This window comes from Anopheles gambiae, chromosome 3 (genome assembly GCF_943734735.2).
Source record: "Anopheles gambiae chromosome 3, idAnoGambNW_F1_1, whole genome shotgun sequence".
Lineage (NCBI taxonomy): Eukaryota > Metazoa > Arthropoda > Insecta > Diptera > Culicidae > Anopheles > Anopheles gambiae.
In genome coordinates this window covers 1,091,247-1,162,005 of record NC_064602.1, presented here as the reverse complement: position 1 = coordinate 1,162,005, position 70,759 = coordinate 1,091,247, and the positions used below count along the sequence as shown (strand labels likewise).

General features: G+C 47.4%; 5 protein-coding genes across 6 annotated transcripts; 2 read left to right on the top strand and 3 right to left on the bottom strand.

The window, feature by feature from the left end:
• Positions 1-18,428: 18,428 nt before the first annotated feature.
• LOC1278160 (basic-leucine zipper transcription factor A) lies at positions 18,429-28,107 on the top strand. 2 transcript variants are annotated; one of them, XM_061656548.1, is made up of 3 exons: positions 18,429-19,612; positions 24,355-24,483; positions 24,621-28,107. In XM_061656548.1, the coding sequence occupies exons 2-3, from the start codon at positions 24,387-24,389 to the stop codon at positions 26,972-26,974; spliced, it is 2,451 nt and encodes an 816-aa protein (XP_061512532.1). In that variant the 5' UTR covers positions 18,429-19,612; positions 24,355-24,386; the 3' UTR covers positions 26,975-28,107. The 2 variants fall into 2 exon arrangements, with proteins under 2 accessions (XP_061512532.1, XP_061512533.1); XM_061656549.1 differs by having other exon boundaries at positions 18,433-20,784.
• Positions 28,108-42,451: 14,344 nt separating this feature from the next.
• LOC1278162 (uncharacterized) lies at positions 42,452-44,284 on the bottom strand. The gene has a single exon (XM_061656407.1). It carries the CDS (start codon positions 44,282-44,284, stop codon positions 42,452-42,454), a length of 1,833 nt encoding a protein of 610 aa, XP_061512391.1.
• Positions 44,285-44,745: 461 nt separating this feature from the next.
• LOC3291590 (cilia- and flagella-associated protein 251) lies at positions 44,746-50,921 on the top strand. Its single transcript, XM_061656405.1, has 14 exons — positions 44,746-44,867; positions 46,047-46,290; positions 46,360-46,515; positions 46,580-46,868; positions 46,930-47,478; positions 47,538-47,745; positions 47,804-47,943; positions 48,010-48,161; positions 48,226-48,360; positions 48,434-48,673; positions 48,739-48,947; positions 49,025-49,184; positions 49,249-49,323; positions 49,391-50,921. The coding sequence occupies exons 2-14, from the start codon at positions 46,213-46,215 to the stop codon at positions 49,760-49,762; spliced, it is 2,763 nt and encodes a 920-aa protein (XP_061512389.1). The 5' UTR covers positions 44,746-44,867; positions 46,047-46,212; the 3' UTR covers positions 49,763-50,921.
• LOC1278164 (wee1-like protein kinase) lies at positions 49,808-55,106 on the bottom strand. Its single transcript, XM_061656406.1, has 3 exons — positions 53,043-55,106; positions 52,815-52,960; positions 49,808-52,675 (listed from the first exon to the last, which is right to left on the bottom strand). The coding sequence occupies exons 1-3, from the start codon at positions 54,695-54,697 to the stop codon at positions 52,515-52,517; spliced, it is 1,962 nt and encodes a 653-aa protein (XP_061512390.1). The 5' UTR covers positions 54,698-55,106; the 3' UTR covers positions 49,808-52,514.
• Positions 55,107-65,230: 10,124 nt separating this feature from the next.
• LOC1278165 (odorant receptor 43a) lies at positions 65,231-67,544 on the bottom strand. Its single transcript, XM_061662148.1, is given in 5 exon segments — positions 65,231-66,058; positions 66,131-66,283; positions 66,353-66,614; positions 66,680-67,197; positions 67,257-67,544. Coding segments are annotated over 5 exon segments (1,272 nt in total). The 3' UTR covers positions 65,231-66,007.
• Positions 67,545-70,759: the final 3,215 nt, after the last annotated feature.

Sequence of the window (70,759 nt, the reverse complement as noted above, 5' to 3'; positions counted from 1 at the left end):
AAGACTCCGCTGACAAAGTTGCTGGAGGATTGTTGCAAGCGTTGTTATTAATGAGGTTGGTGTGCTTCATAAGAACAAGTCTAAGTCTATTGTAAAAGGTGTGTTATTGCTCCAGAAACGGAGGAACTGCATGCACCGAAGATTCGTCACCCAATTTCCCGTATGAATAATACGGCCAGCATAAGCCATGTAATTCCCGATTGCTATTATGATACGGTTTCACATCACACCTCCCGACCGGTAACAGTGAGTCACTTTCTACCACGGAACGAGGCGGGAAGCGCGGCCAGCTCTCGATGCTGTAAGCACGTTCCCGTGGCGCAAAAGTAAAATCGTCCCAACCCGTCACGTTTCCACACACACATACACGGTGGAGAAAGAGGTTAGTGCCCTTTCACTTACCCAACTCATTTGCACTTTTTCGACGGTTTTTCGAGTCAGGAGTCATTGGACCGGACAGGACCGGAACCGGACCGCAATCGGTCACTCGGATGGCACTTTCTCCACGCGGTGGCCGGCTGCTGACGTCGTACGCAGTGGTTCCCGCGCGTGTTTTTTGGGCAAGTGGGGAATTTCTCCCCATTTGGGTGGGGGAGGCAGTGGGACGACCTACAGACGTCGATGACCGCAAGTGGCCGCGATCACGAGGTCGGAAAACAACAGAGAGTGTGTGCGTGTGTGTGTCCCTTTTGTGTGACGAAGTTATGTCGCTGCCGGAACGCCACGCAAGACGCCACGGGCGAAAGCGATCGAAACTGTTGTGTGAACTCGCCCCAACAACATACACACCATCCCCCGGGTGGCCGGGAGGGGGACACAGGGAACTAGGTTGCAGAGGATTGCCGGGGTGTAAGATGTTTGCACGATCAGTTGGAGTGAAAAGTCAATGTGCTTTCGCTGGGCTAAATGTTTTGTGCACCGTTTTCGTTTCCTTCTGCTTCTTCGCAGCCCTGTTGTTGTTGTTGTTGGGCGTGCGGCACCGAAAGGAAAGTTTTTTTTATCAACAGCAGAGAGTAGGAGGGAGCAACAGATGTTGATAATTCCACAAAGCAAAAAAACAGCAACCGAAAAATAACAATAATAATCAGTACCGGATATTTTGGCGAGGCAAGGTAAAGCGGGCCACGTTCGTGCCGTGTCCGCCATTGCTAATGGCCATTACTTCATCGTGTCTCTTACCGGCAGAGCTTGTAACCACAGTCCACGGGGCTTTGTTGTTTACATGGCCTCTGGATGAAGGTAATCTGTTGCTGGTGGGCTGTAAAGTGGGTTGTATGCGTTGGTTTATTTGATGTTTGGAAAGCGTCGTTACTTCATATGATCATCATGGTTGGTATGGTAAAAGTAAGTTAGATAATTGTATTTAAGGTATAAAACAAAGCAAGAAGAAGAACATGAAGAAGAAAGGAAGAGTAATATAAAAAAGAAAAAATAATAAGAAAACGAACAAAAGAAAAGCGAATAAATTGAAGAAGTAGGAAAGAAGAGCAGACACATACAACAAGAACTGGCACAAAGATATGGAAATATCTCTTGAAATAATGTATTAACTCTAGCATATTTTATGTATCAAATCATGCTTTCCTCATGTCATGTTTTACTTCTATTTATATGGTTATCTTTTTCCTATCTCTCTCTCTTCACTTGTTTGTTTTCTTCATCTCTTTTCCTATTTTCATACCTTTGCACTCTTACTCAAACCCTTATTTCGCTCATTTCTGTTCATTTGTGCATTGTTCTACCGCACTTATCGGGTTTATCCTCCCCTCTCTCTTCACTTGTTTGTTTTCCTCATCTGTTTTTCTATTTTCATTCCTTTGCACTCTCGTCAACGCCCTATTTTGCTCATTTCTGTTCATTTGTGCATTGTTCTACCGCACTTATCGGGTTTATCTGTTTGTTCCCTGAGCACCCTAAGCAGCCTAAAACTGGTCAATCTGGTCTCCAGCTTCCTACCCTCTAGGGTGTGTTTGCTCGTGTGCAGAAATGGAGTAGAATAAAAGAAAACCTGCCGCACCTACCGCATAACACCCACCGAACCACATGCTCGCTCTAAACACTGACACACACACACACGGAACAACCCATTTCGTTGGGGCGATAAAAAAAGGAGCTGGTTGCATTTATTTTGCAACGACAATTACAACCAACCGGGGTGGCGAGAAGGGTTGCAGAGGCCACGGCGGTACGCCAAGACCTTGAACGTTTGGCGGCTAAAAGTTTATTTCCTTACAGTGCTGACTGTAGTACTGGTTCGCCCGCACCGTTCAGGCGGTACCAGGTTGTCTCCTATGCCGCGGCCGGCATTCTGAAAGCAAGAGCGCGCGCGCTCAATTTAGCGAACCCGCCCTAAAGCCAAACGGTGTCAGGGGGCGTTAAAGCCAGGCGAAACGGATTCGCTGCAACGGGGGTCTGGTTTTTATTTTGTGATATATTTTATGATCCACTCAAACACACACACACACACACACACTTCCTCTCGAGCGGTTTTGTCGGTTTGTGGGCCAATGCCCCCTGGGTGTATGTGGGGTTTGCAGTATGAGAAATGAAATGTTAGGTGAATGGAAGGTAATGAACATATATTCTAAAATATATTCTAAACAAGCGAACTTGTTCTTTTGAACGTGCAAACAAGTGCCAATAGAACATGGTTCATAAGTTTTTCTCACACTGCCAATCAGCCAAAGATAGTCCGTTTCGGGACAGCAAAAAGAGCTTTTCCATGTCAACCACTATCAACCGTATCGACCTTTGCAATTGTTGTAGCCCGGTAGCACCATCTTGTGGGAGTGCAGCTTGACCGAGGGGAAGCAAGCAGAGAAGGTTGATTTGTGGCTTATGGCCGCTCCACAGTCGCAACGGCGCATGAAATCGTGCACACACACCCGGGGTCCAAAAACCGTGATAAACGACCGACCGATGGTGCGCGACACGGGCACTTGCACTTTGGCGCGCGTTTATCTCCATCACGGTGCACCCGACTGCCGTGCGCCGTGCTGCAAAACAGGCGAACACCCACGGCTGCCGGCTAACGCCCAGAACGAGGTCAGAGAAGAAAGTAACGGCCAGCACAATTAGCATGTCGCGTACCCGGTTCACCCCCCTAATGCCACCGTTCTCAACGCGAAAATCCTCATTCCAGGCTGGACCGGTTTCCTTCACACCTCCCCCCGTTGCTCCGTGGGTTGGCGTGACCTGAGGACTAATACTCCTAACTCCACCCTTCCTCGCCCTGCTAAGCTTGCAATTAAACACAAAATTGACATGCTCACGTCCCTGCGAGGGGAGGAGGCTTTTGTACGGTGCGCGGACGAAATCGCACAACAAATACAGTACAATAAAAGCTGCCAACCAACTCCCAAGGCGTGCACACAAACGCTAAGCTCTGGATCCCGCATTAACATGTGGCGTGTGGGATAGAGAGAATAAAATGGCGTTGATTTATGTCCCGTCTCGAAGGACCTACCGTTGAAGATGGGGGGCTGGGTGGAGCTCGGAGGTAAAATCGGGAAGCAAATCGACCTTTGTACGCGCTGGAGTTTGTTCTTTTTGTGTTCAAAGCCATTAAAATACATCTATTAATTGGCACCGAATGGTCGGCCGACCGTGGTGTAGTGGGCGGCCTCGTTTCCCCAGTCCAGTCCCACCCGGATGGAATGTCACCAGTCCCGTGCATTTGATGCCTAATCCCAAATAAACTAACTGGAACGCGATTGCGTTCGAACGAAAGAGAAGGTGGAAATATGATTCCCGCTGACCATCAAGCAGGCGTGGAAAAATGAAGCATCACCGTTACCTGAGCAACAACATAGACAGAAGAGGAAAGCCCTGCCCCGTTGGATGTATGTTTTTTTCACTTCATTTTCTTCTTCGTCGCTTTTCGCTTTGTTATTTTTTGGGGCCGGTGAAAGTAGCATAAAAATGGAAAGTGCACATACAGCGCGCATGCACGCGCGCACGCACGCACGCACGCACGACCCAGCGCGGTGGAAAGTAGAACGCGCACACCCCATGCGCCCAGCGTTAGCACCTTTTCCGATTCCGAAAGTGGAGATTTACTTCACCGGCATGAATTACACACATCCCACCCCCACCCCCCTGTGTGAGGGGTGCTGTACACAGTATTGAATAATAATGATGCTAGTTGCATTTCCCTTCCTCGATCCATTCCGGAAGGCACCTCCGAGAAGGAGTGAGAAATGGAAAACCGCGCTACCAGCGGGAAGAAAAGTGAAGCGAAGCCCAGTGAAAGGAAAACAAGCGCTGACCGCATTTTTGAAACGCATCGACTTTCCAATCATTTCCCGCCCGTCCAGCTTGCTTCTCTTTCTCCCCCCTCCCCTCTTTTGCTTCTCTTTTGCTACCATTTTCGTGGAAGTATTTTAGGTCGCGCTTGTGTGCACTCTTCAGCGCCCAACCAACGGCTGAAGCAATCAGCGAAGAATCCTCCCCAAGGGGTCGGTCTTAACGAGTCGATCATTACGAAACCTGTCAACGGATTAATTGCTTCCTGTTTCGCGCGACCCGCCAAGTGGCAAGGATGCACAATTATGCCCACCCATCGTCACAACAGCCCGCAGGGGGGGTGCCCGCGGGATTGCCCTTTTATGGGAGAACGGAGTGTAAGGTAAATTATGCCACACAGCAAGGTTGAGGAAATGCTGCTGGAGACAGAGTCAGACAGCAGTAAAGAGAGCAGTAAAGCTGGCATGGAGGTAATTTTGGTAAAAATATTAAGATAATAATGTGTTTTCCCTTTTTTTATGAGGTACTCAACATGTAATTAGGTATTCTTGTATTTTTTCTTATGTTTGAACTAGTTTAAGTTTTCGCTTAAAAATAAAATCATTATTTTTATAACCCACATTTGCTTACATTTTATTATTTTCTTTTATTATATTATTTTAAGTGTCTTTTGAGCTGTCGTTTATGTTTTTTATCTCATTTTCACACTTCTGTTTGAATTAATATTTGCTTGTATTACTCTTTTTATAGCTTTGTTAAGCCATTTTACATTTTTTCCAATTATTCTATTTTTTAATTACTTTTTCCCTTATTTTCCTTCCTTATTTTCATTATGCTTCTTTTTTCTACGTTTACAAGTTCTTTGCTTGTTGATTTCCCCAGTTTGATCGCCATATCCACACAACATTTCATACTGTTCCACCATACACTGTAAAGAGATACCACCGACGCAGCTGCATTACTTAAAAGTGGAACAAAACCGGGTTAAGTACACCCACCCAACCAACCCGGACCCTCCCATCTATATGCCCTAATATCAGCATCCAACCCCCGGGGCCACGATCGCACACGCTGTTATGTTTTGCTTCGCAATCGCGTTCCATTTTATCCGTCGTCGGGTCGGGGTGGGTTCGTAATTTCACTGCGCCCTGCATTACTATATCTCCACCTGGGTGTTTGATTTGTTTTTCCTCTCGGTGGTGGGCAGGTGTACCGGTGTAAGATACAGCAACGCGTCTGGAGCGTGAGTAACTGAAGGTGGAACGGTGGAGCGTTCCTGGGACAAATATGGAGCGCATAAAGATAGCCGTACGGCAGTGTATCGGAACGACGGGAGGTTTTTACCTGTTTAAACCACTGTTTGTGTTTTGAGCTTAAAAATAACTATTGGACATAATTAAATGCAAAATAAGTGCTTTAAATTGTCTCACTCAATGCAAAGAAGTTCTGCTACAGATCCTTCACTTTGTGTACATCGGAAAGTTAATCTGATCAAAAATATGCAAAACAAGATTCCATCGATTGCTTTCTCATAATTTATGCTTCACTTTCACAAGACCCCAACCGCACAAACGAGAATGAGCGTCTCACAGCCCCGCGGAACGGGGACTGCTTGTAAATCGAAATTTTATAACACACACACACGCACGCACGTTCCCTCTCTCTCTCTCTCTTTCTCCATCGCTCCCATGGCGCTCGAAATCGAATCTCATCGCGGCCGAAATCGTGCCAGCGGTGGTGCCGCACACGCGCTTAGTAGGTCAGCGACGCCTCTGCAATCGCGATCACGTTACACTTTCCACCGGCAGCTAGGCCGAGGGCTCTTCCGGACCCGGGCGGTTCTATACCGGTTTCCCCCGATCGAAAACCAATCGTGGCTCTCTTTCTCTTTCTGTCCTTTCATTTTGCTCTATTCTCACGACACCACCGCAGACGCGCGATCGTGTGATCGCGCACTCAGCAATGCCGCGGAAGATCGCGTTTGGGATGAGTGTGTGTTGGCAGTTGTGTTCGTTGGGTTCGAAGCTTTCGATGGGAGCAAACGCAACGGGAATTTCTAATGCCGGGATCGAGTGGCCAAAACGCGACCGAGAACGCAGTAAACACTCAACACACAAAAGTGGGATAGTGAAAGTAGACGCGGGTACGGGCAGCAAAAATAGGTTATGACATAATTAGGCTTGCTGTGCCCCATCGAGCCCCCACAACAAGAACATTGTTTCTGAGCGATGAAAAGCTTAATCTTTATTTAGCATCGCACACTGGACGATTGGTCGAAAACTTTGCCTTTCTTTGGCCGCAATTTCGAAATCTCTCTCTCTGTCTCTCCCCAGCGGAATGTGATGTAGCAAAGTTTGCAAAGTATTATGCGGCGGACACGTGGCCCTAGCACATGTCTCGTGTACGGCCACGCTTATGCCAATTCGGTACGGTACGGTTTTGGTTTCCTCGCGACACGGGCGACAATTTTTCTGTTCTGCCGTTTTGCCATTCCAGCTTGGCCAGCTTGGCGAAGGAAAGGTGCTATTTTCAGCACTCCGAGAGCAAAGAGCTTTCTCAGCGCGCGAACACAGTACGCCGCGATTACGTGGTACGGAGGATGGCCACAGGCTGGCAACGTGACTGGAGAAAGTTTGGAGTGTTTCAGCCCGAGTCCTCTGTGTGGCTAAATTTATCCCGCAAAAGGGCGCAGCGAGCTGTGTGTGTGTGCTCGAGAATTGATGGTACTGGAATGGAGAGCATTGCATCACTTCCATGAACTTTTAGCTGGTGCTAAAAGGAGTTTAGGATTAGAAGGAATAATTCACCTGGATAAACAAAAATATAAATCATTCCGGATGTGCTTTTTGGGTAAAACAAATACATTGAATGTTACTGTGTTTTGTTGATGCTCTTTAATCATAAATTACGTAAAATTAAATTCCAATGACTGAATAATAACCTGATGTGGGAAATAACATTGAGTAATGGTAATGATACATCCTGGTAAAACAAAAAGGGACCAACAATACAATACATATTGTCATCAATGGGCTATCTTTTGGCCCCAACTCAAGCAATAACAACGTAATTGCACAAAAAAGTCCACTCCAACACACAATGACTTTTAACAAAAAAGGCAACCCAATGAAAAAAAGAAGTTATTTGAGTGCATTTTTTTGGGTCTCAAGCATTACTTTTTCTCTATCACGCTTCACGGTTCTACGCCGCCCATTCCAATCGACCGCCTCGATGACGCACGACACCGCGGCGATGGTGAAAGTAGGTAAATCTCATCGCTAAAGCGTTTTCGATGCGACCGGATAACTCCAACTGTGTGTGTGCATTTTTTTGGTCCTTCCCCGGCCACGGTTCTCAAAAAACGACCCGAAGGGAACAGAATCCCTCTCTCTCCCCCATTCAAAAGGCAAACAAAATCTGCCCGCTGGCCATAACCGAGATAGATAGGGAGAGAGCGAGGAAAAAATGGAGCTAAACACGGATATTCCTCTCTAATGCATTTGCGGACGCAGTTTTGACACCGTTCCGACACCGGCGGCGGCGGTGAGCAGGTGAAAGTTGATAGAAAGATCACTTCTTTCCCCTTCCGATCCGATGCTTAATGGGCGGAGAATGAGAACAGAAGAAAAGCCGACGACAATTAAATGCCTCTCTAATCACCACAAAAAAGTGGCTGGTTATACTTCCATCCATCTCTTCTCCCCGTTAAAGGTCACCTGGGTAAATGAAGGCGACTGCTTCAAAGTGGAAAATAAGGTCATACCTTTAGTACCCCCTCGGGGTGGTTGGAAGCCAATGTGACAGTTTTAAGCGTTATCATAGCTCTAAGTGAAAGAAAAGGGGTAATTAAAAACTCTCATTTATCTGTTAAATTTCGACCGTTTTTTTGGGGCTTTAATTAGCACTAGTTAAGCCACCCAGAATAGACGTTCTAAATACTCTCTCGAATGGATGACACAAGGCGTGACACATCTGGAGTGCATTGCGGTGAGCATTTACCTCACACCTTGCATCGAACGATGTCGTTGTGTTAAATCATCGATGAGTGTCGTTCGCTTGTCGTCCCCGTTCTTCGTCGTGTTATTACGATTCTATGACGTCATCCGGACTGGATACGTTGTAATGTAATGAACGATAAATGCAGATATAAATAAGGTAGCATCACATGCATTTGCGTACGACACCAGCGTGCCTCTTTGTGTGTCAGCGCAGTGTGCAATGCAAATGCTGCTTCTAATGCGCTCATCGGACGCGCTCGGCCATCTCGGGATGTGGTGTTCCGGCCTGCCGGAAGTGTGTGCGATGCATGTTGAAGAAGTATATCACCATCGGGAACGGGATATGATCCCCCGGAGCTCTTACAATGCGAGCTATAAGAATAGTTAAATAAGAACATTTATAATAAATGATAAGAAAGCGCATAAAACTGGAGTCACAAACAGAGCAATAAAATGTTATTCAACAGAACAGAAAAATAATAACGGCAACGGCTATAAAATGAATTGCCCCGAACCACCCTGAAGGGAGCGTAGAAATAGCATCACTGTACAGCATCGTCACTGATAAAGTTCGACCGTGGAGCGCTCGCGCCAGCGTTAGTAAGTAGCCAGCGACAGTGACAGCCAGCGAAGGACACGCGCAATCAAGCGAACCAAAAACACATTTCGCTTTAAGGTCTTAGATTTCCTGGATGCAAAAAGCATGGCGCTACCCCATTATCGCGCCTTCCTTGAGCGTCAAGGGCTTGTTTGATAATCTGAGTCTCTCTCCTCTCTCTATTTCTCTATCCTGCTCTAATTACCTAACAAGTTGTTGGGAAGGATGTAACATCAATGACACTGTACTGTGGCCTTATTGCTCGCACCTTTTAAATGCAACAAAGTTAATCCGTACATGATGATGCCGGTCAAAATCCGGTGCCAAACACAATCTATCATCCGATCCCGGCCACTGTGCGGGGCCAATCGGCAATGAAATCATAGTGCACGATTGCATCAAACGGACAAGGAAGACGGAGCAAATCACAACGGCAGATAAGCTCCATCTAGGGGTTCTCCTCGTGTTGCACGCCTCAGCGATGGTCGTGCCCTAGAGTGAGGATCTTGAACTCGGCCACTTCCACACAATCACACACACACACGGTCCAGACGTCTCGCTTCCTTTCGCTGCAGGCTCACGCGTCGGCAATTATTAATGATGTTATTCAATCGACGATCGAAAACGAAGACAAACGCTGCCGTGGAAGGCGAGGAGCATGGGATGGGAAGGGTTTAAACTAACTAAAGCAAACCTCCGCCACCGAACACGGGCCCGGGAGAACAAAGAAGCGAGAACACTCCCGGCTTCCCAGAAAGTGTGTCCACCACGCTGCCCCCGGCAAAGGGAGAGTAGTCGAACGCGGCCATTAATATTCGCATGAAGATTCACACGCACGCACGCACGCGGTGGTGACGCGGTTTTTAGCGCTGCCGCAAAACTTGCCGGCCAACGGCTTTTGGCATTGGCGCAGGCAGACGCGCGCTTCGGCGAATCGGTCAATGCGCCGGCAATTAGTATCTCTGGCCGCAGGGGTTGGTTCGTGGTACACTTTCAATTAGCTTAGACCCCCCTCGCCCGGTTTGAGGAAGTGTCTGGTGTATCCAGCGAAGTGGCGGCTCTGCCCGTTCTTGGAACACTGGTGGCGTGATGCTGCAAAACGATCGGTCGCGAGTCGGTGCATCATGGTCGTTTCAATCCATTAAAGGATCATCTGAGTCACGCTAAGAATAGAAGACACCGTAGGATGCATCTTGTTCACGAATATTCGGCGTAACTGAGTTAGAACTGAACGCCAAAGCTACGGAGAAGCAAGAATTACATCATTTTACGGGCAAGCGAGTTATCAAGCACGCGCAGAACATAAATCAAATCCTCGGACGCTCGCGCTTGCCGCTAAAATCCGGTCAAGACAACAGACGCATCTAATCGCAATCGGTTAGGTAATCGTCCTTATCAGCGCTAACCTTCCCCCCGTACCCATTCCTCTAACGGTGTCATTCCTTCTTTCTTCTTGGCCTCATGGCGATGGCCTATTTGGTTTCGATGACGCACTCACTTGAACGTCGAACCGAACTCGTTTGATTTACCATTCTCTACCTTACTGGTAGCTTTTTGCAAACCTCTGATTACATTCTTCACATACTTTTGCAAACTCTCTCACTCCCTCTCGGGGGAAGACCAAGCAACAAGTGTACTTCCGCGGCGTAATCGCGCTTTAGAACACTTTACGCGCGATTATCACTACGGGAAGGTAAGAAATCCCCGATCGATGGAAGATTGTTTTCTTGTTGTTGGTGCAATGTGTTTCACTAGAGCATCTCTCTGTGTACAACTGTGCGCGTGATTATCAGGCTCGGAAACATTGTACATCGCGTTACGTCATGAGTTGTGGTTTTGGATTGAAAGAAGCGGTTGCTTCCGGCAAAGGCAACCTCGCCTATTCTTAGGCACTTCTAAGTGATCGTCACAGAGAAACCGCCACTTGTGAAGAGATGTTTCAGTTCCAGCGCACTCACACGACGTTAATTGGTTCTCCCCTAAGAAAGGGCACACGAAGGGGGGGGGGGTTGCATGTGTGTGTGTGTGAGTGCGTGTCCATCATCTTTACAAACCACTATCGCCTTACGTAAGTGGCCGGTGTGAGTGTGTAATAGAAGTGGAATAACCATGATCACTTAATTCTATGAAAAACGTTGATTGACGCAAAACCACTTGAAACTGATTTATCACCCATCTTGCGATGCGATGGAGAGCACTCCGCATTGTGGGCCTCATTTTCGTCCGCATGCTAACCGGTTGGCTATTTATAATGTTGGAAGTGATAATTTTTACACCTTGCCATATTTTGGGTGCACACTAAACGCCGTTACGGAGGGTTTCTAGAATTCCAGAAGATCTCAATTTCCGCATTAAGACTTGGCAGTAAGATCTACAAATAGAAAAACAGAAGAATCAATAGAAAAACAAAGAGAAACCATCCGACCGGCCTTCACAGACAGGCCACCAGAACCAGATCCAGGTCAAGAATGGTGCGTTACTCATTGACCAACTGTCACACTTTCTAGACCTCACTGCCCCGCCCTGCGGGGTGCCTGAGAACCTCGACAAGCGCGACAAAACCACAAAATCAAACACAAATTGCCCACTTTGTGGGGACGGTCTGCGCAAAACAAACCCATGAGGCACAACATTAAATAAACGAAAATCCACCATGATCGAGCGTTTGCATTATCGGCGCGTTTGAATGAGGTCACACAGAACACAGTGTGTGCGTCTTCGGGTGCGATTCTTATGTGCTAATGTGCTATTCCATGGCCCGGGTGTCGCCAAACTCTGTTTGGCATTCGGGGCAGAATTACATCAGCATATGGTCCGAGTGAATTACGTAACATTACTGCGACGCGTCCCCCGCCTCCTTCCTATCCCTCGAATGGATGGCAAAGCTTGAAGGGTCTGTCTGTGGGTCCAGTCGAAAAATCCTTAACCAGCTGGGGGGTTTGCCCACTTTCTGAGCACTTCCCCAGGCGGCCTGCAAAACTGTGCCAAAGAACGGGTCGGCCCGAAAATTCTTGCTCAATTAACATATTTCATTATTTCGTTTGCTTACCTTCCTTCCCGCGTTTGGGTGCTTCTTGGTTGGTTCTTTCTCTTGCTCTGCACCTCTCGTTCCTGCTTCGTTCTGTATGTTTTGCATTTATTTTTGTTCGTTTTGGAACACGCTGGTGGTTTATTTGTGTGTTTACTCCCTATCCATGGCGTACTGCGATGGTTGTAAGATTGTTGCAATTTTGCCCGGCATCAGGCCTACTTAGCAATTCTTGCTCCGTTCGGTTAAGCAATGGTAAATAAATGGACGGCCGATTTTGTTTTAATAATAAAGTTATGTTTATCGTTCTTTTTTTTAATTTTCTTGCTGGGCTGTCTGGCGGGTTTCTTGGTTTCCTTTTGTTTGTATGTTGGTTGGATGGTGGTCTACATTATAATAGCACAAAAAGAGGGTTTATAAATTGAACCAGATGGATGGTAAATGGTGTGGAAATTGTTATTATGGCGTAAGTTAAACTGATTAAAAAGTACTCAATGTTGAAGAAGCTCTGTTCTGCTATTTAGGTAAAACAGTAGACTAAAAAACGATCTAAAAAAGCAGTACAATCAATTGAAACACCCTTCTGCACTCCCCTGCAATCGCCACCCAAAAATTACGCGCACCCAAAGTTTTTGCGCAACCGTTGCGTACCATAAAACAAAAAAAAACGGGATTAATCCAATCGGGCATGTTTTGCTAACCTAAATCGAGCATCGGATCCGTTACTCCGCGGCCAGCCCGGGCCAATCGATATTCCTATCCGCACACACTTCATCCCCCCCCCCGTCTCAAAACGGTTGCGCGATTGCGATTTCGTTCGCGCTTACTACCAAACGGTCAGCCCACGTGTCTGTGTGTGTGACGGTGATTGTGTGCGGGGGAAAAAAATAAAACCAAATTTGCAACCAAAACCGCAACCCGGGTGGCTGAAGTAGTAATGTGAGCTACTTCGGTTTCGATAGGCATTCGCGGTTCTGTTTTCTGCGTTCTAAAGTGGCACGTTGTTTTATGTTTTTCCCCCTTTCGCGCTACCCCCTGAACCGTGCCACACAGCTACAATGTTGGCGCTCAATTATTGCTTCCCGTTTTGCAGCTGATCGACAATTCCCTTCCGTCCCCGCACGCAAATGGACGCTTCCACACACACAGATCGGTCGGGGCACGTTTTCGTACCGAACGCCACCGATTTTCCGATGACGCGAACGTAATAAAATAGGCCACGAGTATTCACCCCTCCCTCCCCCCCCCCTTCCTTCCTTCCATCCAAGAGGGGCGGGTGGAGGGTTTTGTGGTCATGTGGCGTTTATGAAGATTACCTAACCTAGTAGTAGTAAAGGTGGTGGTGTTGGTGGTAGTACTCGATGGGCGACGGCCGGATGCTCGAGCTCACGTTATTGAGTCATATCTCGTGGGAAATGTGAGCACGTGGACGTAGAGGGAGTGGAAAGGGCAAGAGGGGGGGGGGGGGGGTGTCGTTGAGGAAGCGACAGTAAGGAAGCTTGTCGGTAGTTTAGGTTGCAGCGTATTTGTTTCGTACCCGTGCACTCGTGGCCGATCAGAATCAAACATACGACGATTACGTCCGGCGGCACAGTGATGTACAAAATGTTGCAATTGGTCTTATTTTTTATTGTTATTTCTGTTTTGGAAGCTAAGTAGAGCTTCTACACATCCGAATGGTTTTGATAAATTTAGGAGCATATTTTGAGTAAATTTTTGTAGCAAATGAATCAATTATGTTTTATCCATTTTATTTTGCAAAATATCAACAAAATATCCTTGGTCAATCGTACGTTCCATAAAAGTACAGAAAAAGCATCATCTTGTACACAACTATCATCACCAATCACACGTTTTGTGCCACACTGTGCCTCCTCTCCACCCAGACAACGACAGTGTTGCATTCCGCGTTGAGCAATTGTACATTTCTTTATGCGATCAGGCCAACGATCAGTTTGCTGTGTTGTGAGGACCACCCCATCAGCATACCATCCGGGTACACGTGTCACCTTCCTACCCGGACTGCCTTTCCTCGGTGGCCAACGTGCCTGCAAAGGAAAACGACCCTTCAATGTGATCCGATTGCAGGTGCAGGCCGTACGAAGAAGGGAATGCGCATCAAGTGTCATCCGTTTCACATGTCCGTTTGCCGTTAGTGTTGCGCCAGCACAGAGACACACGAGCGGTGGAAAGTCCGTTGTGAGGTGTGCAGCAGACGACAGACCCACGGGGCCGTTTGCGGAGAGCGATCATGCGCCATTTCCCTCGAAAAAGGGGGATTGAGGGGTGCAAGGTTCCATTTCCAGCTCGTGTGTTCTTAATCAGTGGGCAAGCGTGGGAAGGTAAAGGAGTGTGGTTGAGTTGAGGTTTGTTATTGAGTTTATGTTTGCCAATGCTCCCTCTCCCCCTCTCCCAGTGGTTCCAATGATGTTGATGCTGACTTTTTTATTCCATCTTCTTTTCCATCAAGGTTAACAGCGAGGCTGGTTCGTTCTGGTTTCTAATGCGACTTAGAATGGGTTTGATGTTGATTCAAATCTTGTTCATTGCATAAGCTTCGTGGCCGCTTGTTTTGCGCGTATGCTGCGTATTATGTGTGTGCGCAATCTGAGCATGCGTTTCAGTCGTCCGGAAAGTGTGCCAATTGAGTGATTTCGTTTCCCATGATAATTTGTGTTTTGCGCACTCCTGCCGCTCTCCTGCGCTCAACAAGAAGGCCCCACGTGGGCACAGGAATTTGTTTTGCACAGTTTCGTTCAATGCTTTTTATTTTCTCGCTGGTTTTTTGCGCATTCCGCAAACATGTTTAATCTCTCTCGGGTCACCAGGATTAATTTACTGCCTTATTACGTTGTCAGCGTGGTAGTGGTGGTGGTGGTAAAGTAATCGAATTGGACCAGCAAACAAAACAAAAACCCCTCGCGCTAGTAATCATTGCAGAACAAGGCATTGACCTATTTTATCAATTCGAATAGAGCTTCTTACCGAGCACGGGGTCTTTGTGTGTGTTTGTGTGCCTGATTTATTTCAATAGCAAAAAAAAGGAGAAGCAAAAACCCTTGACTCATCACGCTTGAGAACGAAAGCAAATGTCTAATGCACGTTTGGCACGGGGAAAATCAATTGACTCGTGGTGAATCATCGCTGGTTGAGGGACAAATATTTTTTCCGCCCGAAATTCGACCAAACACGGGGAGTCATTGGTTTGTGTGAAGAATGATATGCTTGCAAAAGCATGAGCATAGCTATTATTAATCTCCAGCAAATGCTAATTTGCACAAGCGAACTGTTGGAAGCGTGCAATGAGTCGTTGGAGGGATGTAGTCTGATGTTACATTAAATTTCAATAACACACATTGTGCAATCAAGCATACCTCCCTCAACCTTAAAAAAGATAACAATTACCAATCGATAAGTGATTCACTGTTTGATACTTGCACGAATTTTCATGTTTTTAAGCGAAGAACGATAAAGCGAGGGAACCACCATGTGACCTGAAAATTCCTGCTGACGTAATGTGGCTGAGAGCAATTTCCAATGTGACATCAGATGCACATTCTTCGGTTTGGCAAAGGCAAGTTCTTAGCTGCCTTTATTGCTAGAGCGTGCGGCCGGCGTTTGCATTAGAAGACAACGCTGCAACACGTGCATTCGATTGCAGCGCACTGCATGCGGTAGTCGACGATGGGGCTGAAAATAGAAATAAGCTGGAGGCACACAGAAAGCGCGTGTGTATGTGTGTGTGTGTGTGTGTGTGTGTGTGGGGGGGGGGGGGGGGTCCATGGCGTCAGCCATTCTGTGTGTTGGTGATGCAAAAAATAGAATGCATGTGTAGGCCCAGGAGGGCTCCAATGGTAGGAGACAGAAGATTCGGTGCTGCAGAAAACTAAGTAAAACATTTGTCGTATCGTAAATTAGACCAACCGGTAATGATAGGACGAGGCTAAAAGCGGATCTTCTTGGGATGCTTTGTCTAATTTGTGCGAAAGCGATGTTGTAACAACGTTACGTGATATAACAAGAAATTATCGCTAAGACTACTAACTAACTTAGTTAAGTGTTGAAATTAAATGAAATTTCATTGAAAAGTGTGTGATAATTTCTGGAAAGCTTATCAAACATACTGCATCCCCGTGAAAATTAATTTAAAAATAATTATTGTCCTTAAAAGTAAAAAATCAGCTAAAAATGATAAAATAAATCCGTCCAAACTTACTAATCCATTGTAAAATATTTTCAATAATTTTCTTATCAAGCAACCTTCGCTGTCCGGATATCCCCTTGCCACTTCCCCGCAGTCCGTAACCTTCACCTTTTCACCCCGCGTCACTGATAAGTGTTTTAGTGTAAGGCTTTCCCGTTTTGCCACCGCCCCCTAACCTCCTTCTCCATTCATCCTCCATTTAATTAGCGCGCTAACGCCTCAACTGACAGATGACGAGGACGAACGGAAGTGCGTACAAAAATAGCATCCGAACGCACGCAGAGCCGCCGCCCAGCAAGTTGCGAAAAAAACCCTCGAAGCCCCCATACTGCGCGAGCACAATTATCGCGCTAATGAGAGTGTGTGTGTGTGTGTGGCACGGAGTGGTGGCGGCGTAAAACCCGGCGTCACGTTGCAGTGCATCGTGCCGGGCCAGTTCGCCCCACAGTTTCGGAGGCGTTATCTGCCACCCGCAGGCAGGTTAGCTCCGGCGGCAGGTGATTTGAATCCTCGAGCTGCCTCCGGGCGTTGTTAGGCAAGATGATGCAACGAGGAAAACGTAGAAGCTATGCGAATTCGGTCGTAAATGCCATCATACATATCCTTTTGGGGCCGAAACATGTGAACCGGGTGACAAAGCATCCCTGCCACGTGCATCCAAGTACACGCAGGAGGCGTTGCTGGTGCTGCTTTGATGAGTCATCCCTATGGAAACGTAACAGTAAAATGTCAAAAACAGGAAACAACTCAACGAGAAGCGTTTGCAAATTTGCTATTTCAGTACGAAATCATAATAAAAAAAATGCTCGTAATATTTGCAAAACGAATACAGTCATTCTTCTTCGCATTCCTCCCTCTACCACGCCTCTGTGTAAGTGAGTCTGCTTCTTGTTTTCCTTTCCTCTCCTCTTCATTGCTTTTTCGCATTCTATTACTTTAGTTACTTCAGAGAAAGAACACCGTTCTGTTAAGTGCAATGTATCGTCTGCGAAATGTGCTAACGAGAGTGCTTACTCACCGCTTCACCCTTCCACTTTCCGTCCTCACCCTTCCACACATTCGCACACACACCCTCGCACCCCTTCCGCCCGTTCAAGATTAACTCGATGCAGTTCTTTGTTGTCCGTGTCAGGGCAGGGATCGAAGCAGAAAAGAAAACTCCAAACTCGACGTGTTCTTGGCGTCTTACCCGTCGGACTACCACAACGGCGGCGACGGCGACGACAACGACGACGACGACGACGACGGCTACGATAAAGAAAGCGAAACCTTCGTTCCGGTATGGCACACCAGAGCGGAAGGGGAAGGGGTTGGTACAGTATGCGCGCGGACTCGAAAACAAAGAGAATCCATCGTCCGTCTGGCCGAGCGACCGTCCCTTCGTGTAGTTGTCGTCCTCCCTTTCCCCCCCCAATCCCATGCAACCCCTTTCTCCATTGCAAGCGCATACACACACACGCACACCCCTTCGTCTCTATTACGTGTCCCTTTTGGCGCAAACGGATAACAACAACACAACAGCAAGGTAACGCCATTTACTGCAGACGCCATTCTTCGCCCCAATGCCGTGTTCTTGCGTACACGTTCTTCTTCACCCTGATGCACTCACACACATAGAAACATCTGCACTAACACACGCGCATGCACACTCAGTACGGATTGGGGTGGCATCTTCCATCACTGACCTGGCATAATTTCTCGCGCCGGCAGAGCAATGGGAAAATAGAAGAAAAGAGTGAGAGAAATAGATTGTTAGAGAGAGAGAGCGAGGAAGGGAGCGAGAGCATGAGAGCGCTCCACTTTGGGCCCTACTGGTGGTACGAAGAAAGCAACACATGCAACAGGGTAATATTGAATTGTGGTTCTGCAATTGCTTTGAATAATTGAGAATTTAGCTTAAACGTCACAATACAATCTTTTACTAACACGTAAATGCTAAATAGGTTTGGAAATGAAAGGAAAAAAGGGCAAAAAACAAAACACACAAGCATGGTGCAAGTGTGTGAGTGAGTGTCTGCCCGAACCAGACGGATTGAGTGCCCGAAGTCGGGTTGCAGGGTTAGCGGTTGAGGAAGAAACCCATGGATTGTAACGTTGTAACCCGGTGTCATTTTGTTATTTTTACAGAACAATTTTTTGAGACAAAAATTTAGTCAATTATTCAGTTATTTTGATGATTTGTAAGAACCATTTTGACGGCAAATTGTGTTGGAAGTGTGTTTAAATCCACACAGCCCTTCCACCACTCACTGTGCAATCGAGCAACGGTCCCTGCAAATGCGCATTCGTGCGATCGGCCACTCACACTCACTCGAGTGTCTGCGGGCTGGCAGGCCCCGTTCGCAGCTTCGAGTTGCCGTCCGTTCAGTCCAACGCAACATTCTTCGAAAAACTCGCAACCGCAGCAAACGCGAAAAGTGGCGCTCGTGGCCATCGGTGTTTGTCCGCTGTTTTTCAACACAAAATCGTAACACACACACACAAGTCCCCGGTAGCAAGCACCGTACAGCGCAACTAAAGTGTGTCGATGCAGCTTTGGTTTATTACACGGTGAAGCATTAATTTCGGTGTGAATTGTACGTGAAGTGTAATTTGGAAGCTTTTTTGCCAACCAGATAAAAGGCAATTAACAGGAAAAAAATAGAGTTGAAAAAAAACCCAAGTGAAGTGAAAGAAGAAAGGTGAAGCGCAGTGCAAGATCCAGATCCAGTAGACAGAAACTAAACACCTCAGAGAGAAGCAGTGTTGAGCGGTGGCGTGGAAGCGGTCTAGACCTTGGGCCGTACGGAAACGCACACGCAGTGTGATCGCATGACGGTGTTGTGTTGTGTGCACATAGAGGCAACATATAACCGACCGTGACCGTGGTGAAGGAAACGCATCCGTGAGCGAGTGCAAAAAGTGCACCGCAGCGAACAAGTGCAACCAACTGCATACGTGTGGTTAGAGAAGAAGCAGAAGTAGTAGTACAAGAGTGAGAGATAAGAAGAAGTGAAGTGTAGTGTTGCTGTGAGATTAAACAGAAAAGAAAGCGGCATAGAAAGGGCAGAAAAGTAGAGCACCCTTTGGTACGATATATCGGCATTGCATTTATAACACTTACGACGACGACGACAACGCGGGTGTTTGTGCGCTGTGTTGGTGTAGATTGGGCAGGTGTAGTGGATTGCCGTTCAACAGAAGAAAAGCAGTAATCAATAAAAATAAAAAGCTTCGGTGGGAGAGCAAAGTGCATTAACGTGAAAATCTATTAGTTGTGGAGCAGTGTTTTAAGAATTTAAGCTTTCAACAACACACGAAAAAGGTGAAAAGCTAGCTTCCTACACAACACAGTGAGCAGCAAGTGAGAAGTGAAGAAGTAAACTAAATAGCAAACAAAACAAAAGTGCATTCGGTGTCTGCAACAACAGTCGGTGCGATAATAGAACAGCGGAGATCAATCGAGAAGGAGTGCAGCGACAGTGCAGCGACTCCAACAAAGTTGTCTTATCTCGGCACTCGGAACGGAAGTGCTGCTGTTCATCGGTTCCCCGAAAAGAGTGAGTAGTTATCCTACCTGATTATCTAAAAAAACTGCGGAGGAGTAATGTTCTTTGTTGTGCAAAGACGAATGACACATGATTTATGAGCGAGGATCTATTTTTACGTTCAAACAGGCGAGGGTTTTCTGAAAAAAATCCATAAAAATACGAGTAGAACTAATTGCACTAAAAACGCGTTAAAACCCCTGCAAACACTCATCCTCCAAGCAACAGTTGCGTATTACCTCATCGACACAAAAGCTCAGCTCAGCTTCAGTACACAAACACCATCCAAGTTGCAGGCGACAACTAACCTCACGAAGGTCGTTGCCGCCTGTTTTGCGTGTTTTGTTTGGCTCCTTTTTGAGGACAAATTACGTCGCTTCTGCTCTGAATGTGTGCGTGTGTGTGCGTGTGTTTGTGTCAAGTTTTATTGATCCTCCCTTCGCTGCCTCATTCGACAATCGGTGATAACGCGTGATGTGGTGCAATCACTATTGACACAGTGGCCTTTTGACCTTTGGGGCTTTGCTACGTATGCAAAAGGTTACCATGGGAATGCGTAAGTGCTGCCAGTGTCACACTCTGTTTCGTTCTGCGTTTGTGCGAATCTTCTGGAAATTCAAATCAAACGGTCAAACAGGTTCGAACGGCAAAGTCGAGAAGTATCGAGAAGAGGATTCCCTCCAAAACATTTGTTTATAGCTATTCCTCGACAGGTGTGTGTGCTTGTGTGCCTGCAGAGGAATTAGGGTAGCTTATCAACGTTCTGGGCTACTTCCCTTGTTCTTCTCCTATCTCCCCCTAAACCCTTGACCGACGAGCTGAGCCGATGAGTTGACAGTTTTTTCCTCCCTCGACTTTCATTACAATTTGTTTACGGTTTCACCACGCGTTTAACCCCCGCAAACCGGCAAACGCAGGGGTCGATCTTGATAAGCGTGAACTATGACCTCATTGGTGTAGGTACACATGGTTGGTTTTGTTGGAGCACGCACGCCACCGTCCTTGTTCCATCTCGACCAACTCTACACCAGGCAAGATGACCTTCTTTCGTGTCACATTTTGTTTGTGTGTGGGACACTTTGCCGTGTTATTAGATCATCCACAATTTGTGAGTACGTGTGTGTGTGTTTGTGTGTGTGTGACGGAAATAAAGCACAATACTTTCTCATGGTGCTCGATTAGCGGTGAGTAGCAGTGTGAAAGAGAGAGAGAACGAGGGGATGTTTTGTTACTCACTCACAGACAACATTAAGGATCTGACGTCATTTGGGGCTGTTGGGGTGGGAAGCGAGTTAGTAAGAGAGAGAGAGAGAGAGAGAGAGCGAGAGAACCCTCGGTCAATGTACTTAGAGCGTGTCGAATCGTGTTGTGATGGGGCGCCCAGTAGAACGTTCCACGCGAGGACCGATTATACCACCGCGACCCGACCCCACCTCCCAATGATTAAGGGGAGCGAGGGGTGGATGTGGATTTGTTTTGTTGTGCCTTGTGCCTTCCCCACGCTCGCCATTCCCGCTCAGAGCAGCAGCCAAGATTGCAAAACAAGGTGAAATATTCTATTTATCACCGGCAATCCGGGCGGGGGAGTGGGAGAATCCGATGATCCGATTGGGGGATTCCTCCCATGTGCCCATGAATCCTCCACCCCTCTCCAATTGTGGTGAAGCAATTTTCGACCGATTTCATCATCCCTTTTGCCCATTCCCTTTCTTGGCTTATTGTGTGGTTCGCTCAGGATTCATTATTTCTGCTGACGAACATAATTTGCAAACGTGCGCGCGGTATTGGTGTGCGTACGCAATAGAACTAGTATTCATGTTTTTTGGTTGAGGGGCGCCTTGCTAGAACACGTCCGAACATGCTATACACCCTTGGCCGACGACGCAGTTCTTGCTGACGATTGACAACCGGCAAAGAAAACTATCAAACTGGAACGGATTCCATTGTGTGGCTGTTTTGGGAGTGTTAATTTGGCTGGTGGTTTGGAAGTCTTGGAAAAAAGAGGTTGCTCTACTGCTTTGAACTTCCCACCGACGAAACGGCGCACCAAACGGGTGAGAGGGTTAGGTGTTTGTTTTTGCCGGCATGGCCTGGGTTACGTTACGTCGCTCGCGAGCTCCAAAATGACACGCGCGCGCGCTCGCGATCAAGGTCGGTCAGCGACGCCATTAGTACCGCGAGAATCTCGATCGAGCTCGATGTATAATATCCTTCCTCTTCCCTTCCGAAGCGTCAATTGCTGCCGCGAAGGGGGAGTGTGGGTGCAAAGTTTGAGGGGGGTAAATAAAAGCACCTTTACTCTCCCGAAGGTGGTTTACCTCGTGCGGTGCGGTGTACACAAAGCCCCAGCCAAAACAAGCGCCACTTTGTAATGGGGGAAAGGGCATGCAGAACGACGGAATCGTTCTTACGCTCTCAGAACCATCCCCACAACCATCCCCAAACCCGATCCGGGGAGGGGATGATCGTGAAGAGATCGCTCAATTTTTAAACGTGTGTGTTTAATCACGCCGAGTGGCGATGAACTTGTTGCCCGCGCGTGTGTTTGTGCTCTCTCGCTCTCTCGTTCTTTGGAAGCTCGAATGCAGAATCGTAATATCAACCCCAAGGAAACCATCGGCTATAGCCGGGAAAGGGTGGCTGGGTTGGGAAAACGGTAAATAATTCCTTCAGTCGCGCAGCATCTCGCGCTCGCGCTGCGTTTTGCGCCGCGGTTTTATTCTCACGTACGCTCGGATAAGGAAGGAGGAGCATGTGGGGCAGCCCCCCAGTTGGCCGTGGCAGGGGCAAAATGACGTAATTTTGACGGTTCGATGGGGGGGACCTGTTGGGACCCCGGTTTGAGGTGAGCGCGGCCGGTGGTGAGATACCTGTTTCAATTCTCCGCTGCGTATTTGGAGTGGATCGTTAAACGGTGCTGGGGGGCTGGGGATTTCATCATCCTCAGTAAGATGTTCGGGTCAGGTCGAAGACCTATTGCCAAGAAGAATCTTTTGAATAGAACGCCAAAAAGAATCTGATGAAATATGATGAAAAGAATTGTCTAGATGTAGCTGAACAGATGTAAAACGAAGAAACTATTTGTAATATACCTTCCAATACACCTGAGCATTGAATTCGTATTATCGTTCCGTTATGACTCATTGGACAAAAAACCCGGAAGCTTCAGAATTGGTTGCAACTAGGCATGACTCACATGACACACACATGGAGGAAATGGAAGATCCATCCAGATAAGTGTTCGGTAATTTCCATATCAAATCAATGACGTATCGACATCCAAGTGCGCCATGCAACTCTGATTGCGTCGCAATATCATCACCGAGAGAGATCAACAAGCTCTCACTACGCAAACGAATCCGACGCAAATGAAGACTCTAATCTGGTCCAGAATTCTACGCAGCGCTCAGACGCAATCGCGGAAAGCATCGATGGAAATGATTCGACGCGTAAAAATAACCTCCCGATAGTGAAGATGTCCAGATAGTGGTACTACCCGAACCTTTTGTGTTTTGTTCCTCATCCGATATAGATGCTCTGCGACCCGATAAAAACTCGATAAAGTCTAGAGACCCTCTTGCGTTCCCCGTTCCAAAGACGACGCTTATCTGCAACGCACTGTTGTCACCCTCACTTTTGCTGATAACTGGCGACGTGTGGAATGGAAAGGGAAAGGGACAGTGGGCCCCGGGGTTTGGTTGATAAGTTGGTCGGGTGTTGTACACCCGTGGCTTCAATTCATGAATCGTGCCCCTCTCCCGGGAAGGACGTTGACGCGTCACCGAACCGAACTGGCGTGTCACAATTGCGTGTTGCATCATTTCCTGTTGTGCTTAGAAAGAGAGATAGAGAGAGAGAGAGAGAGAGAGAGCGCAGGCTTCTGATAACCAGAGGCGCGCAGATTGTTTACGCGTGGGAGACATCAGTTGCGTAACAGGAATGGTCTGACGGGGCTGCGATTAGATTCCACCGAGTAAGTTGTTGTTTTCTTGCAAGGGGGGGTAGCCTTTTGCACCCAAGAAGCAGATAAACCATTCGGGCTAGAATTGCTGCTGAACTCCTTCTGGCCTCTTTATCTACACGTCCTTGTGTTGTTGTTGTTGTGCTTCTGGGTTGCAAAACAGTCATCATGACGGTTCCGCAAGATCGAAGTTCCGCTCCAATGAAATGACGTCTCCGACAATTGACTGAGAGCGGCTTGGTTCCGGCTGGCTCCAAAATCCCCTCCCCCAATCGTACACGATTGCAATCAATAACAGTCTATATGGGGGGGGGGGGGGGGGGGAGTTAGATGCAAACTCGGAACGCACGTGGAACGTCGGGCTCGTCGGCCCTTGCTGATGGTGCGCTAATGACGGAGGTTCGTCGTTGCGTGATCACTGCAGTGAGCGCGCGCGTTGCCTCACATTCCGCGCAAGCACGTTGTCACATGTTTCGTTCACGTGCGCGCTCGGTTGAAGTGCAGGTTGTTGTTGATTGTTTGCTTGTTTTGCTCGAAACTGCGTTTCCGTGCGGTTATTGGTGGAATGTTGATTTTTGCACTCTGCCTTGTGTGCCATTGGCTGCTCCCGCTTCTCTCCTGTTAATCGTTGGCTGCTTGTGGTGTAAATATTTGCTTGATTTGATTATTCTTATCCCACGGTGACCGTCGTGAAACGTGATTAATTGCCAACTGAGGCTTTTCACACCAGCTATCTCTATGTGCTCCAATCATGCTAATTGTACGCGCTTTCTCTGGTTATGTTTACTTGCAGATGCACCAAAACTAGGCTCGAGCGAAATTATTATGATGGTGGCGGACTTTGTAACACGCCAGCAGAACGGTTCGCCGCTCAACGGTGAAATACCCGGCCAGAATCACAACTCCAATTCCAACATGCCTGGTGAGTTTCTTTCTTGAGACTTTTACTGTAAAATCTGTATGTTTTTGCCTTGAATGAAGCAAGTACAAGAAAACCGATTCCGTGGCTGTGGGACTGATGTTTTGCCTTCCCTTCATGTTCATTTTCCTCCCTCACAGCCCACAGTGCCTTACTGATGAGCAACAACAGCAGCAACAGCAACAGCTCCGGCCGTGCCAGCCCGCACACATCCTCCGAGTCGGAGTTCCCCCAGAACAGCTACGAGCTGGCGGCACACCTGAAGCGCAAGGAGCTGTTCTCGCAGCGCAAGCAGCGCGAGTTCATCCCGGACAACAAGAAGGACGACAGCTACTGGGACCGGCGGCGGCGCAACAACGAGGCAGCGAAGCGATCCCGCGAGAAGCGTCGCTTCAACGACATGGTCCTGGAGCAGCGCGTCGTCGAGCTGACGAAGGAAAACCACGTGCTGAAGGCACAGCTCGATGCGATCAAGAGCAAGTACAACATCTGCGGCGAGAACTTGGTCAGCGTCGACCAGATCATGGCCACGCTGCCCACCAACGAGCAGGTGCTGAGCTCGACCAAGCGCGCCAAGCTGGCGAACGGTCAGGCACGGTCCAGCTCGCCGACCGGCTCCATGATCGGGTTCCCGCTTTCGCGCAGCCCTTCGCGCCAACCGCAGGCTACCTCTCCCTCGCAATCGCACGGCCGCGCCTCGTCCCCACACAGCCCACCGGCCGCCAATGGCACGCCCCATCTGCAGCAGACGCTGCTGGCCGTCGTCCAGGGCTCGCCAACGACTACTACGACGACGCCATCGGCGGCCGCGGCGTCCCAGCTGCCTTCGTCCCAGCAAGCTCCGGTCATCCATCCCAACCCGAACGTGGAATCTCCACCGCCAGCGGCCGCCGGCTCGTCGCCCACCGTGTCCTCGGGCGGTGCGATCCAGCACACGAACGGTGGGCCCGCGTACCTGTCCCCAGTTCATGCCATCTACCACCGCAACAGCACGATCATCGAGTACGAGCGAGCCTCGGAGGGCGGCAAACTGTCGTCGGCTGAAGGCAGCAGTCGCAGCCCCTCCCAGATCCGGCTAGAGCTGATCGAACGCAACCTGGACGATCATCATCACCTGCAGCAACAGCTTGCCCAGCAACAGCAACAGCAACAGCAGCAGCAGCAACAACAGCAGCACCATCATCAGCAGCAGTTGGCATCCTCCTCCCAGCACCCTCTTCACCACTACAGCCATCATCCGCGGGAGGCGATGCGGGAGTCGGTGATTGATCATCACCATCCGCATCATCCTCACCATCCCCAGCATCATCAGCATCAGCCCCAGCATCAACCTCATCCGCATCAGCAACACCTCCAGCAGCAGCAGCAGCAGCAGCAGCAACAACAGCAGCAACAGCAACATCCTCACCATCTCCACCAGCGAGTGTTGGTGTCCAACGGTGACCTGGACCGGGATGACCGCTCGCCGTCCCCGCTGACGCCCTCGGCCGCCCCGCGGTTCGGATCCCCAACCACCACCACCAACTCCTCCTCCTCCTCCTCGGCTCCGATCTCATCCACCACGCCGCCAACGATCATCTCGAGCACGAGTCCGGCCGGATCGCCCCCGGCCCACGTCCCGGTGGCCCATGCTCACTCGCACCACTACTCACAGCACCATCATCACCACCCGCACCATCTGGCGGCGCACCACGTCCACCCGCCGCACTTTGTCGTGGGTGCCAGCTCGCCGTACGCCAGCTCAGCCCTTCCCGCCAGTGGCTACCCACTGACGGCGGCGGCCGCTGCCGTCGCTGCTTACGCGAACGGAGCCAGCGCGCTGTACGGATCGCCCCCGCGCACTACCGAGATCGCCAGTGCTCTGCTGACGGCGAACGTGCTCAATCTGAGCCGCCGCGCTCCGTCCCCGTACGATGCCAGCCCGGCGCAGACGGCCTCCTCGACGGCCAGCGCCGGTAGCACCTCGGGCGGCGAGGAGGAACCCGACCGGGAGCGAGAAATCCACGAGCACGCCAACAGTCTGCCGGTGAAGCTGCGGCACAAGTCCCATCTGGGCGATAAGGATGCGGCCACCGCACTGCTAGCCCTGCAGAACATCAAACAGGAACCGATCGGTCACCGGTCGAGCTCACCGGCCTGGGACGACGGGGACGGCTCGTCGGACGAGCGCGACTCCGGCATCTCCACGAACGAGTGGCCGACCAAGGCGGAGCAGAAGATGATGGTACCGCTGCCGGGCTCGCCTCCATCGGCGGCCAGCTCCAGCAGCAGCGCTACGAGCGGCGGTGCCATCGTCAGCACTGCGGCGATGGTAGCGGCGGTCGCGAAGATCACCTCCATCCCGGCGTCGGTCGTGATCAGCAAGAAGGCGGAAGAGAACATCCATCTGCAGTCGAAGCTGGCCCGGCTCGAGTCCGAGGTGGCCACCATCAAGAACATGATGATCTCGAACACGACCGGCAGCGGGTTCGGCGTGACCGCCGCCGCCCAGTAGCGCAAATCGCGCCGGCACCGAAGACGACGGCTGCAACGATGCTGACGTGTGACCCTAGTTCCTGTACAGAGAGATAACTGGCGACGACGACATTGAGAAGTTGTCGCTGAGCAACAAACCCTCCGAAGGGGGGTTGGTTCGTTTGTGGCATTCCTAGCGCCCCAGGGCCCAGTGGAGAGAGCTGCGGAGAGATCATCATCATCATCATCGTGGTTCGATCGAAGACGAAGCGGATGAAGCGGAGAAACGGATAAAAGAACGGCACGAGAAAGACGAGAGAAGAAGCACGCCATTTATGTTAGTGGGTTAGTTGATCGGTTGGAATTTCTCGGACGTGCGCGAGCGCTCGCGCGATCGGTTCGGCTCTTCCCAGCGTGGCATGCCGCCGTGTACGCGTTGCGTGTTGGAGAAAGTTACCACCACACCACAGCCGTCCACAGTACGTTCGGTACGCTCGCAAAGAGAAAGGCGCAGCTAAGGCAACAAGCTCGTTTGGTGGCTTGCTGCTGCTCTGCGTAGGACGCTGGAGGAGAAAGCTCAACACAGGGGTTGGTTCGGTGTGTGTGTGTGTGCGTGCGTTCGGCCCCCTCCGATTCAGTGCGGTGCTCGGTCCTTTCTTGTGCTCCACTGGACGATGCGGCTTAGCCGCAAGTCAAGTGGAAAATGGTGCTTTGGTTTGGAGCCGTTTTTTACTCCCGCCTTCTTCCACTTCGCTGCTCCAGTCGCCGAAGAAAGTAGCGATCTCTACGCACGCTCCCACAAGGGGCAGAAACAAGTAGCGAGAATGCCGAGACCCTTCGAGACTCTTTACGCATGATTCGGCTGGCAGCTGGAAGTGTGTGGATGTATTTACTTTGGAATTATTTAGCCGGCTATGCTGGCCTGTAAATTAAAATCATATCGCTGATCGAAGCTTCTGTCGTAGAACAGAAAAGCGAAAAAGGGGTTTCCCCCATTTTGTAAAAAGAAAAGAACTAGAGCGAAAACAAAATCATAGTGTATGACACTAAAAACAAGCAGAACTGTAAATGTGAAAACCGAACTACATCAAACATATTTATATCCACGGTAGGTATAAGCGAAGCTGTATATCAAGATAGCAGGAGAGAGAAAGAGAGAGAGAGAGAGAGAAAGAGAGAGAGAGAGAGAAAAAGAAAACAAACTATATATATCAAATGAGCATATAAAGTGTATTTTAAATATTAGTGTTAGCAAAGGGAGAGAGAGAGAGAGTAAGAAACCTACAAAAAAAAACAAACACAAAAAAATGGTAACACATAAACACTCAGTCCACGTAAGATATGTAAGTGCAGAAAGTGCTGACACGGTTCTACAAAGGGAAGCAACAAAAAAAAACCAGCATCGAAGTGTGTCGAAGGCAGCAGCAGATTCGATGTTTTGTTTTATGTTTTATCTTCAGAGAAGATGATCCTAAGCGAACGGGGGAAAACATAGAGGAAGGTATAAAACCTATACGATTAAGTGTAGCATGTATAAAGGAATGAGATTTATTGATACAATTTTAAGAACACCTTATCATTAAAACCACCTGCAACTATTAGTTCTGTTTACAACATAAACATACATAAACACAAAGAAAAGGAAAACACAACACGATACAACAGAAAAGAAACAAAAAAGCTAACAAAAAGAAACCGGAGGAGCAAACTTGTTCGGAAAAAATGTGATATCGTAGGTTTGGAACTATTTTTACACACTAAAAAACGAAACACACATACGTATAAACAGACACAAACACAAGAAGGAGAGAGACAGAGAGAGAGAGAGAGAGAGAGAGAGAGAGAGAGAGAGTAAGATGATGAAAAAACAAGAAAGTACACTCGCTACAGGTATTACGCAGAGGTGTGCGGATCAGTTGCGGGTTTGAGGCCTACTCTGATCTCACCCTTCGAGCAACACCCTTGTTTTGAGGCGCGCAGAGTCGTTTGTATTTTTACTTTGCTTTTATTATTACGTTTAACGTTTACTATTATCACTCCAAATGACACTCTCTGTTTGTTTGCCGACAAGACTACTACTACTACTGTTACTACTGTTACTCGGTGATATGTGTCGTATGTGTCGTGTTAGAGTTTTTTTCTTTCTCCTTGTTTGGTTTTTACATTTACTACTTGCTAGTTTTGTTTTTACTATTAGTCTGTTAGATAAGGGAGACGATTATTATTATTATTATGATTATCAATATTACTATTACTACTACTACTACTACTGTTATCATCAGTACGATTATACAGCTACAGCTATTGATTTGATTATTATATGTTTTCTATTGAAAAACAAGTTTCACCACGTGAAAACGAAGTATGTCATTGAGAGCTAACTGCTACAGTTAGCTGCTAGTACACGTGCGCGACTATTACTATTGCAGTAAGATTTTGTGTTTTTTTTCTTCGTTAGCATATATGCAGTCTTTTTTATACAAGTATATGTAAGAGCCTTATTATAAAACGAAAATTAGGAACAGTTTCTTTTCCCACTTTTTTTTTGTCTAAAAGTATCTCCCCAGCTCCTTCCCTCTCCCCACTTCCAATGCAGGTGAAGATAACGGTTGGAAAAGAATTGTTCTCTTTTTTATTTATTATATTTTTATACACAAAACACAATCATTAAAAGAAGGATAATAAAAATGAAAATCATAAAATGAAAAACAAACAAAACAAAAGGAAGTAATTGTGTGCAACGAAAACAAAAGAAAAAGAAACAAAAGGGAATGAATATGAGAAGAACAAATGAGAACTTGGTAACTGGAAATGGTAACCGAAAACAATCAAATGGAAGAACTGGAAAAGAAAAGTGAAAATGCTCTCCCCGTTTGTGCTATTATGGGGTGTTGTTGCTCTTGTTATATCTTAGTATCACGATTGCACCGGGATATAAAACAAAGGTGGTCAAACAATTGAAGTTTTAAAGGTATTCTTTTTAACGGCCAGCGGCAGGAATGCATAGTTTGATGCATTTCTGCGCTGTTCTCTCGATCCAGCTAGGATCTCCGTTTGGTTTGCTTTCATTGGAAAGTTGTACGTGTTTTAGCCACGTTTGCATTTCCCGTCTCGTATCATTTATGTGCCTTGTAGGTATTTTGTGACACTCTTACATAAGACTTACATTGAATTGAGTTTAGTTTGTATCTTCTGCTACCTGTTTTACACATAACGACGAAGAAAAAAAAAACACACACACACATGTGCGGTGTACAAATAATTCCTGTTCGCTTTTAAGGCTTTACTCAAAGTGTGTTTCGATGACACTATTATACACGTACACACATCTTACATCTACAAAACTACTTCAACCAGGCTCCTTGAAAATGAACGAACAAAACAGTATCACGCGAAATGTAAAATCTTTTGAACAAATGTTTGTGTGTGTTAGCAAGTAAGTTGGAAATGAAGGGAAAACGTGATTTTAGTAGAGATCGAGAGAGGAATGGAAGGCTCGTCGTGTTTGTTTATTCATTTTTGACGACACATTTACACGCCTCTATCGGTTTACGATGAAGGGAATAGAGAGCGAAAGGTAGTGAGAGAGAGAGATAGATCTAATATAATATTGAACTGGTCTTACAATACGAACTGTTTACTGTATAATTTGTATCAAATTTACGTATGAAATACACTCACTTTCCTAAAAATGCAAAAAAAATCGCTGTTATTTTCTAATATGTGCTCTAAAAATAGTTAAATAATAAATTTGAGAAAAAGGAAATAAAATGGTAAGTATGTCCAAAGCACACGGTCTTTTGGAAGGTCTTTGGATGAGGCTCCCCGTATCGTATCCTCCCCCCTGTAGCACTCCACACAATTGAAACCGTGCCGCGATCACGTTGCAATCCGCAGTCACTTTGCCGCAGTCACATTGCACGAAAGGTGAGGCGCGTGTATGTGATGATGCCTGTTACAATCGTGTAAACGTGCGTTCCTTGGGTGTATGGTGAGAGAGAGAGAGAGTGTGGAGGAGGATAGAGGGCCACTTACGCGATCCGTTTGACGTCGATAAGAGGCGCGCAAGTACGGAATCTCTCTTTGGCCGGTGGCGCGACCGAACTTTCTGTTTTCATCGCCTGACAAAAAGCAGTGTGTGCGACGGAAAAGGGCTTCAGCAACGTGTTTGAACGCAGAATAAATGGTGCTGGAAAGGTGTCAAGTGAACGATCGGCTTGTTAATGCACTAAAACAGTCATTACAGTCGCGTCTGTTCCTGTTTATGTTGTGCAGGTGAACCATTTTCAATCAATCGTCAAAATCAGGTTCATTGCAGGAAGTGGAAGCGATGCCTACGCAAAACTACCCGCACCATTACGAAGCAGAATCCCTCAGAACGCCCAACAGCAGCCACCACCCAGAAGGGACTCAACCATCCGTACCGTGCGATGGCGTAAGCGAAAGGGTTTCTTGCCTCAGCCCCACCGACACAAAAAAAAACCGGGAAGGGCAAATAGTGCCAATCGGCAAAGACCTTGTTCGGTGCCGTTGACCCATTTTCTCCCTTCCCTTCTGCTTTGTTTTGCAGTGCTGTTTCACTACGACTACACACACACATGACTCCACTTATGCTGACCACCCTGGTCGAACGGTCGACAGTGGGGATGATTTCCCTCTTTTCAAATGGGTTTGGGGCGTTGTCGTATGGGCGGAAGTGCCAGGAAAAGCGGTGGGCATTTGAGCGATTTGTTGAAAGGGTTGGTGGGCGAAGCACAAGTTGTAACAATTTGTTTGCGATATGGTTTTGCCCTAAAGGTGTAGGTGTAGGTTGGTATGTTATTTGAAAAATTTGAGTTTATCGAATGCTCGTGGGCTTGAAATTTCCGCCTGTAATTCGATAGTTGTTCTGGTTACTCGCCGCCTAGACACATTGTTACACACCGCTTGGAGACACTGATCGAGTTGATCGATGGCACACTGTACGGTCGTAGTGGACCATGCATTCGTGTGAAGTGGACACGTTCCTCAGAATGCATACATACCGCGTTACAATCACCACAATCTACAGCATCTACACAGAAAGCTCACCATCTCAATCGAAGCACACCATGGTTGGGAAGAAAGAAAGCCTTCGCTTCGTCCATACCCGCGCGTTGTCAGTGAAACTAGAAAGCGGAGGGAAATTTAGGTTAAGTGAACGACGACGACGATGACGACGAGCTAGGCTAAGCTCTCGGCGCGAAACCAAACCAAGCGCTTTGCTCTGGTGGTGCACCGCAAAAGATTTAGCAAAATACTGGGTGATGGGAATGGGGGGGAGGGGAGAAGTGCTGGTGTGGCGCTATCGTGCGGTAAGCTTTCTTTTTGCTTAGCTGTGCAGTGGATGCTACACCCCAAGATCGTTGTTGTCAAACCGCACGCAGCCCGCGTGGGGAGGAGAAATGCAGTCGCGGTTTTGCACGTGCGCAGCTGCCGGTGCGATTGCGTTTAGCGCTTCACTAATCGCGCGTTCGCTCACCAAAGCGTGGTGGAAACGCTGTGTCCCGGTGGTGGTGGTGTTAATAGTACCGCCCGAAGGCGGCGGTGAAGTAATAATGAGAGAAAACTGTGATAATAATTACAAAACAATCGATCGTGTGTTGCACACGCTGGAAATGAACATAGGGCGTAATAATGGGCTAGTGGCGGATAATAGTTATAGCTGGTACATACGGTCACGGTCGCTTTAGTTTCCGTTTCTTCTGCATACTCAAACAGGCATTCTTTAAATGATTTTGCGCTCCACAAGACGTCCAATTAGGACTTATGTTGAAAAAATAAATCAAGAAAAAAAGAGAATAAAATGTTCTAGTTACTTTCTCATAGAGTAAATAAGTAAGTTAAGAATAATACATTCAAAAATAAAAAAATGACTTTAAATACAAGATGAAAACATACTAAAACTATTTAAAACTTAATGATCGCTAAAACATATCGATAGATAATTTCATAAAAAGAAGACAAAAAAAACACAAGAAAGCCAACCATCACGACAACAACACGTAATCGCTGCAATTGGGAAAAAAAGCCATGGTGCACCGTGCGAAAGTGCACGTTACAAGCTACGCAATGCATCATAATACTTTCACCATTTTGTGAAATGGACGATTTTCCACCGCGTGTCTCGCTGGCAATGCAAAGGGAAAACTGATGCTTCCGATGCGTTTGCTGTTTGTTTCATTCGCTCTTTCCATCTCTCTCTCTCGCTGTGTGTTGCTTCCAATGTTTCCTTTGCTTGTTTAGGTCCGCTCCTAATCCACCTCCCTCCGCCACTCCACACACCACCTGTTCACCTATTTTATCATCTCTTTTGAGGTGAGTTTTTCCTTCCAGTGTGAATGATGATGATGAAGTGGTGCGTCGGCTTTTTTTCTCCTTTACGAGCACTTTTCTTCTCCCTTTTTCTCTTCCTTTTCTTTCGCCCCTTTTTGGCACGGTCGGCCTTTCACGTACTGATCTTGTGCTGTTGTCGTTTTATTCTTCTTCTTCTTCCTCTTCTTCTGCTACGTTTGTTGTGGCTTTCTTTGCCACAACACCCAACAGGCGCAAAGCAAGGGGAATAATAAAAGCAACAGTAATGGTGAGGGGCATGTTTGACCTACATACTTTCTTCTTTCACTCGTTCTTTCTCCACAATATGGCTACGATTGACGGGGAGGGAAGTGTGGGGAGTTTTTTGTCATTTTTTTTCTTTCTTTTTTTTTGCTACTTTCCTTCTTTCATTTCTTTCTTTGCTGCTTTGCTCTGTTTATAGCATTTTTGTGAATCTTTTTTGCTTGTGCTTCCATTTTTCTGCAAGCAGAGTTTTGTTATTGTAAGCGTTTGCTGTACTCTTCTTTCCTCCCGTTCTCTATTGGCGCGTTCTTTCTCTCGAGCCTTATATTTGCGCCAATGCAATAACGCATATTCGCAAGCGTTCTTCGCGGTTCGTTAGGCAGCTCGGTTCGTTTCGTTCCAGAGCAGCACATGGAAAGATCTGCACACAAAAAAAGGTGCGCGAGTGAAAAGGATGGCCATCCGCACGCCCGTATGACGTACGTTTAGGCGGCAGTGTGGACTTAATTGTGCCCTTCCTTCATGTGCTTCTCCCTTCCCCTCTCTCTGTGCGTTGGAGATCGCGATCATCAACAATAAGCAGAGTGTGCGTGTGTGTGTACGTGCAGCGAATTGTAAAATAGGCAAAACCAAACAAAGAAGTGGGCACAAGTGGGTTTTGGGGAAAGCTGAAGGGAGGATTATTGGGCACATCTCCTGTGTCTGTGTCTGTTCCCGGATTCGTCTTGCTCCAAATGGTTCAGCTTCAGGGAAAGTGTGCCATGATGTAATATTTAATCCTGTGGTAATTTGAAATGCTCCAATCTGTGGTTATTTTTTATGGTTTGCCGTAGAAAGAAAGGAGGAGCACGTGTGCATGGTGAGTAGAAATGGATGTTGAAGGTGTTCAAACAGCAATGAAAGTAACGATTAAGCAATGTGTAATGAGGTTCAATACGGAGCACAGTCTTCGATGTTTTTTAAATATTAATTTAAGCAGCTTTTATGATGTGTTAACAAACATTTCATTAGTGACAACTCGTTTTTAGTTCATGAAAAACCGATAAATCAGCACACGACTCCGTAAACGATCATCAAAGTAGCATACTCTCCCCCTCATCTCGCCATTTTAATGCCAACCAGACGGCCTACCCGATATGCCAGCTGCCTGGTTGGCAAGATCATACCCTCTCACTGGGACCCCCTTCTTCCTCCCCCTCCCTCCCTCGACAGAAGAGAAAACCAGTCAACCGCACCACCGGGAGTGAAGCGCGCGATAGATGGCAAATGCGCGCGCCGATGGTCGTCTGCCGAGCTCCCGAGAGCATTATGCTGTTTGCCGATCATTATGTTGTCCCGTAGGCTGCCCGTCTCCTTCCCATCCTCCCGTTAAAAGTAAGTACACTGACGTAAAATAAAAACAAAAAACCAACCATACAAACACACACACACAGACCGTGCCAAGTTGGCTGTTTGTGTGTCGTCCGTGTGAGGCATTGAAGCCAGAATTGAGGGCATTAGGGACAGCACTCGAATGAGTGGTGGGTGAGAGGGAGAGAAAAGAAAAGTTGACCTCAAAACCCGCCCGACCGCACTCGACCGTGGAAATCGGGGTGTTGGAGAGTCGGGGGGGGGGGGGGGGGTTTGGTGGGAGAAAGGTTAGAGTCACTGTGAACGGGGCATCGTTGCGTTGGTTTGTCGTCGGATTTCTAGGTTAAGCGCGAACCACACGAACCACGCTCCAGGAGGATGCCCGGGGACGGAGACAAAAGGCGGGGAGTTTTGAAGGGGTGGGAGCAGAGCAGGAGATTGTCTCGTTTTTCCTTCACCCAAACCTTGGACCTTGGATGAGATGGGATGGGCTGGGTCGATAGGGAAACTGCAACGGTTGGAGTTTGCTTGCGCTGGCTGGGGGCAGTCGCGACACGCGATTTGCCCTTTCGTTGAACGCTCACGACAGACGACAGCAATGTGCACATCACACAGTGGAAGGAATTTTGGTGCGGTTAATTAATCTTGCGCTTCGCTACTGGTGCTGATGAATGACACCGATTGTACCGTTAGGTGCATCACGCTGCATCCCGCATGCAGCGCATCTCAAGAAGAAACCGGCAACAACGGCAACGACGGTGAAAGCAGAGTTGGGAAAGAAAACGAACGATGGGGCAACTATTATCTCATGGGGCGTATTTTTGGAGTAGCGAAACGGAACCGAAAAAGGCGTGTCGTAAGATCGTTGTGAAATTACATTTAAATCTGCTCCGCTTTTGAACGTTGTGTTTGTAGCAAACAGTCAGTAAACTCATGGGCCAAACTAGTTTCCCCGTGCAACAGCATAATTTAAATCAATAAAACCTCCCCTTTTCCTTCCCTTTTTGTTCTACTCCACACACACACACCTTCATTGTCGCATTATCGGTTCGAAATTGTTGCTCTATTTTGCGCACAGCCACTACCATTCGTGACGACCACCACCATATGATTAGCGATGCCAAATTATCAACCGGATCATTTTGATCGAGAGAGATCAGGGAAGGAACTGGTTCGCATAAAGGCACGGAAATGGGGGGAAAATGACACACCTCGCTTTGACGATGGATAAATGTTAATCACCAGACAGGGACAGTGGAGTTAAATTTTACGATTTTTATGATCGCTGCACCACCGTCGCCGGCATCTAAATGTCATCTCTCGGCGAGCGGGGTAAAATAAAAGCAATGAAATTAAATTGTTACCAGTGCAATAGAGAACCTTTGCGGCAAAAGAACAGAGCACACGTTAATTGGTTAGTTAGTAAAGTTTAGCTTCAATATGTTGTCATTCCTCTGCATCAGATTCCTCTGCAAGCTTTCGCACCGAGCGCCGGTTCCGATCGTGAAGCTCACAGTGAGTGACCGCGGCTTTGCCGGCTTTGAACTTGAACTCGCGGCACTCTCTTCCGTGAGCGATCTCCGTGCGCATAAACTACTCACGTTCGCGGTGCGCGGTTCCAACCCCATCGAAGCCGCCACGTGCGCGCATACGCTTTTGCGGGCTCAATCCATCCCTTCCCTTTTCCCCCATCATCTTCCAACACACACACACACACACACGCATACGCACGGTGTGGTTCGATCGTGACGCCCGGTTGATCATGAAAACCGGCCGGGCCGGCGGTGGTGTTCCGTGTTTTGAACTCGCTCGCGCCTCACGACGAATAGCCTCGAACTCGACCGCGGTGGCCACTGACATTTGCTTCAATGGCAAGCCCGGTTACGGTGGTGGTGGTGGCTGTCAAACGTTACGACTGGTTGAGCCTGGGGGCGATGGGGAGAGATTCGATCGGGAGATTGTGGGTGATATTATTGCTTTTTAGTCGATATCGGTGCAATCGGTCGATTATGATGCCTTCTTGGTGCGCTCGTAGTGTTGCAGGTTTAACAAGCTGTGTTTAATTACAGCAAAGGAGTTACACTTTGAAATGTCCAGATGGAACGGAAGAATGGACAAGAGACACCAGGAGGGTTAATAAATTTTGTAATAATTATTGTTGTAATTATGGCATCGAGCCTTTTTTGTTCGGCGTCATCCGTTTTATAACAAAGCCAATAAAATGTAATATATGATTAAGAAGCTTTAATTTAGGTTTGGAGTGTTTTTTTTTTATATTTAATATAGTAAACAGAACATGTTTTAATCACATTGCATAGTTCACTGCATTATTTTCCTCTGCCATTTTTTCCACTGCAATTCCATTTGCATAATAAAAAGCCCAAAACGCACCGATGCACCCGCTTGCACGCTCGGTTAATTTGGGTGCAGTTCGATTCGCAACATTGTTACGATCAGTAAAGAGGGGAGTGAAGAAAAACACTGGGACTGGGAATGTAGTATCAAAACAAACAAAAAAGCAGCTAAACCAGGAGAGAGAAAGAGAGAAACGCTCCGCTCGATGGCCTAAATATTTAATGAAATTTCATATCACAACACGACACGGGATTGAGCAAGCAATAGCAGAGCGTGGAGACAAATACCAGCAAGTACAGGAGCAACAAAAACGCACGACCCCGGGGGCACCTCACCTCCACTGGGGACATTGGGGGAAAGTAGAACACGGTGCGTCACTGTGTGCGAGCGCGATATCTATATATTTTATTCATGCAAACAAGCCCAAAGCCGAAACCGAGCAGACGGGGGCCGACGGGAATGATCTACTTTCCCGGGCCTGCAGTGTGATTCCCTCTGGCCTCTCTCTAGCCACCCTTTTGCCGATCGATGCACATGGCGTGGGAGCGACCCGCTGCCCACCCCAGTTTTATTGTGGTGCACCTTCCACCTTCCATTCAACCGCGTGTGTGTTTAGGTAGCAAGAGGTACGTTGGAAAGGGCAGTTGGGAAGGGCGAAGAGGTGTAGAAATCCCCGCCACACTGCCCCACACACCTGGTTGTGGGCACACGGGTGGCACAGAGATAGACGGGAGAAAAGCTTTTACTCAACCACCGTGACATCGTTTACCAGCCTGTGCCTCGATTACGGCTGTCGATTGTTGACTTTCTCTTGCCTCTTTGTGTGTGTGTGTGTGTGTGTGTGTGTGGTTGCGAATAGGAGGGGATGGAAAAATGGCAATATCGAATGAAAACTCGCGATGCGATCGGATGGAAAATGGAACATGCACAAAGAGACAGAGAGAGAGAGAGAGAAACGAAAGGGTATTATGTTGGTAAACGGTGAGGAACTTGGATGAGTAGCGTTGGGGGAGTGTCGGTGTAATATCCAAGCGTGGTGCGATAATAACAGTCGCAGCCAGCCGGTCGGGCCGTTGTTATACAAAGCGATTAAATGTAAAATGGAAAATTATGCAGCACAAAACAAAATACAACAAAAAAAATGCAAACCCACTTACTCTACTTATCTGTTGGGTGGCCGGCGAACAGTTGGGAGCAGTTAGGATGCAGTTGCAGTGTTGTAAGGAGCTGTTACTCGATCGTGATTTGTCGTGTTGAGGGCATGGTAGCAAGATTTGGAATACAATTAAAATAGTTTTACTAATTAACGGCATCAATCAACTAAATGTTACACAAGCTTCCTGTTTCTGTAAGTTACTTACTCACAAACTGTAGCTCATTTCAATGTTGTGGCCAGTTGAATAATAATAATGGTGTTGCATAAAGTTCTTTGCTTCTTTGTTCAAGATTCAAATCTAGACGTCCTTGAGCAAGTTCCCGTTTTGGGGGACCAAATATCGACGTCAAACTGTTATGGTAATGCTCGCACGTATTCTTCCTCTGCTTCTAAACTGCGTGACGGGATTGTTGTCTCGCAAGTCTTGGAGCATGAAGATTGACGTCAGCATTCGTGATTAGGAGCATGATTTCAATAAAATAATATAAATTGAGCAACAAAAATGAATTGGGATTGAAAATATCGTTCTAAATATGCTAGATGAGTTACCTCACCCACAAAAACAAAGCTCAAAAAGCGTTGGCACTCACTTTGTCAACCCTTTAAATTCAAATCGCTCAAAGCTTCGCTCCGTTGGAGTCAATTCCTTTTGTTGTTGTTGTTGATTTAGCACAAATAAATCTACAAGCCCCGTTGAGAAGAACCAAATCCAGCCCACAATATACCGTACCGTACCGCATCGCACCACTCACTCACGTGGCAAAGTATGTACTTGATCTTTAGCCACACAATCGGGCACCAATCGGGGCCCCGCCTAATCGGGCCACCGGGGTCTTGGGGAGTGAGACACACACACACACCGAGGGTACACGACCGGGAAGTACGATGTAAACAAACCAGCTGGCACCGTTCTCTCCTAACACCACACACGCCTTGTATTTAATCAGCGCCTACTGTTGCATAATATGTTGTGTGTGTGTGTGTGTGTGTGTGTGTGTGTGTGTGTGTGTTTGTTGTTGCTGCTGTTGTTCTTGTTTACCCCATCCGTTGCTTTGTTGTGCGCGATCGAAGTGCGCGGAGAGGCTGTCTGTGATGGACGGCAAATGGGACGGAAAACTACCGGAAGGCAACAGTGCGGCTGCGGCTGAGCTTATCGCGGCAAGTCGATGGATGGACTGGACGGGGACGGGGATGGGAGACGTTATCGACAGCGAACGGAGGAACGGCTGCGAAGGTAATTGTTATTTAATGTTGAAAAATCGAACCCCGCGTGTGTGTGACGCAGCGCGCGAACGCGCTAATGACCGATAAACGATTGCGCATACAATTGCATACACATTCGCGACAAGTTTTCGGCATCAGCCGAGTGTGTGTGTGTTTGTTGCGCAATGTTGTGCCTGTTTGGTGGTTATTTTATTCTCGAACTTGGGACTGCTGTTTTTGGGACTCCATTTTGTCCATTTCTATGCTATAAGGTCACTTCTCTTCTGACCATGATGCACCTTCGGTGTGTTGCATCATTGATTTGTGTTATTTGTCCGCGCTTCCATGCTACCTTGGCCAGACCTCGAGCAAGTTTGCAACAGATGGACTGCATTCGGTCGGAAAAAAAGCGGGGCGATGATGATGGCCAACGTCGGCATGCACTTGACACTTTGTTTTGCATGGGTTGCGTTTTCCAAGATAAACAACACACGCAGCAAGTCCTCCAGCGTTTGGGCTTGACCTTTGATGGGTGTGGGGACGGATTTAGCGACAGTTTTTTCAGTGAAGAAGTGTTGTCTTTTTCCCGAAGTTGGAGTTGTTTGACGAAGGAGCAAGGTAATGTAAACAGCAAATACAGTTACAATTACGTGGCAGTTTCTTTGGCTTGCGTCGATTTTAAGTGTTGTGCAATAACGTATTTTAGTCTAATCAATAGCTTCTTCCAAAGCCCTCTACATAATGATAACCATTACGTTCCTATCTTTTCCCCCTCTCTCTCTCTCTCTCTCTCTTCGTCTCATGCTCCTTTGCTGATCTATGTCGCGAATTCGCCAGCCAGTCAAGTGTGAAGGTCATGGCCAGTTGGCGTCCCTCCACGAACGAAGACAGCGATGACAAATAATTGACCCCCGGCCGGAGCCACTCCATTTAGCTTTCTGTCACCTCGTTCGGTGCATACCTCCAGCACCACCACCCCCCGATCACCACTATAATCATCATCATCATCGTCGTCGTCGTCGTTGTTGGAGGTATTATCATCGCCATAACCGTAATCGTGGCCATGCTGCTCGGTCAACGCTTTTCTCGGTCGTCCCGGACCGGTTTCAAGCGGCGACCATAGTGCCACAGTGCAGTGAAATTGAACCTTTTGCTTGGCAACCGGTGTGTTAGTGTGTCACGCTGCAAACGCAAACACGGGGGAAACGCGATGGCATAACGTTAACGTTAAGCAAAATTGCAAATGGGTTAGTGGACACACTACTAGCACGCTCGAGAAATGGGAATATGTGGGCCAAAGGCATTGGTGGTATTGATTTCTTTGAACACGCCCAATTAAAGGTGTCGCTTCTTAGTTTTAGCACTGTAATGTTGGAACCGTCTTATCGATCAGGTGCGTTATTTGAATGTCAAGATTCGCATACCAAATGTTGCATCATCTATTTGTGGCACATTATCAAGTGACACGACCACTTGAGGTGGCCGCTCTGAAATTCCGTCTCGTCATAGCCAGGCTGTCGAACGAACGCCCATTCACAAATTCCACAGTTATCAGATCTGTCCGGTGAAGGTCGTCCTGTACCCACTATCAGGAGGGCGCATTCTTATAAAAATAAGCCTGCCTCCTCCCTCATATGATCGATTAGAGTGGGTGGGTTTGTCTGGGGAGTGTCTAGGGAGTAGAAATTATGCAACAGAGAGCTTTCTATTAGCTTTTGCTTTAATAAAAAAGGGATGATTCTGGAACCTTCAAACCGGAGATAATGATCTCATGGGCCCAAGAAAAGTAACGCATAAAAAACCATCCAACCCAACCAACACCGGGGCACACCGGTTGCATGAAACCTTCCAAGGACATGAGAGATTGCAAGTTTCCTCTCGGATCACGTTGAACACACTTCAGCCACACCGCTCCCGAGCACACTCGCCTCGGAGGGCGAAAGTCGGCAAATAAAAAGGCAAACAGAAATGTCGCCACTTTTCCGTTTCCTTCATCTAGCAGGTGGGTGGAGTTGGTTGTGCGCTACATAATCGCTCGACATACCGCCGGAAAACGTGACTTTTTATTCACCCTTGGGTTGCAGCACCCAACAAAGGGGACAAACCGCCTTCCTCCCCTTTCGTAACGACCTTTGTACGCGTACGACAAATTCGTTAAACATGGCTTGGTGTGGAAAACCGTTTGGATGTCTTCTCAACCGCTCTCTCCCCCGTCAAAACGATATGGAATTGTTAATTAGCACTTACACACACACACACACGGAGCGGCAACATGTGGCAAGGATGACCTAATGGAGTCGATTTGTTCGACCAGTTGTTCATCATTCCCTCCTCTTTCAGCGCTCAGCCGCGCTCACTGACTGGTGACGGCCTCGGTCAAGGATACACGGAACGTTGCTGCGCCGGCCGGTTTCGAAGGACGCATCCCATCAACGGTCGTTGGCTTCCATCGGCGCACCCCAGTTGGTCAGGTTGTTCGGCCGAACCGAACGCGGAAATACGATCGGGCGCTTTCTGCTTCGATTGGCTTATGTGCTGGGAGCGTCCGGTGCTCGCTTGTACGGTTTCGGTCCAGTTTTATGAGAGCGTGTGAATGGTGGAGGGGAGGGCCCCAATCGGTTGCGTAAGATTAGCAGCCCGGATTGATGGGTTTCTGAGCGGGTTTAGGATTAGAGAAGCGTAAAAGTGGATGAAAGAATTAAATAAATTAATAATGACTATCGATCGGAGCGAAGTTGAAGTACAGGAAGGATTCATTTTTTTGCTGAAAATTAATATTAATTGATTTGTTCCTCTAGTTGCAGCTGCCGGTCCTTAATGAACACACTCATTTATTGATATTGATGGTGAACCACTCCTGAAGATGCCATCAGTCACCTAATAAAAGAACGTATCGTAGTACTGCTCGTCGGGAAACTCTTGCAGCGAGACGCTCCGGTCCTGAATTCGCTTCTCGGCCTGCTTCACCACCAACCCCAGGAGGTAGCTGTGTGGTCTCATCAGCTTCTGAAAGCTGGCCCGCTCCAACCGATACACCTCGCACACCTCTAGCGCCACCACACTGACCGTTCGCTGTGCATCAGTCCGGAACAGCGCAATCGCACCGAAGTTGGCCCCATCGATCAGATGGCCCAGCTCCACACCGTCCCGCGTGTAGACGGCGGCCGTACCCATCGCCAGAAAGAACATCGTATCAGCCGCACTGCCCACCGCCAGTATCGTATCATTCTCCAGGTACAGCTCGAACCGCAGCTGATCGGCAATGTCCTGCAGCACGTACGCCGGCAGATCGTGGAACACGTCCGACCGCGTTAGGAACGGCTCGAACGCAATCTCCATCAGCACCGTGCGCCGCAAGTTGTCCGACGCTTGCATTCGGATGGGCCGCACGTCAAAGTAGTGCATCCGGTAGTGGCAGGCAAAGTGGCGACTCATCTTCCGGCGGAGCGACTCACTCAGCCGCATCCGCCCGCAGAAGGCATCGATCTCGTTCAGTATCTCGTCGTACTGGGTTTCGCTTGCGTCCGCCGTGATGATGGTGCGGATCAGGAGCAGCAGGATGTAGGTGGACCAGATCCAGCCACCGAGCAGGAGCAGCGACTGGGTCCACTCGTGCAGGAAGTGCCGGGAGACGGACAGGGAGTGTCCACCCTGCACACTGATCTTGAACGTGATCATCAGCGCGCGCAGATAGCGATAGGTGACGGACACGTTGTGCTCCACATCGTCCAACAGTGCCGCCATGAACTCGGCACAGATGGACATCTTCGGCAGGTGCTGCTGGAGGTATGCTCTAAGGTCGCTGAGCGGTGGCAGCCGGTTTCGGTGCGTGATCGGGTAGTGGTAGGCATCACGCTGCTGATCGTGACTCCACAGCACATCGACCAGGAAGTTAGCCTCGAACGCATTATCCCCCAGCAGGGACAGGGTTAGCAGTGGCACAATGTACAGCAGACAGGAGGTCCAGTGCAGCACGTACAGCGTGTCCATGATGGGCTCCAGCAGCCGGATCTGCTTTTCCGAAAGTCCAAACAGGCTCCGTGCGACGATTGCAAAGTACCAGTTGATCGACCGGAAGCGCCAAACGCACAGCAGGTACAGGTAGATCACCAGGCAAAGGTAGATCGTGACCGCATCCTGGTAGAAGGCACGCACCAGCTCATCCAGCAGCAGTACGTACGGTACGAACAGCAACATCCGGTTGACCACGTTCCACCAGCGCATTCGATAGCGTACGATTCGGGACGGTTCCAGCACCACCTCGCCCTGGCTAACGTACCCGGTGATCAGCTTCAGGGCAAACTCCATCCCCAGCATCGCACACAGCACGCAGTCAAAGAGCTGAATTCCGCTGAGGACGCCGTAGGAAAGGTGCGGCGCGAACGCAAACGCAAAGGCAAGTGTGACGAGATGCAGCGTCAGTACGAAGTACATGACCATCTCCCAGCACTTGCGGAAGCTGCTGAACGGGTGCACAATGAAGGGCGGCAGTTCGCGCACGAGCCGCTCATTTTCGGCCGCAATTTTCGTCCGACTGCGATAGTAGATGCGCGTTTCGGGATGATCCGGCGAGATGAGCAGCAGGGTGCGCAGGTGGCGAAGTAGCCGGCCGGCTAAGGTGGTGCCGGGAAGGATGGGAGGTAGATGGGTCACGGAATCACCCAGCCGTAGCACTCCCGGCAGAGAGCAGCGATGTCCTTTGAAAGACATCGCACGGCTGGACGACTTTTTTTTTTGGACTTGTCACTTCAAGAAGGCGTTCGCTCCATCACACTTCATGGATATCTTCGATCATTGCACGTCGTTGAACGACGTTGGCTTGACACTTGGGGAGCATTTTGGGGCGAATATCGAACTGTCAAACGAATTGCAAACCCGTGCACTGTTGCGCCTCACCTATTTCCAGCAATCATCAGCCCCATTAACGAGTATGATTATCCGCCGCAGGAAATCCCACAAGTGAACCTCCCTACTGACGCGTTTGGTGAAAAAGTTTTTCGCTTGGTGAAAATTGAAAATAAAACAAAACTCCACCCAACTGGCACCTGTGCGCTACACCTACCAGCTCCTATGCGAAAGAGGACGTCCGCTTGCTTGCTGGTGTCACGTTCCTTGCCGAGTGGCACATGTTCCGGCGTTGCGAAGAGGAAGTCCTCCCCCTTCCCCTGCTCCAGTCGAGGGACATTACGAAAAGCAGACCTGCCATTGTGCCGTTTGGTGGCGGTGGGGTTTGAACTTCCTGGCCTGGTCTGCAAGCCTACGTCAGCGCGCGCTCGTCACGTTACTGTGCCAGGTGAGTGGAAAACTTTTCGAGCCGCGACCGTCTAATGTACGGTACGGTTCTCTTTTTTCCCGCTTTTTCCCATAGCCAGGGACGAGGCTTTTCACGAGGCGACAAATTCGTTGTGCAACGGTTTGTTTTTTGCAGGCTAGCGTAACCTTTTCCATCGGGTGTGCACGGGCGCTATTTCAACCCAGACGCCAATACCAATTGCAAATGACAAGTACGGCCGACTTGGATGAGCGGATGGTCCGGGGAGTGTTTTGCTAGACCACTTGGGAGGAAGGGTATCAGCTTCAGCGGTTAGTAACAATTATTGAGTGCTTCAAATCGATGCAAAGTAGAGACACATTACCGGACTTGCTTCACGAATCAAATTGATTTCGATTAGTGTTTGTCCAGCAACCGAAAATTATATAACGTTTGGGGCGTCTTTCCACATGTACGGTCCTCCCATCGTTCACCCGATCCGCGACATATGCTAATAGGCAGGGGTGTTGATGTGCCTTTGGGCCAGGTCATTGCCAGTCGAGATGGAGAAAGAGATCATGCATTCAGCACAGCCAATGTTAAAACGCAGACCTACCGGAGGAGAGGGAACAGCAAAAAAGGATCGTCAAGCCTGAAGAAAAGTGTTGAGCCGCTGAGGCCTTTGCCCAACAGTGTCATTCCAGCCAATCCAGCCACCCCATAGATGACGACGGTACAAGGTGACGGACATGTAGGGGCTGGCTGTATGCCGGTGGTGGTGGTTACGTTCGTTACGAAACACCGTCGCGAGGGTTTTACACTTCTTCAGGGTCGCACGAAACAGCTGGACAAACGCTCGATGTCGCGGCTCGGGGAAGTGTCACTGACCGGAAATTGATTACCCGAATCGGTTGCGAATATCGTCTTCGAAGCAGAAAGAGAGAAAAAGAGAGAGAGAGAGAGAGAGAGAGAGAGAGAGAGAGAGAGAGAGAGAGAGGGAGAGGGAGAGGGAGAGAGGTCAGCGTTCAAACGCGCTGATGGACCGTGACCGAACAGGCGGAACAGAAAGGAGAATGAATATTTGAAATGTTTCAGCGCGTTGATCGTGTGGGATAGGATGCCGTTTTTGAATTTGATCGTTATGTCATGTTCTTAACCGGATTTTCGATTCAAATGTTGAAAGTCCTTAAATTGCAGAATTATTTTACGATTTTTTGCTAGGACCACGTCTACAGCCAGCAACACACGCACACCATGTTACCTTGCCAACGGCTAATACAGTCGCGTACATTCATCATAGCAACCAGGCCTAGGGTAGCAGCGTCCCTGTTTACACAGTCCCTTCTTTCGAGTAACAAAATTTAAGCCGCAGGAACTCTAAATACAAATGAGTGAACTCGTGGAATATAATCCCGTGGAAGATGTACAGCATGAGGAGCATATTCATCATCGATGTCATCCGTTGGTAAGAGCACTTGAGTTCATTATTTAGTGCCTAAAACAGATACAATCCCATGTTCTCGTGTATTTGCAGCACCTAACCTGGGTGTCTGGATTCAATCCACGGGTGTCGCTGCTGAACGTCAGTACGTCCCGTGACCGAAAGGAGCTTGTGCTGGCATCGGGGAATGCGCTCCTCTTCTACTGCTATGACGGGGAACGAGAGAAGATAACGCCAGTGATTGGGCATGTGAGTTCGTATTCAGGAGGAACATTTCAGAATATCTGTTCTACAATTCCATGTACAATTGTAGAAAAATGTTGTCAATATGATTGGATGTGACGAAAGCGGGCGCTTTGTGGTTAGTTCCGACTGTTCCTACTGCATCAATGTGTGGGATAGACAAGCTGGTGGAGGAGAAAGTCATCATCATCCGATTGCGATCAGGACCATTTTTGAGCCTTTCAAAGCAAATGGCGACATTGGGGCAGTTTCACTGAGCTGCGATGGAAAATACCTGCTGGCAGGGGGTGGAATACCCAATGAGCAGGGCAGTCAGCTGAAGCTATGGTCCTGGACGGTTGGAAATGATTTCCCTGATGGTAGGAATTGCTTTGTACTCCAGAGCAACCCGTAAGAATGACCTGTTGTAATGTTTTATAGATTCTATCGCGCTTCCCACTCGTTTGGGACGCATCAAGGCCATCCATTTCTGTCCAGACCGTGGACGTCGCAACCAGTTTGTCGTAACACTGGACAGCGGAGTCGTGTTCGGTGCGTGGGATTGCAAGGAACAGAAGCTGTCCATCCAAGTCCCGAAACGGCACGGCTTTCAGGACTACAACGATACCGTGTTTGTGGAGCGTACGGATCGGGCAGTATCGGTGACCGGGGCAGGTATGGCTGTGCTGTGGAGCAACGATCGGAAGTTTTCCGATGCACAGGAAGGGGGTGTACAGCGGAAGGAATTCCTCAAATATCTGCACCTAAAGTACGCTTCGATCAATGTGGTGCGATCGTGTGACGAGAAGATCGTTACCGGAGATGATGATGGGGAGATTCGCTTCTACGACAACTCCATGAAGATATTGTACTGGTTTAAGCAGGAAGATCTGGAACCGATAAGGACACTTTCGTTTGAGCTGGTGGAAACACGCCGATGGAAGCAACCGGCTGAACCGATCGAAGGAGATGATCAAACCCCGAAAGAAGGTAACCACTGAATGGCATCTGGAAGGTAACTGCTTAATCGCTTAACAATTTTTTAAAAGAATCAACCGAAAAGAAGGTGGTACTGAACATCGAGGATATCGCACCGAAGGATGTTTCGTTTGATGCACGGCCGGTAATTGTACGCGGGTTTGTGTCGGCAACCAAGTCGGGCAAAATCTACGACATCGACATAGTGTACAACAAGATACAGGAGCTGTTTCTACAGTCACCCAGTATCATTACAGCCTTCGACGTCCATTCGGCAAGGTATGGCTATCTCTTGGAATTATAGAACCCCTCACAAGCTGTCCGTTGCATTTCTCAGATCCGAACTTTGCACTTGCGACGGCAATGGACGGTTCGTTGTGTATGATTTAAAAACGAAATCGATGAGATTAGCGCTCGATGTACCGATCCAGCGGACTCGTCGAGGCAGAATCACCACCCTTGCCTATTCTCCCTGTGGTAAGCAGGTAGTGTGAAGAAGTGTGCGCAATAAATGTAACTATTTCTATTTCTGCTTCCTACCAGGAACATTTTTGGCCGGTGGTGCTGAAAATGGGTTTCTTTGGATGGTGGAACCTAATCTTATGATACTTGCCGGCAGCAGTCCGCTGCAGTTTACCAGTGAAAAGATCCGCTTGGTGTTGTTTTCTCTAGACAGCAAACATTTGGTTTGTGTGGTAAGAGTTTCTCATATGCATCGGATTGTTTGAACTTTACATTCACCTGTCCTTTCCTCTTAAGGACGAAAGCAATACAATCACACTTCTGCATCGCGAAAAGGACGATTGGCAAGTGATGGGAAACTGCGCTACTCATAGGCTGGTAGATCTGGCGTTCCTTAGTGCCACTGATTTTGTGTCCATCGGTGAGGATCGGGTATGTAGAACTTGTAGGAAGCTTCTTTTACCCAACACCAACTCTACTCGGATCTTCGTTCCCGTCAATATAGTACATGGTACAGTACACCATAAACACCGATGAGATGTTACAACTCGAAGCTGTTTCCATCGTCAAAAGGAGAAGGATCGAACAGTCCGCCTATCCGACAGCACTACTCGTTTTACCCGGTGGTAGTCAGATTCTGGTTGCCAATGATCAACTAAAGTTCAAGATGTTCCATGGCAGATCCTTCGAGATATTGCACACCTTTTTGGCACCCTTTCACGATGGGCCAGCACGCTGTCTTAGGGTAAAGATGGCATCAAATGCAGAGTATGGTGCACCATTTGACTAATACTGTTGTTCTAATTCTAGCAACTTCCTGGTGAAGATTACTTCCTGTTCATTACAAACAATAACATCTACGTACATCACCTTCCGATCGACGGAAATCCGTTCAAATATCTGGCAGTTCGAGGACATCCAAAACGGTTGAAAGGACTGCAAGTTGCTTGGACGGTACGATGTGCCTTCACTTTCGGGGAAGGCGATCACGCGGTTAGCATGTGGAAGATTAACACTAGGTTCGACAAAACAAACCGTGTGTTCCGTCAAGGAAGTACGTTTCTGTAGCAAGCATTACTACTTTCCATCTTTCTAGTCCCCTGTTTGATAATTTAAAGCATGCTGGAACGGGCCTTGATCCTTTCTGTACGCTTCTTCCGGGTGGAAAGAGAGGTTGCTATGTGCGCGAGATTTTGAGCCTGTTTTTCTACAACCAAATCTCACCGAAGAATAGCGATGGCGATGCGGAGCTTACAGTAAGTCGATTCGTGTTGTTTGTGAGTTGTCTGATTTTTTGTTAGCATGTACCTTCTTTCTCAGCTCAGAGACGCTATGAATGTACAGGATGTGCCGAACTATCTGCGTAGCATTGGGTTCCACATGTCCGAGTACGAGGTAAGAGTCGGTAGGCATTGTATCCAATGCTCTGAAATAAGGAAGATAATTTTGAATGTTAATGCAGGAACAGAACCTTTGCAAAGAGATGGAGCTTACCGGTACGTACTTTCTGACCTTTGAGGAGGTGTTGAAGCTTTTCCTCAACCATCGCACAGCTGCTGGTGGTCCACCAACTTCGGAAGATGTTCGAACAGCCGTCACTTATGTTGGCGCCACTACATCATCCGGTAAAGTAGATCTGGTACGGTTAATCACGCTGCTGGCGAGTATGGGTGAGCCAATGGAGCCGAAAACAACCGAGGCGTACTGCAGAATACTTTTCCCCGCCGCCTTTGAAGCGAACGAACAGGACGGTAGTCCAGCACCGGAGTGTGGCACGGGTGAAGATTGCACTAACTATATCGCCATCGACGAGTTTGCCGATAGGCTTTGCTGAACTATCTTTGGGATGGACAAAGAACGACACACCGTGCGGGGAGCATTCGTTTTGCGTCAATCTTTATTAATCTTTATTCAATGTCAATTGTCAATTGTATACATGTTTTGTGTTCGCTCTTAAAGGTCCTACATAACAATAAGGAAGGCTTAACACTATGATACCCTAGCTCCTAGGAAGAAAGATTGTTGATGAGTATCGGAGTCAGATAGGGATTTGACGAATGAAAGATCATCGCTTGATTTCGATGTCAAGGTCCATCGGCTACAAAAAGAAAGGAAGAACTAGTGGCACTTGAGAAAGATGGGTCACAATCCACGGAACGGAGACCATCATCATTGGTTGCGCGTTGTTTCTACGGGATGGATGATGACGATGATGATGCTTTGGAATGGAATGGCAGAATATGGCCCGATCGAGCAAATGTCCCGTCGGGTTGTTAACAGTGATCTTTGCACACTATCGTCATCGTTGTGGGAAGGACATTGCATGAAGCTACTATACCGATTCGTGACTATAAAGATATATCGCTGCGCATCGTGAGAGTGTAAATCTATTCATCTTTCCCCTAAATCTTGTTAATCCTATATCCTAGCTCCTAGTTTTGAGAATGTGGCTGTGTTTGTCCGAGTCTCGGGTGAGCATCTAAATCCCTGTTGTTTCCCGAACCGCTCCGAATGTGCGCACACGCTACCGCGTGAAGGCATGATTGGCATGCTCTCGGATCGATCCGGGGAAGAAGACCGGATCGTGCAGCTCAACCGGAGACACTGACCGATTTAGCTTACTGAGTAAAATCACAAATATTCCTTTCATTTCCATATACTATTTACCTTTACTTCTCTCCATTACCGTGGGCATTTTAATCCCTCTCAGCTGATACAGTAGTATTATGCTGCTTTGTTGTTGATGTTTGTTTCTCCCAGTTTCTCCAATATTCCTAGTTTATAAATTCATGCTCTTCGTTTGTTTCACACCTCTGTTTTGGTCCACCTGGTTCAGAAACAGGGGACAGTTGCTTATGACTTGCTTGTGTTTGTTTGCTTGTTTGTTTTGTTATCATTCTTTTAAACATAAAACTCTTATACTCTACCGAGTTTCATTCAGATAGTGCATATTATGTGTATCAAAATATATAGATGTATATATGAAAAAGTAATCCTCAACCCTACTCCACAATAAAGCTTGCTTACATGTCTACATACACTTGCGGTAGTATCTATCACTTACTTCGTTTGCTTAGGATATCTAAACACTGTACTCACAATAAGGTTGCGCCGCACAATGTTTGGGGGGCAGCTGATCGGGATACACGGATCCATTTAAATTGGTTGTGCAGTATTTGTTTGTGTTTCTTCTTCAATAACAACAACGGCAAGTTTACAGCCTTTCGTTTCGCTTCTTTCGAGCGGCCTGGAGTCCGCTAGTCGCATCTTCTCGCATCGTATCTTCTTCACGTTCGCGTGCTTCGCTAGTTGCGCATTGATAAGGCTACGGCACTACAACAGCACTGTTTGTATTCGGCGTTCGCGTTCATTTTCATCACGTCGTTGACTTTGAGTAACTCAACGAGATCACAAGTTAATTTTAGTAACAGTGGATCCAGTTAGATCCTTTTCCTTTCATTGTTCATGCAGCGCGCCACTTGCCACGTTCATTTTCATCGTTCTTACAACGCCGTACACACAGCTCGTGCATTTTGGATTACGCGGTTTGCTTTTGGATTCATTTCCATCACTTTTGGTTTCCATCTCTGCTCGGTATGATTTATTTTCTCCTACTGAACACGTTACATTCCCTTTACGATTTTGTTTCCTCTTCACAGTCTGAATCGAGCAGACTCCCTAGCTTCACGAATGATGTAAATTCAATTATCTAGCACTAGCTAAATGGGTCTTACACTAGCGAGTGTTCTGCGCATCCTATACCGATCCTGTCCGAATTTCATAGAACGCTAAACGTCAACAATTTACACATTAATGGTTCGACAAACTGTACCACCTTCTGCAGGCAACACGATTGCCCCATTCGACCGATACAGACCGAAAAACATTAGCTTTTAAATTGGTAAGGGGAAAAATAAATGATAAAATCAAATTGAGTTATGCCAAAATAAGAAGCAAAGAAATGGGAATTAAATGTAACGAAAAGCGAAAAGGTTCAAATTTTGCAAGCAAGAGTAATTTTTTTTCGAAAGAGATAGCAAGAAATAAAAAAAAGGAAAAAAATAAATTAAGCTACAAATGTAAACAAATAAGAAAAGAAAATTTTACTGTGAAAAGGAATGCGAAACTGGAGGATGAAATGTATGACGGAAAGAGGGGAATGGGTGTGTGTACATGGGATACAGATATTCGGTCCTCTATCACGCGCTCTCACCACACTAAATGACTTTGATTTTGGTTTGGTGCCACGGTTTCGATCACATGAATTGAAATTGGTCACACACACACACACATTGGTCATTGGTTTGCTATGCTGTTTTAGGCATGATGCCCCCGCCCTGCGAATAGCTTTGGGATAGATGATCTGCTACAACTTACTAAAGCAGCATTTTGAGCATTTTGGAGGAGGTGAGGAAGCTGGTGGTACTTAACAAGTAAACGTGAGTGGTGACTCTGGAACACACAGCCTTCCAACTGCCGTCGGGTTCGAATGAAAGGCACGATAACAAAACAAACGGTTACACAACTAGGTAATATTCAATTTCAAGGCGTTTTGCAAAGCAGCTGGTCTGGTGGCGCTAGTCTGGCTAGTAGTCCTTCGTCTTGCTGCTGTCTCGTATTCCCCTTCGTTTGGAGATGAGGTTGGTGGTGCGCTTCTTGTGCGAGTAGGAACGTAGCTTGCGGTCGGAGGTGCACGTCTCGAGGGACGTTGCAGAGGAACGCGTCTTACGGACGACAGTTGCAGCAACTGTAACAACGATAAGGAGGCGAGAACGTTAGGGATGGATGCAAACCGATCTGTATATTTTATACCAACATTTCGAAGACTAAATGTGTTTTTAATCAATTTAATTTGATGTTCAAGATAAGTTTTCATGCGTCCCTACCTGGTGTGAGAGATTGCTGTTCGATTGATTTGAGCAGCTTTGCCTGTTCCTTCAGCTTTCTCATCAGGACCTCGTTCTTCTGCCGCTCCATGCTCAGCTCCAAACACAGCTGCGCCTTCGTTTTGGAATCGATCGGTGATAATACCCTATTTTTGAAGAAGAAAAATACCATGTTAGCCCTTTTTCAACGATGAAGAGCCTCCCATCCTGCAACGCGAGCAAACTTACGGATGATTGAAAATTGTCGTAGACGAGGGACGCTTCTCCGGGTTCGGGTGCATCATCTGCTTGATCAGATCGTTAAAATCCTTCCCAATGTTGGGCAGGTCGGGAAACTGGCCACTGCGCAGCTGATGCCAGCCGGTCCCATTCTTTGGCAGTGGACCACCGCCCGCCGCCTCGTACAGTGTAATGCCCAACGAAAAGATGTCACCCTTCGCCAGGTTGCTGTAGTCTTCCTGCAGTATCTCGTTCGGCAGATAGCGACAGTCGCCCTCCTCCACCTGCGGATCGTTGATCGAGGTGACGTGCCCCAGATCGCCGATCTTGTACGTCACCAGAAACTCGTTCTCCAGATCATCGTACACGTCCTCGAACCCATCGTCCGGACAGTCCAGCGGTACCGCAGTAGAGGCAGCACCGTGCAGCGGCGTGCCCGAACGAAGAGGCGTCTTCGAGAGGAAAATGTTGCCAGCCTTCAGATCCATGTGCACCAGATCGTTCGAGTGGATGTACTTGAGCCCTTCGGCAATGTGCAGCAGCAGCGTGCGCAGTTCCGACTCCTTCAGGCAGCGTTCCTGCAGCACCGTCTGCAGACTGCCACCGTTGCAGTACTCGTTCTGGATTAGCATATGGTTGTTCTCGGCCCAGGCCGAGTAGTAGCGGACGACGTTGTCGTGCTTGCCCAGCACGGCATGGGCGTACACCTCGTTGAGGGCCGTCTTCTCGAACGAGCTGCCCGCTACCGGCCGAATGCTCTTCTTGATCGCGTAGATACAGCCGTCCAGCCGGTTCAGACACTGGTACACCTGCCCGAACTCGCCCGTACCGAGCAGCGACAGCTGGATGAACTCCTTCTCGTACCGGGAGATGTTGGAGTCCTGCAGGGCGAGCCGTTTCGGGGCCTGCCGGAAATCGCCGTACTCGTCCTCCACCATGTTGAACGCCTTGAGCGTGTGGTTGGTGGTGGAATCGTTCGGCTGCTTCAGGGCAAACGGAGTTGGCGGCCCGCTGAACGGCAGCCGACACTTGTTGAGTCGGTTGCTAGGAAACATGGTAGGGAAGTTGTGACTGCGGATCGTGTTAGCAGTGCCAGTGGCAATGCCGCCGTGGCCCAGCGTTGCCTTCGCGCTTTCGGGGCCCTCCTGCCGGGTACGCTTCTTCGTTCGCATGAACATGGCCGGTGGCGTGAACGGGTTTACGTTGGCCGGCGGTAGTCCCACGTCGTATCGTCGATGCAGCGGAACCGGTTTCGGTTTGTCGGTTGCGAAAATCGGCAACCCTCCGTCCATTGGTTGTGCCAGCAGATCCGCTTGCTCTGCGCCGGCCGATGCCGACGGGAACAGGGTCGTGCCCGGGCCAAACACTTGCCGGCGGAACATTGTGTTGGTAGACTTTTGCAGGATGGTTTTCGGAGTGGCTGGCGTATCGAACAGCCGCAAGGCCTGCACCTTCCTGTACGGTGGCGACAGGGATGGTTGGTTTCTGTTCTGCTGTTGCTGGTGCTGCTCGGCCGCCGAGTTGTGCATCGGTTCCGGCGAGTTGCCGAAGGTCAGCTTCCGCGGCATGACCGTCGACGAACGCTGCGGCGATGAGTTGAGCTCGACGCTCGAATTCATGTCCGGCGAGGAATCGATGCCGCTGCTTTCCGTATGAATCTCCATGTGTTACGACGACCTTTGCGATCCGTGGTTCGCCACTGTTCACCTTTCACAAGCTGCGTGCGTCGCAAAATAAACGGGCCTAAACTAGAACGTATTCACTGTAGCTGGGGTGCGAATTCCTCTGCAGGCACAATACATAGCACAGATGACGCGTACCTAACGGGCAACCAAAACACAGCAGCTGGCAGGCAGGTGGGTGACGCAGTCGCAATTCGTTTGAGTTTTCTTCACTTCAACAGTTAACTTTGCACTCGTAACACAACGTAACAGATAAATGGCACTTAATTGCTAGATTTTGTAACGCTCACAACAGAAAAACGGAATGAATTAACAAACAACACACAATGTACAAGCAATCATTAAAAAGCCGTTTGCGGGTTTGAACGAGGTAGAAAAAATGATGCGTTTAGAGGGCGGTGCTCGACGGCTTCGGATGGATGCGTTCCGAGAATGAACTGCTCCGCTCCGGATCGAAACGTTCCCAAGCGACAATTTTAGTTCGTTGGTGAGGTGAATAAAATTTGTGAATTGGAAAAAAGATTTCTTGAAAGTAAACCAAAACCAACATAAAATATGCATCTAATATTTATAATGGTTTAGAGAATCATCAGAGGGCCGATTTTATTGAAAGCTCAGAACTGAACGATTTTCTAAATACTAATGCTTTATAATGCAAAATTAAATAAAAGAATATACAATTCACTTGGAATACTTGATTTTATAACAATGATCTCTGTATAATCCAATTCATCATTTTATAGACTAATCTTTCAATTATTTACTTAAGGTTTCGAATGTTTCTGCAACAGAAATTGAGGTCGAAATATAATTAGACTCTAGAACAATCGCTGAAAATCTTTGCCACTTTGACAGCTGTCAAATTCAAGGCCATATTAAACTGCAATAGGGTCGAACAAAACTAAAAATATTGTTGAATATTTACAATGCGTATAAAAATTACACAAATGTTGTGTTGTAAATTTGGTTGCGTTGAAAAGTTAAGAATTTAAATGAAAAAAACATTATTGGGAGAAGATTTTCGATGTAAAAGTATGTTTTTCATTTGACTCATCGAATAATTTGATCAAAGGGTCTTTAAGAAAAAAAAAATGTTTATAATAATTTTGAACACTGCAACGGTTCGTATGGCCATCACTATAAAGCACATCACCATCCGCGTCTCGCCTAGTTCGCCTCCTTGGGCGAATAACGGTTTCCGGTTGCAAGAAAATAGTTTACAGTTTCTTTGTTTTCAAGCAAACAACATTCGTTCGCCGTTTGAGTTTGAATATTCAAACAAATATTCTTCGAAGCAAAGGCCGTTGCATTTTGATATCTTTTGAACTTTTTTTTTATAGAGTGCTTTTCGACTTCTTCGAAATCAAAAATACAAAATAACATAATTTTGATAACAAATTGACTTGTTACATAATAACCCATCCGTAGGGACATGAATTGCACGTTTGTTTGGAAATAAAAAAAGCCTCCCACAATCGGAATAACTGTCAGATCCAAAAATCCACCCCAATATGCAAATCTTTGCCAACCGGAACGACCTTGAGCTAAAGATTCCATCTCGCATCCTCGTACCAGATGCGTGTGCCAAGAGCAAAACAATAAACCCACCGCCAAAACGCATCACAATAGCACGCACACACACACATTCTCTGGCGCATGTTTCGGAATGTGTGCTGCCCAGTGCGAGCAGCGTGGCCTTCAAGGTAAAACCGCAATCAACGGTTGCAAGGAGTCTGCAGACAAACAACACATCAAAAGTGCATAAAGTTTCCACGTTTCCCGATTATCTTCCCTGGCACTCTCCGCCAGGGAACACCGTAACTATTCGGTGTCAGCGGGGAATCCGAGCCCGGCGGATGGGAAAACTTTTCCATAAATCCACCTCGAGCGGTCATGCTCGGGCCGGAAAATCCCGTGGTCTTGGCGTTGCTTGGCGCCGATGTATGCGCCCAGACGGAGTTGGGCCGTTGCAGTGGGCAGCAGATTGGCACCCGAAAGGAAAAAGTCCGCCTACGGCGGGTGAGATGGTGAGCGATGGGAGGAATAGTTAGAATAATGATTGCATCTCTGGTATTAGGAGCTGGCGGATGGCTTGGAGCGTGGAGTACGCATTTGTTACAGATGATTGCGTATAATAAACGAACTGAAATTTTGATTTAATTACTGTTGTAGCTTTTGAAATCTTTGAATCTTTCATAACATTGTTCTTAAATTCAATTCTCAAATAAGTTAGAACGTTGACATATAACGAAGGAAAATGGCAAGAAGACACAATCGCATCCAACCGGCTCCATGCGTAAGACCACGAGGACGAACAAACACTTGCCGCCGAACGCCAAAGTGGAGGAATTGGACCTCCAAAAATGATTGCCTCTTCCCGAGACCCTCTCTGTACCGAAAGGTAAGGTAGTGTGGCAGTAGTAGTAGTAGTAGTAGTAGTATTACCCACCAGATCGTAGTAGTAGTACGCAGATAAACCTCCCCCCTCCGTATTCGCACAAACAGACAAGAACCGCGGCGCCACATTAGTTCTATTTCTATAATATTTTATCTCTTTTCGTCTGGGACTATTTGCCAAAAAAGCGCGGTATATTATTTATCATCGTGCCCGTCTGCCTCGGCAGGCTCTGTATGTGTGTATGTGTGTGTGTGAGAGAGTCCGTTGGGCGGGACTGACATGGGGCGTCCACGGAGGGAGAGGTCTTCCACGCTGAAGTCTTAGAAGAAGATTGTCTCTTTAGCCGCGTCTCTTGCCGGCCGCCGGTTTGGGGGCTTGTTTCTTTTCGGGTAAGGGTTTTTGGAATTGCGCATACCCCAGTGCCCCGGTCGATCCCATTGCGGTGGAACTTGGGCGTGTGTGTGTGTGTCTGTGCGATGATGTCGCTAGCGGCACTTGCAGGAGATGGGGTGCCTGTTGAAGATTGTGGAAAACTGGAACTGGAACACGGCAAACTACTTTGCACTCTACACTCTACTGGTTTGCTTGGCTTTCCGATGATATTGATCTTGACGAGTCGGTGGCGAAAGGTGGGACGATGGTTTTGTTCCGGTGGCTTCAGGGTTTCCCTCCTGGTTTCATCCCCCCCCCCCCCTGTTTATTCGGATGCGCGGTGGGGTCGTGCATTGCGGAGGATGCACTATCGGCGTTTGATGCAGTATTGAGTGTGATGAGGTTGTGCAGGGGTAGGTACTGTGTTCGAGGACAATGAAGGAATTGAGAAGGAGTGTGATAATTTATACCTTTATTTATAACATTTATTTTATTATACAATATACAAAATTAACTAGCTCAATGCTATAAAGATCATTAGGAGTTGGGCAATGATTCACAAGTTCGTGTGAGTGTTTTAGCGAATATTTAGTTTTCTCTTATCGGTATCGCTTATTGTGTTTTCATTCAGTGTTTCAGTATTGTTACTCACGAATGTTACATTTATTTTACCTGTTCATCTTCCCTAATCTATTGCTCTTTTGTTGTTGTTGTTGTTTATTGTATTAAGTGATTGGCCAAACAAGCGGCCTTATCACTGAATTAAAACTAAAACTTAAATAACTAACGCAGTGTACAATGACAAAACGGATCAACAAAATCTAGTAGGTAGGTGCCAGTCAAATGAAATGTAACGCTGATTAAATTTACGGGCCATCGCAGTCATTGGGTCGTTCTCGCTGTATGCACGTCTTGTAAGGTCAGTTCTTATTAGTCTGTAGTTACGGAACACTCTAGGAGGGACATTTATGTTGACTCTAGCCAGTTTAATACCTTGTTGTCTAAATTTGACTTATTAGGCTTTATATTTATACATTTGTCAATTATTTCCTTTTTTCAAAATGCCATCAATGTCTTTGATGTTTAATAGATTCATTTAGTTATTTAGCTGAAAACTGTAAAGCGGATTTAAATGATCTAGCCACACAAACTTAAACTTTTTTCGAAGGCTTAGAATTAGCTACAAATTAACAAGCACAAAGTCCATGAGTAAGAAACATAAAGCAGAACAAAATATGCAAAAGATAAGTCCATTCATATGAATGACTCAGCTCATCGTTCAATACTGTCCGTCTCTATTAATTTTGTTCTCGCTCACGGAACGCATATGCGAAACAGGCGTAACTGGGCCTTCTTCTACAACTTTCCTACAACTGGCTTCTGAGGAGCAAATATGCAACCTAATTCTCACCACATTTCATCCATTCCATTTCGGTACTTTGTGCGATATGGTGGCGAGAGCTGTAATGTATCTTTGCGCCTCCGAATATTCCACTTTTGCGAAACCAATAACTCACCATCGACCCCATAAGATAATCGTCGTTTTGCTGTAGGGACATTTAATGGGCGATGACAATTTGTGGTTGGGTTGTGCGTGCTTTTGGCACCTTCCTTTGGTGGGAGTGGAGAGGGAGAAAGACCGTTTAGGCGGTGGAAATGGAAAAAACGAGATGAAAAGATTGATTTGGGGAACGGTTTGTGTGGAGACTTGCAAACGAAGCGGCGCTGTGTATGTGGTCTACAGAGTGGCCTACACACTCTTCTCACGATCCGCACAAGACGTGGGCCCACACACAGCTACAATAGAAGAAGGATAAAATAAAGCGGCTTTGAGGTTGAAGCAAAAAAAGAAAGAAACGGTCCACATTTTCATTGCTCTCTTGTCCGTCCTGTATTTGCATCCTTTCTGCGTCCACGACCACGGCCGGCAGAGGACGTCAGCGAGGAGTGCTTTTTCTTCCATCTCTTCTTCTTCGTCCTCTCTCCCTCTCCCTCTTTTAGCAAAGAATGATAAATGTTTCGCGCAAATTACCATTATTACAAGAGCACCACAATTATGTCGGACCGGGGTTTGTAGTGTTGCGGGCTGAGGGCCGGTTGGAAAATGATTAATTGTTCGCGCACTCCAAATGCGACAGGGAGTTCCGAGTGTGAGAGGGAGAGAGACAAAAAGGGGGCGAGGAATTGCATAAAGCACGTCCAACGAGCTAAGGCGAAGGAGTTGTCCTTTTGGTTGACCCAATGCTCCCGAAAGTGGTCAGTTGAGGAAACAGAAGAAAGAAAAAAAGACATCGGTGGCAAAAGAAAAGGATGTCCATGGGTCTGTTTCCTTGCTCTGTCTCCCCATTTGCTTTATTTGCGTTGTACTCGGGACACCCTTTTAGGATGAATATTTTAACAGCAGGTGTACAATAATCGATTGCAAGGGATTGAACGTTGGAGACCGAGAGTTGTGTAAGTGTCGTTTGTTAACATGCCCAATCGTATATCGATGGGTTCGGTTGGTACCACAGCGGCGGAGATGTTTCACAGATGTAACCGGATAATTAATTAAACACGAAGCAAATCCATCTTCGGGACGGATTTGTTGCATGAAGCGCTTTACCGCACCATTGGGACTGGCGGCAAAGGAGACCTTGGAGACATTTGCAGACATTCCAGCCAGGCTCATTGAGAGAGGCATTTTGGGCTTTTCCTTCGATCGTCCTTTTCCTGCTGTCTCTGATCGACCGGAAGGAGAGTTATCCGTGTGAAGCATACAGCTTACTTTTGGCCATCCCCAGATGGGAGATAAATTATGGACTTATTTATGGACAGCCAGAAGTAATTCGCTTCGAGCACGAGCAAATCGATGCAACTGATGTTCTGAATGCAGTTTCCAGGGTGGAAGTTAGCATTTTAAAGAGAAAGTCGAGTCGGCTGGCTTGGAAGCTGGTAAGCCGATCGATAGCTGAGCGATATGGATGTGAGCTCCAAGGACACGAGACAAGACAAGAGCAGGTGTTTTAGTGGTTTTAGTTCCATCGAATTGGGCCTTCAATTATTGGATAGCGATCCCAGGACTACGATAAACGAATTCTTGGAGATATGCCATTTACTTCTAGGAAAGCTAAACCTCTGCACCAGCTACAACTTCACACTTTTCGTCGATTGATTGGTTTCCTGGAAAAACGGTTATCCCGAAAAGAAAGAATGGCAAAGATCGATGACATAGGCCCACGAACGAACGTACGGACGGACGGACGGACGAACGGGATCCTCAGCACAAAACAGTTTGCTATTTAATTGTAGCCACTGCTTGTTCGGGGTGTTGTGTTTCAATGATAGTGCGTGCTCCAAAGGGAAAAAGGATTATAAGTTTCCCGGTATCTCCGCAGCACCGGACAATGCAGTAGTGGCCTAGATAAAAGGGCGGATTCTTCATCCATCCATTCCCTTATCCCCTCCGGTAAGTTACTGGCAAATGGTGAGGTTTTCTCGCACGCCATCCCCTTCCAACCATACCCCCTTAAAAGGAATGAAAATAAAACAACACCACCAATCACTCGTTGAAGTTGTTGGATTTTTGGCACCGATCCACTTTCCCGCTATGTAACCGGAAGGATAGTGTTTCGCAACCCTCCCTCTTTTTGCAATCCCTCGGATTTTGTAGTAATAGTTACTGGATAAGCTGTGTGTGTGTGTTTGATGGGAAAATCCCTTGGAAATTTTAAGGCGAAACCGTTCGCCGAGAGGTACGAAAGCTGTATAAGTTCCCAACGATCTTATTGTGTGTGTGTGGCATTACCGCAATGAATAGAATGCTACTGCTACTGCTACGGAATGTCCATTTCGGGGAACGCAGTTAGTTAATATCCTGAACTGGTTCTTAGAAGCAATCCTAGATTTCCCAACCCCCCCCCCCCCCCCCCCATCCAGCCCATGACATCAGCACTTTGGTTGTGAGGATATAAGAGGAAAGCTGCTGCTGGTACTACTGCTGCAGTGTACACAGAAATTGACAATAAAGTAGTGAAAGTTTCACTAATATGTGAGCTAAAACGCCCCAGAGCGGATGCTGGTGTACAGACGTCTGTGTGTGTGTGTGTGCGTATTTAATTCCCTGCTCATGTTCGTCGATTTATGAGACCGCACACACAGCTCTGTTACAACGATTTCGATCGTTGCCGCGCCGAAGACATGTCTGTTCGAACTCGCATCATCGCATCACAGCGTCACTACCGGCGTACTACCGGCGAGACGCATAAGGACACAGACAGCACGCACATGCACGCACGCACGCACGTACACTGGCCAGACGGCCAGACAGAAGCCATTCGTTTGACGGCCCCCGATTCCGATGGCAAAACCTGGTCCTGGTCGCGCGGAAAATGGACGTCCGTATCTACAGAGGCGGCGTCGTTAATGCTGCCCCGATATTAGAAGGCGAACGGCGAGCGAGTGAACGCGGAGACGCACACACAGCGCGAGATCGAGATTATCGATTTTTTCGGTTCAGTTTTGGAAGGTTGGAAATTGAACTAAACAAACCATTAAAATTGGAATCTTCAGGGAGTGGGCGACGCGACAGACTTACAGCATCTTTACAGAACCACAATGAGAATGCACACATGGCGCACAGACAGATGCAGACGCTCCGTTACATGATGTATGATGTCGCGGACTTTCCTGTGCTATTGCGTTTGCACAAAGAATCCCCGGGACAACATTTTACGACACAATACGCATGGTGCAGTGGTCGGTAGGGTTGGACGGTGGGGTGTGCGGGTGGTCCATCAATTATGAAGTAGCGGTAGAGAAGTTAATGGGTTGCACCGGGAGCGTAAACAGTCGCAGTTCCCGGTGGCACTTTTCCGTCCATCCAGTCCCGTCGCTTCTCTGTTTAGTGGGTGTCGTAAATTGCTGATCAATTGCTTGTGATATTGAATTACAGCGAGCGACCAGAGCAGAGTTGTAACTTTTAATCGTTTTATTTATCTTTACATTCTGTCAGCGGTGGCTTCTGGTTGACAGCGTGCGTGGGGATTAGTCTGAAGGGATGTTTGTTTCCAATTTTACGACAAATTATCCTCGACAGGGAAGGATTCAAGATCATAAAGCTGCCAGAATTGTTTGGTTTGACAGCTGAATCCTTTAGAGTCGTTGAACCTTCATGACTTTATCCGCTGTCAGAAATCCATGCTCCCCTGAATGTATGCAAAGTTGTAGTCCAAAGCTTCAACTTAAAGCAACACCAAAAAACCCACAAGACATCCCTTTTCCAAAGGGAAACACTTTTGCGGGTGATCATAAAACGACCCCACCCCGATCGTACACGATAACTTTTTACTATCTTTACAGGCGCATCGACACCTAATCTGGAACGCACACGCGGTCGCGTAAAGTAAATTAAAGTTACATATAACACTTCCACACCATGGCCAGCACCTTTTCGGTGGTGGTGGTGGTGGTGGCCAACTTTTCGTAAAGCGGGTCGTAAAATGTGTGCCAACTTTCGCGTGCAATCAACACAATGTATGTGACCGCGCGAGAGAGTGCCCCAAACTGTCCATCAATGTCAGCGCTATCGATTTCCAACAAACTCCACCCGCTTCGTCTCCACTGCTCACTGAAGTCATGGCCAGTTGAGCCTGGTAAGTTGTCTTTGGAGCTGCGATTAACCCTAACATTGGACGGTGCGCTGGTGCGGATGGGCTGGCCTGCACAAAGGGGCGACGCAAGAGTAATCAAAGTGACGCACCAAACGTCGCCGGCGCTTCCGGTTTTATGGACACTAAATAATCAATAAAGTAAATGACAAAGTTTGGCCCACGCCAATGTGTGCTGTTCGGTGCACACGGCGGTTCGGTTAACGCATTGCTGTATCTTTGAGGCGGTTTGATAGTTGCCATCTTTTGGGGACCATTTTTCGGGAGGCTTTTCAGATGGGTGAAGCAATGCGTTCGTCGGTAGTAAATAAAAAGACATAAAGCCAATCACTAAATCCAGCGTGCGTGAGGGAATTGGGTCAGTGTTGAGATGATTTAATTAGAGCAGCTATTAGAGGGAAGAAGTTTTGGGTGAGGGATGCAGATATGAAAGCTTAAATTACAGCACACTTTTTTAGCTTTAAATTCGCTTAATTTGAGGTCAATTCAACTTGATCTTGTGACCATTTCCCAGCAACCATTGAACAGCAAACCACAGCCACCACCCGAAAACCTCAACATCCTTGAGAGCTATTTAGAGGCTTTATTTGTACACGCTGCACTCCGAAATTGTTTCGTCCTATTTGCAGTACCAATGTCGCGGTTTTCCTTAACGATTTCCTGGGGATCTGGCCGGAGCAAAACCATTTTCCCCTCCCTTGGAAAACCACAAAGCACCCGAACCTGAAGGGCCAAACCCGGCATCGTCAGGCTGCAGCTCAACTGGATGGGTTGATTCCACTCGACGTCATCATCAACACCAGTGTCACACCAATCTGACCACACAAAAGCGGGACACAACAGCTCTTTCGCCTGGTCGGTAGTGGCCGGTTGGCGAAGCTTTGCGCCATGGTCGCCATGGTTTGTTGCATAAAATTGCTTCATTATTCTCACGAGTGTCGTTCTCACCGATAACAACAATGGGTCGTGCCCGGAATGTGTCCAGAGACGGCTCTGGTTTGGTAGAGGGAAAGGGAACCCAACACCTCTCCCTTTAGCCGAGCTGACTTTATGTCTTGTTTTTGTGTGCCGGATGGTGCATTCTTTCACACCCGTCGGTGCAGCAACACCGATTTATTATCCGAGAAGAATTGCGCTCGTGTGAAAGCTGTGTGGGTTCCGGTATGGTGGGTTCGTTTGGTGAAAGATCCCTGAAAGAGTGTGAGTGTGTGTGAGCCTGTTGATGTGTAAATAGGATGAAGGGATGTGTCACAGATGGGCAACAGAAGTTTTGCTGTGCGTTTTGTAACAGTTTGTAGCTCAACTGTCGTATTAAGAAGAGTTTGCTGAGCGTATTGCATACTTTTAGGCGCTAGAATTAATTAAAACTAATACACGTTGACGAGGAATGTCTATGAACGTTTAAATGCATCGTTAAAACCCGAAATTAATAATTGCATTTAAAGCAGAAAATGTTTAAAGTCACGAACCTCAACTCACACCACACAAACACAGTGAACTGTGCCGGTATTGCCGGGTTTAATATGAAACCATCCAGATAACACGGTCGTTCGGATCCGTTTTATGAGCCATAAAACGGAAGCGAGAGAAAGGTGTGTGTCACGATCACTGGGCCAGCAGCCTGCACTGCTACCCTTTCGAGCTGCTGCAGCTGCTGCTGCTGTGTGTGCGTGCACGGGCCCGAGACCGATCTAATTCATAAATTATTTTCCAATTTTGAACTGCTCATCGGGCGCGTTTGGACAGCGGCGATAACAGCTTTTGATTTAGCGATAGGATAATTATTAGTCGGGGTCGAGTTTTTGGGAGCCGCGGGTTTGCTGTTGCCACCCCACCCCTCTCTCCAACAGATGGCTAATTTATTGTCCGGCGTGAAACGGTTCACGTTTGACGTTGGCCCAATGCTTTTTCCAGCGGTGGGCAAAATGTTCGTCAAAAAAGGGAAATACAGACGCAGAGGAATGACACAAGGTAGAATGGAGAATATAGGGGAACTATTCTCGAGTTTTATCGGGGCATAGGAACGGGTTTCCGGGCCGAGCGCGAAATGTGACGCGTGGCGTGGCGCAAAACTCGCGCGAAATTATGATTTCCCATTCATTCATGTTAATTGCAGGGGCCAACGCTGCGGGTCAACGCTTTATTCTTCTTCCGTTTCTCTGTGCGCTGTTCCGTTGCTTTACCGCGGATTCAATATTCGACCCGATTTCAAGCCTCGGTCAAATTTATTATGAACTAATACTTTAAGCATATAATCAGCCAGCAGAATGGCCGTGGTGAAACTGTTGATTGTGCCGTATCGTTTGTTCCATCGTTCCATGTTCCCCTTTCGGCGATGCTGCGATCGTGGCTGGTGGCGGCGTTGACGACGGTGCGGTGGTTTGTCGGGAATCGAGTGAGATTATGATTTTATTCCTCCCCGAGGGGTAGAGGAGGCGAAAAGTTCTACTTGGGGCGTTTTCGATGGATTTCTGGTTTGGCCGGCTTTCGGGGCTTTAAACTTTTGTTTGTATTGTTTCGTTTCACCGGCGTGCCGTGGAGTGCACAGGACGGGCGCGGTTACATGTGATTCATGTGATTGTTTGATTTTTGCACCGTGTTTTATGTGCTTCCTGTTCGTGAGCATGGGGAATGCTTGAGCATGTTGGATGTTCCCGAGACGTTTCGGTTTTGTGGGTGTGAGAGATCGTTCCTCGTTGGCTCGTTATCGTTTGGAGTTAGGTTTGGTGGGATTGATAAATTAGGATCGTAACATCCATCGAGGTTGAATTTCTGTGAAGTGATCAACTGGAACGACTTGCAGTGTGTTTGTGTGCATTAAAGCGCTTTAAAGTTATTACAATGTTGGAAACTTTAATTTCATATAACAAGTATTTAAGATACTTTCTGCAAAACCATTAAATAGGAATAAATCTTCTTGTATATCTAAAAAAGGCGAGGAAAACCAGTTAAAAATATAAAAACGACCCCAAACGAAACAAAATTTAATGATTTTACCTCTACAAAGTTGAACAAATCGATAGGTGAGAACCCATCGGAGAGTACCACAGGATGTTGAGAGGTGAGCAATATTTGCTGAAGTGTCTTCTGGTGCTTCGTCGTCAGTCCGTACCAGTTTACGTTGTAGATCTCCTCCACCAGTTTTTCATTCTGGAAGAATGAGATTAGAAAAAAACGAGGACATACAATGTAGCGAAATAGCCAACAAGTACTTCTTACCTTCGATGATAGGAATGTTCCCAATGCACAGTTGATAAAGAGTTGATTGGTGCAAATCAGACAGATCGCCATACCTGGATACCAAGGAACCTGAGATTCAGTGGAAGGTTGAGAAAAAGAGTTATTTAAAGCACTTTAAGATCTTAACCTATGATTAATTACCCTAACAACGATCGCTAGTGATGCAACGAGCTCGAAAATCATGCATCCAAAGTTGATGAAGAACTGCTTTTTGAGAAGCTTATCCATGTCCGTCATGTACCTGGAGTGGTTTCGAGTTGCAAATTTCAGCTGGAAAAAAGCACCCAATGCCCAACAACCACTTACTTGGTGTGCTCTAAATGCTTGAGCACAATTTCTTTTATAATATCTGCAATTTCCTCATCATGTTGTCCAGTGTGATTATTATCTATCAGTAGCGTCAGCTGCTTCAGATAGACAATGATAACGTCCATCTGACCGGTAGCATTCATGATCAGTACCAGCAGACAGGAGTCGCACGCCATCAGCCCAATACATCCTTCCAGCACCTGCACAAACTGATACACCCAGTTGATGGCAAATCCGACAGGCGTGCGATAATCGACAAACGGCAGATAGAACCCAAATGCGAGCGATAGTTCGTGCTCGATCAAAGGCATCAGGATGGCGTACGAGTAGATGGCAATGGCGACGATCGAGAACGCTACGGCGAATATGCGTATAAACACCATACACATGGTGGCGGTGTGGAAGAGTGCCTCGTCAACTTCCGGGAAGCGAGGGGGCGCTTTGAACCGTGCCACATTGTACAGATGCAGATCGTTCAGCTCCGGACAGGTGAAGGCTTCAATCTTTGCTAGACCCTGTGCAGAGGGGCCATGATGAGTTATGGAGTGTTCAAAGTAGAACTTCATCAACTCACCTGTATAGCGATTCCCAGCGTAACAAAGCAAAACACAACATCCATCAGCGATCCCCAAACGATCGCGATCGAGTAGAGGTTTACGAACAGATACAGAATGAGATCCGTCACCAGGAAGATCAACCGTGCATTGCGGCGTGTGTAGCCCGGTTTCATCCTTTCGCCACCGCATACAGCAAAACACTTGATCACTATGTCGCACGCAGCGTCGAACAGCTGATGAGGGGTTTGATACTTGGCATGGTAAAGTGTGCGCTTACGTTCAAGGTACTTTTCCCAGATTTTCATTGTGAAGTGCAGGGGTGGACACGTTCAGACTGAGTGGATTGCTCAAGAGGAGTGCGTTGCTTTTTTAAAGAGTCCTTAGTGAAGGCTCCAGAAGGTTAAGGAGTCCAGAAGAAGCCCTTTGTGAAAAGGAATTTATGATAAGACGGAAATTAATTATGAGATTGAACTCACACCTGCTGCTTCTTGTGCCTTGTGAAGGTATGCCATGAATAAATCCTTGAATAATAAAGGTATAATATCAAGGATATGTACAGTTTACGTTGGAGATATAATATTTTAAACTGTATCACAAAAACTGCGCATGTAATAAGTCTAAAATAAATATATCTATAAAATCAAATTACGTAGTGATTAATAGACATCGATCAATTCCATAATTGAGGCCTCTGGACGAGCTTCTAATTTATTACACCGTCTGCAAACTTTATCCACATTGACATTTATGACTAATCGTTTCGCTTCGCTTGTGAAAGAATCATCACTGCGCTTACTGGATATGGTGTCGTGCTTGAAGCGTCCGAGCAACACAGCCACACAAAGCAAGACCTCGTACGAATGCAGTAAAATGCCAAAATTCTTTCCACCCAAAGAAGAGATGATTCATCACCATCACGATCGACGCCGCTAAATGAAGCACTTAGTTATGCATCAAATTTGAGCGATCACGATCTCTCGCCCCGAGAGATCCGGTTGCAATCGCAAAACGCGGGACGCAAATGCAAATTTAACTTTCAAGAAGCGTTACGCATTAGAAGCATCATCGCTCGGAGGCGCATCGTTTTTAAGGAATGGAGCAAATTTTATACTCCTTCCCGTAAAGGGATTCCACAATTACTTCAACGCTGTAGAAAGGGTTGGACAGGGCTGAACACTGAGTGGTGCAACCCATGAATGCACTTTACTGGCCCGATTCGGAACGCCGGAGCCGGACCGGGGCCCTTACATCGAAATCAATTTTTCATGGCATTTTCACGATTACGACCCACCGTAGATCGTTTATCATCGGTGTAACTAACGCCCCGGAATACGGGAACGATGGTGAGAGGGAGCAACTGTGAGACGGGGAACCTTTTCTCATGCTCTCTTTATGCCTGCATCTTGTGCCCTTTCCCGGTGCACCGGGCACCGGGAAGTTGTGTGGATTTTGTGCGCTTAATTGTGATGTTATTTATAGTTTATAAATTCACTTTTAACCATAGACATTACTGGAAAATGGTAGAATGGAATCTTGGGAATTGAATTACAACCGAAACACTGGTCGTGCACAGTCCTTACCCCCGTGGAACAAATGCGGTTTGGTTTCCCCTGGTCGATGGATGGATGGGCCGATGGGTTCGGTGTTCGGTGCAAATTAATGGCTTTTAGGAATCGGTTGGTAGAGAGCGAAGAAGGATGGGGCTTGCAAGTGTTGGTGTTGTTTTCATTTGCTTGCGTTGTTGCATTGTAAAGGGGAAAAAGGATTGATTGTAACTTTTTCCCAGAGATCGGTACCTTGCCCCTTTCCGCCAGAGCTAAAAGGTTTTACCCGTTTCCTCGCCATCTGCCCGAAAGTGAGATCAAAATCGAGCGTTTTGTTTCACGGTGCGATTTTAAGGCGATAAAGATTTACGACCGATCGCGATGCTTTTTGATCTTGGGCGAAGCTTGGGCGAACGAATGATTGCACTGGCGACTGGCACAGGGGGGCACAACACGGGTGGGGTTGCATGGGTGTGGAAAGCAATGGCAAAAATAATTCAATTACCGAAACCGAATCGAACTGCATGCACTTGCAGGCGGGCAGGCAACAAGGAGGACCAGTTTTTTGTTGCTTGCTTACTTGCTTCGGTCATACACGCGGGCAGAGATGATGGTACCGATAGGATTTAATGTTTCGTGTTTCAACTCGTGCTGTAGCACGAAACCGGCCCCAAGACCGGCTTACCGGCCTGTGCGCATCGAGTGTGTGCTGTGCGAAACGTATTATTAAGAGATTTTACATTCAATTAAACGAGTCAGGATCGTAAACATTTTACGGGGTTGAAAATATGAGCTGCAGCTCGCATGGCCATAAGCTCGTACAGGGTGAGAGTAGCATTTTTAAAGGGAGGAAACGGCCTCTTGCAACGGCCACATTCGGTTCGAGAGCATGCCTTGTACGTGTTTGTGTCTGCACGTGAAGACAATTCACACCATCAGCCTCAATATTGCATGGGCTTTTTTCCTGCTCGTTTCACTCCCCAGCCAAACGTGACGTGTTGAAGAATGCGTGATTTAAACTCTACCCAAAGGGTAAGTTCGCGCCCCACTTCGCGTTGGGTGCCTGTTGGGCAGGAAAAGCGATAGTAAACTGTTGCCCGTGCTGTGGTTTTTACACTTTACAAGTGCTGCAAGGGGGTTTCGGTGGGCAAATATAAATGTCCAGCACACTGATAAAGAGATCAGGGGGTTTTCCGGCCGCCTGTTACGAGCTTTTAAAAGGATTTATTTATGGTGTGAGCATAATTAGCCACGTACACGCTATTGGCAATTATTTGCTGCCACAGTAAATCAGGTTTTGGAAGGACGCTTTACACGGTGTAATGTTATGGACAAGGGTGAGTTTAAAGTATCATAAAATTGTGAAGGAGTATGAATGACATAGTCATTTAACTATTGACTTACTGCAAGACAACCTGATATCCGTATCGCTTACATGACCTTGTTTGCAATGCACCAAAATCGAGCAATCAGAGCAATGCATCAGAGCGACTTTCCAGGGACGTTGACCATCATGTACAAGATACACTACAAGATGAATCAATTATTCTATTCAAGAATCCTAAGGAGCTTTCCAGCGATTCATCAACAGACATCTTGATGGTCGAGATTTCAATAACCTTGTAGGTGTCTCAGGTATGCTTTACCCATTTTTTCGTCTTTATTTTTGGAGTTCAAATACTTCCAATTTACTAGTGATGTTTCAATATTAAGCAGAAAATAGTCCTCATTTTACTCTCCTTTATTAAGAAATTCTATAAAATTACCCTCAAAGATCATGTTTAAAATCAAATCACCACCCAGAGCTTCATCGAACTTGCATCTCGAGCGCTAACCGATTCGATTTGAACGCTCATTTCGCCAAATCCCGTGAATATTTGCTTTCCCCCTTTTAGCGACATGATGCCACCGTGTCGATGAACGTTAACCAACGACAACCCTCTTCTTAGCGCGTCTTCTCAGGGCTCCCTGAGAAA

Coding starts and splice junctions, on each gene's coding strand:
- LOC1278160 (XM_061656549.1), top strand. CDS start 20,637: ATGACCTTCTTTCGTGTCACATTTTGTTTGTGTGTGGGACACTTTGCC. Junction 20,785..24,354: donor CTCATGGTGCTCGATTAGCG/GTGAGTAGCAGT, acceptor GTTTACTTGCAG/ATGCACCAAAACTAGGCTCG. Junction 24,484..24,620: donor CTCCAATTCCAACATGCCTG/GTGAGTTTCTTT, acceptor CCTCCCTCACAG/CCCACAGTGCCTTACTGATG.
- LOC1278162 (XM_061656407.1), bottom strand. CDS start 44,284: ATGTCTTTCAAAGGACATCGCTGCTCTCTGCCGGGAGTGCTACGGCTG.
- LOC3291590 (XM_061656405.1), top strand. CDS start 46,213: ATGAGTGAACTCGTGGAATATAATCCCGTGGAAGATGTACAGCATGAG. Junction 46,291..46,359: donor ATCATCGATGTCATCCGTTG/GTAAGAGCACTT, acceptor GTGTATTTGCAG/CACCTAACCTGGGTGTCTGG. Junction 48,674..48,738: donor GGCCAGCACGCTGTCTTAGG/GTAAAGATGGCA, acceptor TTCTAATTCTAG/CAACTTCCTGGTGAAGATTA.
- LOC1278164 (XM_061656406.1), bottom strand. CDS start 54,697: ATGGAGATTCATACGGAAAGCAGCGGCATCGATTCCTCGCCGGACATG. Junction 52,961..53,042: donor ACGACAATTTTCAATCATCC/GTAAGTTTGCTC, acceptor CTTCAAAAATAG/GGTATTATCACCGATCGATT. Junction 52,676..52,814: donor ACAGCAATCTCTCACACCAG/GTAGGGACGCAT, acceptor TCGTTGTTACAG/TTGCTGCAACTGTCGTCCGT.